This window comes from Bos taurus, chromosome 1 (assembly GCF_002263795.3).
Source record: "Bos taurus isolate L1 Dominette 01449 registration number 42190680 breed Hereford chromosome 1, ARS-UCD2.0, whole genome shotgun sequence".
NCBI lineage: Eukaryota > Metazoa > Chordata > Mammalia > Artiodactyla > Bovidae > Bos > Bos taurus.
The window spans coordinates 35968653-36040741 of NC_037328.1; the positions used below are offsets into that span (position 1 = coordinate 35968653).

The following is a 72089-nucleotide window of genomic DNA, read 5'->3' on the forward strand; positions in this document are numbered from 1 at the left end:
CTCACCCATTCAGATATGACCCAAATCAAATCCCTTACAATTATACAGTGGAAGTGAGAAATAGATTTAAGGGACTAGATCTGATAGACAGAGTGCCTGATGAACTATGGACGGAGGTTCATAACTTTGTACAAGAGACAGGGGTCAAGACCATCCCCAAGAAAAAGAAATGCAAAAAAGCAAAATGGCTGTCTGAGGAGGCTTTACAAATAGCTGTGAAAAGAAAAGAAGTGAAAAGCAAAGGAGAAAAGGAAAGATATACCCATTTGAATGCAGAGCTCCAAAGAATAGTAAGGAGAGGTAAGAAAGGCTTCCTCAGTGATCAAAGAAATAGAGGAAAACAATAGAGTGGGAAAGACAAGAGATTTCTTCAAGAAAATTAGAGATACCAAGGGAACATTTCATGCAAAAATGAGCTCAATAAAGGACTGAAATGGTATGGACCTAACAGAAGCAGAAGATATTAATAAGAGGTGGCAAGAATACACAGAAGCACTGTACAAAAAAGATCTTCACAACCCAGATAATTGTGATGGTGTGATTACTCACCTAGAGCCAGACATCCTGGACTATAAAGTCAAGTGGGCCTTGGTAAGCATCACTACGAACAAAGCTAGTGGAGGTGATGGAATTCCAGTTGAGCTATTTCAAATCCTGAAAGATGATGCTGTGAAAGTGCTTCACTCAATATGCCAGCAATTTTGGAAAACCCAGCAGTGGCCACAGGACTGGAAAATGTCCGTTTTCATTCCAATCCCAAAGAAAGGCAATGCCAAAGAATGCTCAAACTACTGCACAATTGCACTCATCTCACACGCTAGTAAAGTAATGCTCAATATTCTCCAACCAAGGCTTCAGCAATACGTGAACCATGAATTTCCAGATGCTCAAGCTGGTTTTAGAAATGGCAGAAGAACCAGAGATCAAATTGCCAACATCTGCTGGATCATCCAAAAAGCAAGAGAGTTCCAGTAAAACATCTATTTCTGCTTTATTGACTATGCCAAAGCCTTTAACTGTGTGGATATCAATAAACTGTGGAAAATTCTTCAAGAGATGGGAGTACCAGACCATCTGACATAATTCTTGAGAAATCTATATGCAGATCAAGAAGCAACAGTTAGAACTGGACATGGAACAAGAGATCAGTTCCAAATAGGAAAAGGAGTAAGTCAAGGCTGTATATTGTCACCCTGCTTATTTAACTTATATGCAGAGTACATCATGAGAAATGCTGAAGCACAAGCTGCAATCAAGATTGCTGGGAGGAATATCAATATCTCAGATATGCAGATGACACCACCCTTATAGCAGAAAGTGAAGAAGAACTAAAGAGCCTCTCGATGAAAGTGAAAGAGGAGAGGGAAAAAGTTGGCTTAAGGCTCAACATTCAGAAAACTAAGATCATGGCATCCGGTCCCATCAGTTTATGGCAAATAGATAGGGAAACAGTGAAAACAGTGGCTGACTTTATTTTGGGGGGCTCCAAAATCACTGCAGATGGTGATTGCAGCCATGAAATTAAAAGACGCTTAATCATGGGAGGAAAGGTATGACCCACCTAGACAGCATATTAAAAAGCAGAGACATTACTTTGCCAACAACGGTCAGTCTCATCAATGCTATCGTTTTTTCAGTAGTCACGTTTGGACTATACAGTTGGAGTATAAAGAAAGCTGAGTGCTGAATAATTGATGCTTTTGAACTGTGGTGTTGGAGAAGACTCTTGAGAGTCCCTTGGACTGCAAGGAGATCCAACCAGTCCATCCTAAAGGAGATCAGTCCTGAGTGTTCATTGGAAGGACTGATGTTGAAGCTGCAACTCCAATACTTTGGCCACCTGATGGGAAGACGTGACTCAGTTGAAAAGACCTGATCCTGGGAAAGATTGAAGGTGGGAGGAGAAGGTGATAACAGAGGATGAGATGGTTAGATGGCATCAGTGACTCAATGGAGATGAGATTGAGTAGAGGCTGGGAGTTGGTGATGTACTGCGAGGCCTGGCGTGCTGTGGCCCATGGGGTCTCGAAGAGTCGGACACGACTGAGCGAGTAAACTGAACTGAACTTATAGTCCATGGAGTCGCAAAGAGTCAGACACAAATGAGTGACGCTCATTTTCACTTTCAATAGAGGTGGGGATTAGTGGATTTTCAGCAAGGATCTGGTGCCAGTTCTGGCAACTTAGTCACCCAAACACCTTGCTCTGAAATTGATTCAAAGTCCTCAGAATTTATCAATAGGGCAGGGAGATACTGAGTCCATTAACTGCTGGGTGAAGCAGGACTTGTATGAAAAGGTTATCCAGCACTGTAGCCAGGATCTCATGTCGGTTGACATGCAAGCAGAGACAGGAAAGAGCAAAGAAAAATGCCGATGCGACAGACTACTTAAATCTGGAAAAAAAGTAAGAGAATCTCCTTTCCACATTGCTCTCCATTTCCCTGAGTAGCCCTCATGTGGAATAAAGTCACTTGTACTAATGGTCCCCTTTCATTAAGCTGGCTTATTTCAATTTCTTTCTTTCTTTTTTTTTTTTTAGTAAATGGACATGTCCTTCATAAATTAAGAATACTCCAGTTAACATGAATTTGCACGAACTCTTTGAATTAGTGGCATCTGTTTCTATGCAAATAATATGCTACATTATATGATCTTTAAAAAGATGTTCCAAAAGCTGTTTAATAGATATTTCCTATTATTTTTGGAACTATTCACTTATTTGTTCATATATATATATATATATATATATATATATATATATATATATAAATAAAATGAACTTCAGCCCAAAGGAGTAATGTCAAATCATTACATAGGAGAGTGAAAATGCTAAGATTGAACTGGATCATATAAAACCAAAGGAAGACTTAGGAGAGGCTGCCATTTCATTCTGGGCCTTCTGTATAAGATAAAAACACATTTTGATCATGTGCTGCCTTCTTAAAAGTAAAGTCAATAGACATATTCTAAGCATACCAGATAATAATGCTATCTTTAGGAGAATAAGTGGCAACATTCCCTATGAGTAATATAAGAAAAGCAAGCATTTTGAGGATATGACAAGCACAGAATTAACACAAATGTCAAGGACTATACTGACAAAACAGTTATTTTAGATGACTTGTGCAATAGAAAATTAGCCAGGAGAGATCAAAGCAACGAATATCCATGTGTCCATGAGTTGTGAATATCCATGTGTCCATGAGTTGTTATTAAAGTTAGTGCCAAAAGGTTAATGACTTAAGTCTTTCCCTACCCAGGTTAAAGCCCTGTTAGTTCCTCTGCATCTCAGATGACCTTACACCTTCTTTACTAAAATACCTTTTAAGGACTTCATATTATGTCTTTCCCTTTCCTAAACAGAGTAGAACACCAAGAGAGTTATCAGAACTGTTGCATAATTAACTCCTAAATCAATCTTTCTTCCACTTTTGTGAGCTCTTTCCTTCTAAAGGAGAAGATTGATTGCTAAATATGGTGTTTGATTTCTACTGCATGTTAAACTTAAGCTTTGATAGAAAAATAATGGTCTGTCACATGGACATCTTTTGCAATGTAATTTTATCATTGTATTGACAAGTGACATCTGACAAAAAGTGGTAAATGCCTTAATTTTAAGTTGATGACTCAACTGACTCAACCCAAATGGCAAAAAAAACCAATTTCATTAGTTACTAAGAATAAAATAAATAGTTATTGATTAATTAGATTATGTTAGTGCTTTTTAAAACTCATAAAATGATGACTCTGATTTGACAGGGCTTAGAAAACCTTTCAAATACAATAATTCCTATACATTTTATTATTTTGTGATGTTTGCTTTCAGATTATCTACATAATTTATTGATGTTGAAAACTCCTATAAACAGTACAAGTAATGAAGTTTGGGATTGATATATACAAATTACTATATATAAAATAGGTAAACAAGGACCTACTGTATAGCCCATAGAAGCTCTTACACTTTGCTCTTACATAATGCTTATAAATATGAAAATTTGGCTCTTTTTCTTGTTTTTCATACTCTGAAAGTTTCTTAAGGGCAGAGACTAAATTTTTAATTAATATTGTGCTACTGATATACAGCCTGGCACCTGGGAAGCATGCAATAAAATGTCAAAGTATTTATTGAAAACTTACGTATTAGATATTGTTCCTGGTGCTGAAGTTACCACATTGAGTCAAAAAGTCTAAATCCTTACTTTATGAACCTTAAATTCTAGTGGGGGAAACATCACATACAAGCAGGAAATATAAGAATTTCCAGTAGTGATAAATACTATGAAGAAAAATAGTATGATAGAGTCTGAAACTTTAATGAAAACAAGAGCAAGTTCTCTAGGAGAGAATCTTTCAAGCAAAGGGATCAGCCAGTGCAAAGGCCCTAATTTAGAAGGGAGTTTGAAGTTAAGAAGTAGCAAAACTATCTGACTCTTAGCGACCCCATAGACTGCAGCCTACCAGGCTCCTCTGTCCATGGGATTTTCCAGGCAAGAGTGCTGGAGTGGGGTGCCTTTGCCTTCTCCAAAAATTTATTGTAAGTATGATGAAAAGTCATTGAATTCTGAAGAGCAGAATAAAATTATCTAGTCATGCTTTTAAATGCTCACTGTGTCTCAACGTAAAGAACTGTAAAAGCCAAGCAAGAAGACCATGTAACAAAATTAAACATTCTGATTTCTATGACAAATCTAGCCAGTATATTAAAAAGCAGAGACATCACTTTGGCAACAAAGGTCCATGTAGTGAAAGCTATGGTTTTTCCAGTAGTCACGTATGAATGTGAGAATTGGACCATAAGAAGACTGAATGCTGAAGAACTGATGCTTTCAAACTGGTGCTGGAGAAAACTCTTGAGAGTCTCTTGTATAGCAAGAAGATCAAACCAGTCAATCCTAAAGGAAATCAACCCTGAATATTCATTGAAAGGATGCATGCTGCTGAAGTTCAAGCTACAATACTTTGGCCACCTGATGTGAAGAGCTGACTCACTGGAAAAGACCCTGATCCTGGGAAAGCTTGAGGGCAGGAGAAGGGGATGACAGAGGATGAGCTGGTTGGATAGCATCACAAACTCAATGGACTGAGTTTGAGCAAACTCTGGAAGATGATGAAGGACAGGGAAACCTGGTGTGCAGGCTAACAGAGTTTTGCCAATAGAATGCACTGATCATAGCAAACAACCCTCTTCCAGCAACACAAGAGACAACTCTACACATGGACATCACCAGATGGTCAATACTGAAATAAGAGTGATTATATTCTTTGCCGCCAAAGATAGAGAAGCTCTATACAGTCAGCAAAAACAAGACCAGGAGCTGACTGTGGCTCAGATCATGAACTCCTTATTGCAAAATTCAGACTTAAATTGAAGAAAGTAAGGAAAACCACAGGGCATTCAGGTATGACCTAAATCAAATCCTTTAACGATTATACAGTCAAAGTGACAAGCACATTCAAGGGATTAGATCTGACAGACAGAGTGCCTGAAGAACTATGGATGGAGGTTCACGACATTGTGCAGGAGGCAGTGATCAAAGCCATCCCAAGAAAAAGAAATTTAAAAAGCCTAAATGGTTGTCTGAGGGGGCTGTACAATAGCTGAGAAAAGAAGTGAAAGGCAAAGGAGAAAAGGAAAGATACAGCCATCTGAATGCAGAGTTCCAAAGACTAGCAAGGAGAGATAAGAAAGACTTCCTCATTGATCAGTGCAAAGAAATAGAGGAAAACAGCAGAATAGGAAAGACTAGAGATCTCATCAAGAAAATTAGAGATACCAAAGGACCATTTCAGGCAAAGATGGGCTCAGTAAAGGACAAAAATGGTATGGACCTAACAGAAGCAGAAGATATTAAGAAGAGGTGGCAAAAACACACAGAAGACTATACAAAAAAGATCTTCATGACCCAGGTGGCCATGATGGTGTGATCACTCACCGAGAGCCAGACGTCCTGTAATATAAAGTCAAGTGGGCCTTAGTAAGCATCACTACAAACAAAGCTAATGGAGGTGATGGAATTCCAGCTGAGCTGTTTCAAATCCTAAAAGATGATGGTGTGAAAGTGCTGCACTCAATATGCCAGCAAATTTGGAAAACTCAGCAGTGGCCACTGGACTGGAAAAGGTCAGTTTTCATTCCAGTCCCGAAGAAAGACAATACCAAAGAATGTTCAAACTATCGCACAGTTGCACTCATCTCACACGGTAGCAAAGCAGTGCTCAAAATTCTCCAAGCTAGGCTTCAACAGTGCATAAGCCGACAACTTCCAGATGTTCAAGCTGATTTAGAAAAGGCAAGGGAACCAGACATCAAATTGCCAACATCCACTGGAACATAGAAAAAGCAGGAGAATTCCAGAAAATCATCTACTCTTGTTTTATTGACTACGCCAAAGCCTTTGACTGTGTGGATCACAACAAACATTCTTAAAGAGATGGGAATATCAGACCATCTTGCTTGCCTCCTGAGAAACCTGTATGCAGGTCAAGAAGCAACAGTTAGAACCGGACATGGAACAACGGACTGGTTCCAAATTGGGAAAGGAGTACATCAAGGCTGTATATTGTCTCCCTGCTCATTTAACTTATATCCAGACTATATCATGCGAAATGCCAGGATGGATGAAGCACAGGCTGGAATCAAGTTTACTGGGAGAAATATCACTAACCTCAGATATACGGATGACCACCACCCTTATGGTAGAAAGCAAAGAGGAACTAAAGAGCCTCTTGATGTGAAAGAGGAGAGTGAAAAAGTTGGCTTAATACTCAACAATCAGAAAGCTAAGATCATGGCATCTGGTCCCATCACTTCATGACAGATAGATGGGGAAACAGTGGAAACAGTGACAGACTTTATTTTTTTCAGCTCCAAAATCACTGCAGATGGTGACTGCAGCCATGAAATTAAAAGACGCTTGCTCTTTGGAAGAAAAGCTAAGACAAACCTAGACAGTATATTAAAAAGCAGAGATATTAGTTTGTCGATAAAGGTCTGTCTAATCAAAGCTATGGTTTTTCCAGTAGTCATGTATGGAGAGCTGGACCATAAAGAAAGTAGAGTTCCTAAGAATTGATGCTTTTGAACTGTGATGTTGGAGAAGACTCTTGAGCGTCTTTGGACTGCAGGGAGTTCAAATCAGTCCATCCTAAAGGAAATCAGTCCTGAATATTCATTGGAAGGACTGATGCTGAAGCTGAAGCTCCAGTACTTTGGCCACCTGATGCGAAGAACTGACTCATTGGAAAAAGACCCTGATGTTGGGAAAGATTGAACGCAGGAGGAGAAGGGGATGACAGAGGATGAGATGGTTGGATAGCATCATCAACTCGATGGACATGAGTTTGAGCAACCTCTGGGAGTTGGTGATGGACAGGGAAAGGGAAACCTGGCATACTGCAGTCCCTGGGGTTGCAAAGATTAGGACATGCCTGAGCGCCTGAACTAAACTGTACTGTTAGACATCAGGCACTTGTTCTGGGAACTTGGAATATATTAATGGACAAAACAAAGATGCCCACACTCAATTACATCCTTGTGGGTAGAGATAGACAAAAACTTTCATAACAAGTATATAATATTGAAGATTATAATTGGTAAGGAACAAAAGAAAAATTACAGCAGGTTAGGAAGATGAGGAAGTGGCAACCCACTCCAGTGTTCTTGCCTGGAGAATCCCAGGAACGGGGAAGCCTGGTGGGCTGCCGTCTATGGGGTCGCACAGAGTCGGACACGACTGAAGTGACTTAGCAGCAGGAAGATGAGGGGGAGTACCATAAAGAGAAAGAGAGGTAAAGTGGGTTGAAATATTAAGTCGAGTAGTAGGAATTTTGCGCAGACTTTAAGGAAGTGATAGAATTATTATATTTAACCAAGTGCTTGTCTCAGGCTAAAGCAGCTAGGCTTACTTGAACCTGTACCAGAATCCTCCGGAGGTTTGTTAGCACCAGAATTCTCCCCAGGGTTTATTAATGCACTATCCTTGGGCTTCACTCACAAAGTTTCTGATTCAGTATCAGGGAAGGAACAAACATTTGCATTTCAAAAGGTTCCCAGCTGCTGCTGCTGAACTGGGGTGGCACTGGAGAATCTGTGAGCTGGAGGAAAAGCTAGAGATGTGCAGGATGTTTGCAGCTGTTTCCCCTAGTGGGTGAGGGCCCCTCAGAGCTAGCTGGAGCCTTTCTGAAAGAATTTCACTATGCAAGCCTGCCTTCTGGGACTGTGTGCTGAGCAACAGAAGCCATAGGCTATGGGAGAATTGAAGTTCCGTTTTGGTGTCTTCATTTAGCATTTGATTTTAGCTATTTTTCTCCTAAGGGCTTCCCCGGTAGTTCAGCAGTAAAAAACCCACTTGCAATGCAGGAGACCTGGGTTTGATTCCTGGTTTGGGAGCATCCTCTGGGGAAGGAAATGGCAACCACTGTAATGTTCTTTGGAGAAGGCAATGGCACCCCACTCCAGTACTCTTGCCTGGAAAATCCCATGGACGGAGGAGCCTGGTAGGCTGCAGTCCATGGGGTCGCTAAGAGTTGGACATGACTGAGCGGCTTCACTTTCACTTTTCACTTTCATGCATTGAAGAAGGAAATGGCAACCCACTCCAGTGTTCTTGCCTGGAGAATCCCAGGGATGGGGGAGCCTGGTGGGCTGTCGTCTATGGGGTCACACAGAGTCAGACACGACTGAAGCGACTTAGCAGTAATATTCTTGCCTGGGGAATTCCATGGACAGAGAAGCCTGTTGGCTTCAGTCCTTGGAGTCTCCAGGAGTGGGACACAACTGAAGCAACTAAACAAGAACTTTTCTACCTAGTATTCCCAACTCCCTGCTCCCTTGCTACTTTATCATTCTCTCACAACAAGATATATAATCTAAAAATGTTCATTTCGCACTCTTATACCAGAGCCACTGAGCATTTCTGAAGAAAAATAGCACTGCAATAAAGATTGATGCCTATGCAACTTTAAACAATACACAAAATTCTTTTATCTGCCTTTGATCACCTCCGTTCCTATTCTCTATAGCAACTATGCCAAATGTTCATCTTAGTCTTCATGATCCCTGCCTCCTCCCACTCAACAGATGACAGTCTCTTATTCAAAGAAAAAACAGAATCTATAACACATGAAAACCTCCAAGTCTCTGCCATTTCCACCCCCTCCCCCAATACATACAAGCTCACATGTTCACTAGCTACAGACTTTTCCCTTTCGTTTATCTTGTTCCTCCTGGTCTCAAATAACACCACACAGACAAAGTACTTAGGAAAGTATTTGACACAAGCTAATGTGCTCAATAAATTTGTTTTTAGATTGTTTAGTTTTTTATCATATTCTTTTATAAAACAGGTAATAAATATTTAAGAATAAGTAAAAATTTTAGAATCTCTTTCCAAACCCTGTTTCACTAGACATACATTTGTATTCCCTGAAGACAACCACAGTTGTCACCATCGGTTTTTGTATTTCCTTCAAAAATATTGGAGCAAAGACATGTTCAATAGTGTACACATTATGTAAGTATTTGAATAAGAAAGGTAGCACATGGGTTCTGAAGGATGTCTCTACATAGTGCCAATACCTAAGTACTTGATAACAAACAAAGTAACAGACTAAAGGATAGATTCTCTCTGTTGCTTTCTTCTAAGCTGTGGGAGTGTTACCGATCACAAAGAAATTTGTGGATGACCACTGTTTGGGGCTATCAACAATTGTAGTTTCTATTTCAATCTTCAGCAATAGTTAAAGGAGAAAATACTTCTGTTTTCATTACAGCAGTTACCAGTTGCTCGTGTATCCTTCCAGAGTTATTCTATGTACAAATAAGCAAGTGTGTTCATAAATGTTCTTTATGTTACAGAAATAGTAACATACTATCCTTACTTTTCTACACTCTGGTTTGTGACCTTAAAATATGTTTTGGAAACCTTTTCATATCAGAATATAAACAGCTTCTGTGTTCACTTAAAGATGTACATAATTTATCTGTATTGATGCACATATTTACTTCTCACAGATGGAAAATTCTTAGATATTTATTATTTATCTCAGGATAAATTTTTAGAATGATTATATTAAAGATTATTTCCATCTTGCCTACATGGGGTTGGACCAGTTTATATCAGCATTGTGCAAGAGTGCATGCTTTTCCTCACTCTCAATTAACACAGAGTATTTTCCATTCATTCACTCATTTTTCATTCATCAAATATTTTTAGAGCAACTCTATGAGACAAATTTTGTCCCAGGCCCAGGGATTAAAGTCTCTCTCCTCTTATATAGCTTATATTCTAATAAGGAAAGACATAATAAACAAATGCCAGTTAAACTTTTTACTTTGCCTGAGAGCTTTAGCTTCCTTCCTTGCTGCATAAATATATCAAAATATCTTTATGTTAAAAAAATTACATTTCTTAACTTGGAGTGTTCAAATATTTTTTGCCTTTCATAAATTTCTAAATTTTATGTTTTCCTTACTTCACACTAACTTTTTCCCTTTCTTCATCTTCCATTCATTCTTTAATATGTTGTCTTTACCAATCCCTGGTGATTTTATAGACACAAAGGATTTCAACTAATAATGTGTGAATTTTAAATTAAATTTCCAATCCAGGTCTGCCTCTAGACAACTTCATATAGGCTGTCTCATATGTTAGCCTCAGTGTGTTTTAACTGTTACTTTCACCATGATCCTATCCTTTTCTATGTCCCTCAGACCTCCTTTTCTTGTGTTCCTTGTCACATGTATTATAGCATCATCATTCAACTGGTTGCCCATCATAGAACACAGCAGTCACTCTAACATTAACCCTTCTTCTTCTTCAAGCTTCACCTCCTCCCAAACCAAATAAACTGCCACATTTTGTCATACATTAAAAAGGGATTTATCTCTTTCCAGCCTTCTGTTTCATTCCTTGGCTAGAGACTCACTATCTGTCACCTAAAATACCTAGTGATCTCCTGTTGTGGCCTCTATTCTTTGAATGTCCTGCTTCATTTTCTCCAGTGGCTCTCCATGGTCTGCAGGATTGTGGTATATGAAGGTTTAACATCCTGTCTGACTCTTCAGCCTCAACTATAATACCCACGCAAGTTATTTTCCTACCATATTCTTCCTGATATTTCTTCTCCCAAAAACCCTTCTCTGCAGCATACTCCCCAACCATCTGTTGACCCAATGAACTTGATCTTCAAGCTTAGTTTAAATTTAAATTCCAGTGTAAGGGCTTCTCTGTCCCTGAGTCTCAGACAGAACTATGATAAACTTGTATGAATAATCATTGCTTCTTTATTGTACACTTACTAAATGCATGTATCATATAGTACATTTCAGGTTATAAGGACTGGCTTCATTCTCAGGCTTCATGTGGTGGCAAAGGCATTTCAAGAGATCCAAGCTTAAATACATATGTCCAGTGGAAAAATAAAATTAAAAAAAAAAAATCTCCCTGCTGGAAACTTCCTTGTCTGGATTCACTTGTTGGAGACATGCCCACTACTGAACTAATCGTTGTTACTTACCATCATTATCAGGGAGTTATGGCTTTTATTATCAGTCAGGTTCCCAACAGGAAATAGATGGCATTTTCAAATTAGGATAATTCAAAAAGGATTTATTAACAAAGAGACTAAATAAAAAGATGTGGTGTGGGTAGGGGAACCATAATCAACACTCCTAGGCATCCTGCCTGGGCATCATGGTCAGGGATGAACCTAGATGTCAGGTTCCCACGTGACCCGACTCAGAGACTGGTCTCAGTGACAACAGTACCGCCTCGGCATGCTGGACAGGTCTAGAGCAGCAGGGCAGTAACTGCCCCTGCAATCACCTCTGTCTCCTCAGCACCCAAACAAGGAAATCAACTGCCATGCAGAAACCATATCCACGCCTTGTTACCTACCTCAGTGGCACCAATGGGCAACATCTTTGCAGAACTCATAGTCTGGAAAAGATTTCTTAACAGTAGCAATATTGTTCCTCATGCCAAATCCTCCTTCAACCTCTGCTGAACGGATAGCAATTATATTCAAAATTATGCCCAACATTTTTCCAAATTCAACATCTCTAATGTCAATTCTATGTAAAATAAGAAGACAATTTTCAATAGTTTTCTTGATTGACTCGAACCAATGAGATTATTTTAGAATGTATATTAGATTTACTGCTTAGTATAGTTTTAATATTTTATTTACTGACTGGTAGAGAAACATTTCAATATTTTTTATTATATATTAGCCAACAATTATGCTGTTAACAGTCTTACTATTATAGAAAGAAAAGGTTTGGAAATTTTTTTTTAGTGACTACTGTAATGTACTGTCACAGTACACTGATTCATATAACCTAGGAGTGAACTTTTTGAGAAAATGTTTTATGACATACTCATTTTTATATCTATAGAGTGCCAACTATAGTGCTGAAACTAAATAAACATTTGCTGAATAGGTGTCTCTTTTCTCTGGGCAGGCTTGCTAAGTCGCTTCAGTCATGTCCAACTCTTTGTGACTGCATAGACTGTAACCCACCAGGCTCCTGCGTCCATGAGATTCTCAATATACGTCTCAATGGCATGAATTGCATCTTATATGAATATGTATCACCTTTAGAACTTAACACATGCTGTGTTGCTTGATAAATATTTATTGATTCATGCTCAGAACTTAGGAAAAAAATCAGGAAGTTCAACCATTGAGTTCTCTGATATTTTGTTATTCTACTTGGTTGACACTTTAGATTTGTTCTATGCTAACTCACAATGTGGGTACTAGTCCCTTAGTTGTGTTCAGCTCTTTGCAGCCCTATGGACTGTAGCCTGCCAGGCTCCTTTGTCCATGGAATTCTCCAGGCAAGATTACTGGAGAGGGTTGCCATGCCCTTTGCCAGGGGATCTTCCTGATCCAGGGATCAGACCCACAACTCAATGCAGGGTCTCCTGCATTGCAGGCAGATTCTTTACCATCTAAGCTATACAGAAGTCCCAAATCACAATAGGTAACATAAATCATCATCATTTAACCATGTCATTTTTTAAATATCAAAACATTGTTTATAATTTTTTAATAGTTTTCTCTAAAAAACATGACTTTATTAGTGTCAGTCCCAGATATACATATTCAGTTCAGTTCCATGGCTCAGTAGTGTCCAAATCTTTGCGACTCCATAGACTACAGCACGTCAGGCCTCCCTCACCATCACCAATTCCTGGAGTTTACTCAAACTCATGTCCATCACATCAGTGATGCCATCCAACCATCTCATCCTCTATCGCATCCTTTTCCTCCCGCCTTCAATCTTTCCCAGCATCAGGGTGTTTTCAAATGAGTCAGTCCTTCGCATCAGGTGGCCAAAGTACTGGAGTTTCAGCTTTAGCATCAGTCCTTCCAATGAATAGTCAGGACTGATTTCCTTTAGGATGGACTGGTTTAATCTCCTCTTGCAGTCCATGGACTCTCAAGAGTCTTCTTCAACACCACAGTTCAAAAGCATCAATTCTTTGGCTCTCAGCAATTTTTATAGTCCAACTCTCACATCCATACATGACTCCTGGGAAAACCATAGCTTTGACTAGACGGAACTTTGTTGGCAAAGTAACGTCTATGCTTTTTAATATTCTGTCCTGGTTGGCCATAACTTTTCTTCCAAGGAGCAAGCATCTTTTAATTTCATGGCTGCAGTCACCATATGCAGAGATTTTGGAGCCCCCAAAAATAAAGTCTGTCACTGTTTCCACTGTTTCCCCATCTATTTGCCTTGAAGTGATGGGACCGGATGCCATGATCTTCGTTTTCTGAATGTTGAGCTTTAAGCCAACTTTTCCCCTCTCTTCTTTCACTTTCATCAAGAGGCTCTTTAGTTCTTCTTCACTTTCTGCCATAAGGGTGATGTCATCTGCATATCAGAGTTTATTGGTATTTCTCCCAGCAATCTTGATTCCATTTTGTGCTTCATCCAGTCCAGCATTTCTCATGATGTACTCTGCATATAAGTTAAATAAGCAGGGTGACAATATACAGCCTTGATTTACTCCTTTCCTGATTTGGAACCAGTCTAAAAGGACAGAAATGGTATGGACCTAACAGAAGCAGAAGATATTAAGAAGAGATGGCAAGAATACACAGAAGAACTGTACAAAAAAGATCTTCACGACCCAGATAATCACGATGGTGTGATCACTGACCTAGAGCCAGATATCCTGGAATGTGAAGTCAAGTGGGCCTTAGAAAGCATCACTACAAACAAAGCTAGTGGAGGTGATGGAATCCAGTTGAGCTATTTCAAATCCTGAAAGATGATGCTGTGAAAGTGCTGCCCTCAATATGCCAGCAAATTTGGAAAACTCAGCAGTGGCCACAGGACTGGAAACGGTCAGTTTTCATTCCAATCCCAAAGAAACTACTGCACAATTGCACTCATCTCACACGCTAGTAAAGTAATGCTCAAAATTCTCCAAGCCAGGCTTCAGCAATGTGTGAACCGTGAACTTCCTGATGTTCACACTGGTTTTAGAAAAGGCAGAGGAACCAGAGATCAAATTGCCAACATCCACTGGATCATAGAAAAAGCAAGAGAGTTCCAGAAAAACATCTATTTCTGCTTTATTGACTATGCCAAAGCCTTTGACTGTGTGGATCACAATCAACTGTGGAAAATTCTGAAAGAGATGGGAATACCAGAACACCTGATCTGCCTCTTGAGAAATTTGCATGCAGGTCAGGAAGCAACAGTTAGAACTGGACATGGAACAACAGACTGGTTCCAAATAGGAAAAGGAGTTCATCAAAGCTGTATATTGTCACCCTGTTTATTTAACTTATATGCAGATTACATCATGAGAAACGCTGGACTGGAAGAAACACAAGCTGGAATCAAGATTGCCAGGAGAAATATCAATAACCTCAGATATGCAGATGACACCACCCTTATGGCAGAAAGTGAAGAGGAACTCAAAAGCCTCTTGATGTAAGTGAAAGTGGAGAGTCAAAAAGTTGGCTTAAAGCTCAGCATTCAGAAAACGAAGATCATGGCATCCGGTCCCATCACTTCATGGGAAATAGATGGGGAAACAGTGGAAACAGTGTCACACTTTATTTTTCTGGGCTCCAAAATCACTGCACATGGTGACTGCAGCCATGAAATTAAAAGACGCTTACTCCTTGGAAGGAAAGTTATGACCAACCTAGATAGCATATTCAAAAGCAGAGACATTACTTTGCTAACAAAGGTTCGTCTAGTCAAGGCTATGGTTTTTCCTGTGGTCATGTATGGATGTGAGAGTTGGACTGTGAAGAAGTCTGAGCACCGAAGAATTGATGCTTTTGAACTGTGGTGTTGGAGAAGACTCTTGAGAGTCCCTTGGACTGCAAGGAGATCCAAGCAGTCCATTCTGAAGGAGATCAGCCCTGGGATTTCTTTGGAAGGAATGATGCTAAAGCTGAAACTCCAGTACTTTGGCCACCTATGCGAAGAGTTGACTCATGGAAAAGACTCTGACGCTGGGAAGGATTGGGGGCAGGAGGAGAAGGGGATGACAGAGGCTGAGATGGCTGGATGGCATCACTGACTCGATGGACATGAATCTGAGTGAACTCCGGGAGTTGGTGATGGACATGGAGGCCTGGCGTGCTGCGATTCATGGGGTCGAAAAGAGTCGGACACGACTGTGCGCCTGATCTGATCTGATTTGATTGTCCCATATCCAGTTTTAACTGTTGCTTCTTGACTTGCATACAGATTTCTCAGGAGGCAGGTGAGGTCATCTTGTATTCCAAACAGATACATATATTAAAATACTTTTAGTCTAGAGAGTATAATAGCTACTAATATAGTAGTCAGCAAGATTTTAAAAGGGTAGAAGTAATTGAAACTACTGAATGAGAACTTGTTTTTTAAGTTATAAAAATCTAGCTTAAAAATCTTGAAGAGGGATTTCCCTGGCAGTGACTATGTGCTTCCCAGTACAGGGGATGCAGGTTGGATCTCTGATCAGGGGACTGAGATTTCAAATGCCCCAAGGCACAGTCAGAAAAAAAAAAAAACATTTTAAATCTTGAAGAAGAGAAAAGTTATTTGATAGTAGAATTTCAGTATCTCAGAAGGAAAAACATGTTAAGCCAAAGTACATGAGTAGTTCTTTCTTGTCATTCAGATGTAGACAAATTTCCCATAATTATCCTGAAGATGAATTACTGTCTAAACCTTACTGTTCTTCAGTTTGTACCTTGGCAGTCTAAGATGATTTACTGTGCAAAAAAGTGCAAAAAAAGATATTATATCTACAGCATTAAGTAAATCCAACTAAATTTAAAAATATAAAAAGATACCCTTCTTATTTAAAAGTGCAACTACTTTGTCCTTTGTATTTAAATAAAACCAGTGAATATTTAGGTTAAATATGTCTTAATCACCACCCATCTTATCCAAATTTTAAAGTTAAGGTTTTTTTTTTTCATAGTTTAATTGGTATTGATAGCCTTGTTTAACCAGCAGACTGGAAGACCAGATTGCATTTAAGCAGAGCTCCAGATCATGGGTATGTAACATCTGCCTTGTGTTTCAATGCTGAACATTCTATAATATCATTAATTAAATATGACAAATCAACTATCTAATTTCAGCTGACAGCAATTAAGCACTCACACTATGTTACAAGATTTCTGCTTCATGTACCTATCCTACCAAGCCAATGGTGCCCAATAAATGTCAATAATAATTATTTGTTTTATTTATGAGATTCAGTTAATTAGCTGGCACTTATTAAACTTGGCAGATGAAAAGCAGTACGTTATAAAGCTTAAGTGAAGGAGCCCAAAGAGAAAACATGGATTAAAGATTAAAGAAGAAGAAGAGAAATACTTCCAGTTTAACATATTTACAAAAGGCAAATAAAATGGGAAGCTGATACATTGTGATCAAGTGATAAAAAAAATTTTTAGTTCCATTAGTTATATTTGCATAAAGTATAAGTAACAGTCTGATGCTTTTTAAAAGCTGGTTAAGACAACAACAAAAAGTAAAAAAAAGAAAAAAGCATGAGAGAGATTGTTGTGCTTGAAATTGCTTAAATCTTGCCAACTTAGCTTGGTCAACTAGTTATTATTCATCAATAAAAATGGACATTGCTAAATCAAATATCATTACTAAAATTAGATCTCTTTTAACCTTATAATAATAGCTTCCATTGAGTTTTAATACATCCTAAGCATGTGATTTTTTTTCCAAATAATTTATCATTATGTTTTTATTTGTTTAGATACATTTAGATATTTGTCCCAAATTTTGAAATAGAATTTGTCCAATCCAATATTTTATTCTAGACCAAGAATAAAAAATCTAGATTAAAATATTTACCAAGTTGTTAATAATTAACTGGCGGGGGAGTGTGTAATTTCCTTGGTTCTGTCTTGTCACAACAAAAATTTGAAGCAACGGACCGGCATTACAGCCCTCAGACGGGCCAGTGTTACAGCTCTCAGACAGACCATTGTCACAGCTTTCGATTGGACCAGTGTTACAGCTGTGTGTTACAGCTCAGCTTTATTTAGAAAATAAAGGAAAATACATCCTTGACGCGTGAGGGCATGCCGACCCAAAAGACGCGAAGAGGAGAGAGAGAGAGAGAGGGAGAGAGAGAGACCTCTGGCCCTTTTGCTCCTCTTTTTATGTGTTTTTCTCCTCCCCCTGGACCTGCCCTATGTAAACTGGGCTAGCCAGGAGTGCTGTTTGTTCTACCTGAGGTCCTCACTCTGGTCCTTGGACCTTCCTTTGTTCTATCTTCACGGGCTTTTCCCTTGTCTTTTAGCCACCGCCATCCTGGACTCCTTTTTCCTATTGTAACTACCTAACATAACTAAGAGTTGACTCACTGGAAAAGACTCGGACTCTGGGAGGGATTGGGGGCAGGAGGAGAAGGGGACGACAGAGGATGAGATGGCTGGATAGCATCACCGACTTGATGGACGTGAGTTTGAGTGAACTCCAGGAGTTGGTGATGGACAGGGAGGCCTGGTGAGCTGTGATTCATGGGGTCACAAAGTGTTGGACACGACTGAGTGACTGAACTGAACTGGCTGAACATAACTAACTTGAGAAATAATTTTTTTAAAATATTCTTCACATCTACTATATAGCTAAAACTCAATTTTTCAGTAACTATCCAGTAAGGGTACAGAATTTTCATATTCTTTATTTTAGTTCCTGGTGACAACCACTTACATAAGATATTAATATATCCATTGTCACAGCAGAGTGAACTTTTCACCTTATACTGAGTACTCAAGGAGAGGAACTGCTAGGCCAGAGGCGAGAAAGATTGTGAACATGTTCTTTCCAAAACTTCTTCTCCAACCTGCTAACGTATTACTTTTTTTTTTTTTAACTCAAATATTGAGAGAGTACATCATTCCTCATTCCTGGCAATTATACATTGTTTCCTTCCACACCACCTTCCTTTAGTGAAATTAGAAGACTTCATATTAGACACTATAAGATGTAGACTGAGGTAAAAATAAAAAATAATACTTTTTATCCTGTTAGATCATTTCATGATTTCTCTAATCATCCTAAATGTAGAAGTTTCTAGACCCCTACTACAGTTGACAACTATAAATACTGAGTTTATTAGGTGCCAGGCACTTAAAGGATTTCTAATTAATCTTCAAAAACACTTTATAATGTTTCACTTTTATTATCTTCATTTTGCAGGTATTAAAACTGAGTTTCTGAAAGTGGAAACAGTTCTCCTAAGCTCACACTAATAAATTAGTAGGAAAGACAGTCTTTACGTGATATTCTGTTTAACTCTAGAACTTGTGGGCTTTATTCACAATACCAACTTCAGTAAACTGAAGTGTGAGCCTCAGGAATAAACATGAGTTCTTACTGCTTTTGCAAACCGAATCTTCCTGTATGCCCCCACCTCTCCTTCACTCCCACACATACTCAGCTTCCTTCCTCTTTAGGTTTCAGCAACAAAGGAAGCAGTACAGCATACTGAGTTTATGCACATCTTTGTTTCCTCTTCTACAGCAGGTGCCTCTAAGCTAGTTTCAGTGTCCATTGAATATAGTGCAGGATTTTCATTGTTGGAATTTTAACTATTTCCCCAGTTGTAGCAGACTGACAAGCAGGTGTCTATGAAAACAATAGCCTGAATCATTCTAACCATGAAATGTGTAAATATGTAAATTGAATTTAATATTAGAATTCCTCTCTTCTTTCTAAATATTTTTAAGTTTTGGTTAATTTGCTTTCATTAATGTTTTTTTTTAAATTTTATTTTATTTTTAAATATTAAATATTGTATTGGTTTTGCCAAATATCGAAATGAATCCGCCACAGGTATACATGTGTTCCCCATCCTGAACCCTCCTCCCTCCTCCCTCCCCATACCATCCCTCTGGGTCGTCCCAGTGCACCACCCCAAGCATCCAGTATCGTGCATCGAACCTGGACTGGCGACTCATTTCATACATGATAGTATACATGTTTCAATGCCATTCTCCCAAATCTTCCCACCCTCTCCCTCTCCCACAGAGTCCATAAGACTGTTATATAGATCAATGTCTCTTTTGCTGCCTCGTGTACAGGGTTATTGTTACCATCTTTCTAAATTCCATATATATGTGTTAGTATACTATATTGGTGTTTTTCTTTCTGGCTTACTTCACTCTGTATAATAGGCTCCAGTTTCATCCACCTCATTAGAACTGATTCAAATGTATTCTTTTTAATGGCTGAGTAATACTCCATTGTGTATATGTACCACAGCTTTCTTATCCATTCATCTGCTGATGGACATCTAGGTTGCTTCCATGTCCTGGCTATTATAAACAGTGCTGCGATGAACATTGGGGTACACGTGCCTCTTTCCCTTCTGGTTTCCTCAGTGTGTATGCCCAGCAGTGGGATTGCTGGATAATCTTGCCTGGAAAATCCCATGGATGAAGGAGCCTGGTGGGCTGCAGTCCGTGGGGTCGCTAAGAGTTGGACACGACTGAGTGACTTCACTTTCACTTTTCACTTTCATGCATTGGAGAAGGAAATGGCAACCCACTCCAGTATTCTTGCCTGGAGAATCCCAGGGATGGGGGAGCCTGGTGGGCTGCCATCTATGGGGTCCCACAGAGTCAGACACAACTGAAGCAACTTAGCAGCAGCAGCAAGGCAGTTCTATTTCCAGTTTTTTAAGGAACCTCCACACTGTTCTCCATAGTGTCTGTACTAGTTTGCATTCCCACCAACAGTGTAAGAGGGTTCCCTTTTCTCCACATCCTCTCCAGCATTTATTACTTGTAGACTTTTGGATTGCAGCCATTCTGACTGGCGTGAAATGGTACCTCATAGTGGTTTTGATTTGCATTTCTCTGATAATGAGTGATGTTGAGCATCTTTTCATGTGTTTGTTAGGCATCTGTATGTCTTCTTTAGAGAAATGTCTGTTTAGTTCTTTGGCCCATTTTTTGATTGGGTCATTTATTTTTCTGGAATTGAGCTGTAGGAGTTGCTTGTATGTTTTTGAGATTAGTTGTTTGTCAGTTGCTTCATTTGCTGTTATTTTCTCCCATTTCACCTTGCTAATAGTTTCCTTTGTTGTGCAGAAGCTTTTAAGTTTAATGAGGTCCGATTTGTTTATTTTTGCTTTTATTTCCAATATTCTGGGAGGTGGGTCATAGAGGATCCTGCTGTGATGTATGTTGGAGAGTGTTTTGCCTATGTTCTCCTCTAGGAGTTTTATAGTTTCTGGTCTTACATTGAGATCTTTAATCCATTTTGAGTTTATTTTTGTGTATGGTGATAGAAAGTGTTCTAGTTTCATTCTTTTACAAGTGGTTGACCAGTTTTCCCAGCACCACTTGTTAAAGAGATTGTCTTTAATCCATTGTATATTCTTGTCTCCTTTGTCAAAGATAAGGTGTCCATATGTGTGTGGATTAATCTCTGGGCTTTCTGTCTTGTTCCATTGACCTATATTTCTGTCTTTGTGCCAGTACCATACTGTCTTGATGACTGTGGCTTTGTAGTAGAGCCTGAAGTCACATAGGTTGATTCCTCCAGTTCCATTCTTCTTTCTCAAGATAGCTTTGGCTAATCGAGGTTTTTTGTATTTCCATACAAATTGTGAAATTATTTGTTGTAGCTCTGTGAAGAATACCGTTGGTAGCTTGATAGGGATTACATTGAATCTATAAATTGCTTTGGGTAGTATACTCATTTTCACTATATTGATTCTTCCAATCCATGAACATGGTATATTTCTCCATCTATTAGTGTCCTCTTTGAGTTCTTTCACCAGTGTTTTATAGTTTTCTATATATAGGTCTTCAGTTTCTTTAGGTAGATATATTCCTAAGTATTTTATTCTTTCCGTTGCAATGGTGAATGGAATTGTTTCCTTAATTTCTCTTTCTGTTTTCTCATTATTAGTGTATAGGAATGCAAGGGATTTCTGTGTGTTGATTTTATATCCTGCAATGTTACTATAATACTGATTAGTTCTAGTAATTTTCTGGTGGAGTCTTTAGGGTTTTCTATGTAGAGGATCATGTCATCTGCAAATAGTGAGAATTTTACTTCTTCTTTTCCAATTTGGATTCCTTTTATTTCTTTTTCTGCTCCGATTGCTGTGGCCAAAACTTCCAAAACTGTGTTGAATAGTAATGGTGAAAGTGGGCACCCTTGTCTTGTTCCTGACTTTAGAGGAAATGCTTTCAATTTTTCACCATTGAGGATAATGTTTGCTGTGGGTTTGTCATATATAGCTTTTATTATGTTGAGGTATGTTCCTTCTATTCCTGCTTTCTGGAGAGTTTTTATCATAAATGGATGTTGAATTTTGTCAAAGGCTTTCTCTGCATCTATTGAGATAATCATATGGTTTTTATTTTTCAATTTGTTAATGTGGTGTATTACATAGATTGATTTGCGCATATTGAAGAATCCTTGCATCCCTGGGATAAAGCCCACTTGGTCATGGTGTATGATCTTTTTAATGTGTTGTTGGATTCTGATTGCTAGAATTTTGTCAAGGATTTTTGCATCTATGTTCATCAGTGATATTGGCCTGTAGTTTTCTTTTTTTGTGGGATCTTTGTCAGGTTTTGGTATTAGGGTGATGGTGGCCTCATAGAATGAGTTTGGAAGTTTACCTTCCTCTGCAATTTTCTGGAAGAGTTTGAGTAGGATAGGTGTTAGCTCTTCTCTAAATTTTTGGTAGAATTCAGCTGTGAAGCCGTCTGGACCTGGGCTTTTGTTTGCTGGAAGATTTCTGATTACAGTTTCAATTTCCATGCTTGTGATGGGTCTGTTAAGATTTTCTATTTCTTCCTGGTCCAGTTTTGGAAAGTTGTACTTTTCTAAGAATTTGTCCATTTCTTCCAAGTTGTCCATTTTATTGGCATATAATTGTTGATAGTAATCTCTTATGATTCTTTGTATTTCTGTGTTGTCTGTTGTGATCTCTCCATTTTCATTTCTAATTTTATTGATTTGATTTTTCTCCCTTTGTTTCTTGATGAGTCTGGCTAATGGTTTGTCAATTATATTTATCCTTTCAAAGAACCAGCTTTTAGCTTTATTGATTTTTGCTATGGTCTCTTTTGTTTCTTTTGCATTTATTTCTGCCCTAATTTTAAAAATTTCTTTCCTTCTACTAACCCTGAGGTTCTTCATTTCTTCCTTTTCTAGTTGCTTTAGGTTTAGAGTTAGGTTATTTATTTGACTTTTTTCTTGTTTCTTGAGGTATGCTTGTATTGCTATGAACTTTCCCCTTAGGACTGCTTTTACAGTGTCCCACATGTTTTGGATTGTTGGTTTTCATTTTCATTCATTTCTATGCAAATTTTGATTTCTTTTTTGATTTCTTCTATGATTTGTTGGTTATTCAGCAGCGTGTTGTTCAGCCTCCATATGCTGGAATTTTTAATAGTTTTTCTTCAGTAATTGAGATCTAATCTTACTGCATTGTGGTCAGAAAAGATGCTTGGAATGATTTCAATTTTTTTGAATTTACCAAGGCTAGATTTATGGCCCAGGATGTGATCTATCCTGGAGAAGGTTCCATGTGCGCTTGAGAAAAAGGTGAAATTCATTGTTTTGGGATGAAATGTCCTATAGATATCAATTAGGTCTAACTGGTCTATTGTATCATTTAAAGTTTGTGTTTCCTTGTTAATTTTCTGTTTAGTTGATCTATCCCTTGGTGTGAGTTGGGTATTAAAGTCTCCCACTATTATTGTGTTATTGTTAATTTCTCCTTTCATACTTGTTAGCATTTGTCTTACATATTGCAGTGCTCCCATGTTGGGTGCATATATATTTATAATTGTTATATCTTCTTCTTGGATTGATCCTTTGATCATTATGTAGTGACTTTCTTTGCCTCTTTTCACAGCCTTTGTTTTAAAGTCTATTTTATCTGATATGAGTATTGCTACTCCTGCTTTCTTTTGGTCCCTATTTGCATGGAAAATCTTTTTCCAGCCCTTCACTTTCAGTCTGTATGTGTCCCCTGTTTGGAGGTGGGTCTCTTGTAGACAACATATGTAGGGGTCTTGTTTTTGTATCCATTCAGCCAGTCTTTGTCTTTTGGTTGGGGCATTCAACCCATTTACGTTTAAGGTAATTATTGATAAGTATGATCCCGTTGCCATTTACTTTATTGTTTTGGGTTCAAATTTATACACCGTTTTTGTGTTTCCTGTCTAGAGAATATCCTTTAGTATTTGTTGGAGGGCTAGTTTGGTGGTGCTGAATTCTCTCAGCTTTTGCTTGTCTGTAAAGTTTTTGATTTCTCCTTCATAGTTGAATGAGATCCTTGCTGGGTACAATAATCTGGGCTGTCGGTTATTTTCTTTCATCACTTTAAGTATGTCTTGCCATTCCCTCCTGGCTTGAAGAGTTTCTATTGAAAGATCAGCTGTTATCCTTATGGGAATTCCCTTGTGTGTTATTTGTTGTTTTTCCCTTGCTGATTTTAATATTTTTTCTTTGTGTTTGATCTTTGTTAATTTGATTAATATGTGTCTTGGGGTGTTTCGCCTTGGGTTTATCCTGTTTGGGACTCTCTGGGTTTCTTGGACTTGAGTGATTATTTCCTTCCCCATTTTAGGGAAGTTTTTTTTTATTATCTCCTCAAGTATTTTCTCATGGTCTTTCTTTTTGTGTTCTTCTTCTGGGACCCCTATGATTCGAATGTTGTAGCATTTAATATTGTCCTGGAGGTCTTTGAGATTGTCCTCATGTCTTTTAATTAGTTTTTTCTTTTCCCCTCTGATTCATTTATTTCTACCATTCTATCTTCTAATTCACTAATCCTATCTTCTGCCTCTGTTATTCTACTATTTGTTGCCTCGAGAGTGTTTTTAATTTCAATTATTGCATTATTCATTATATATTGACTCTTTTTTATTTCTTCTAGGTCCTTGTTAAACCTTTCTTGCATCTTCTTAGTCCTTGTCTCCAGGCTATTTATCTGTGATTCCATTTTGATTTCAAGATTTTGGATCAATTTCACTATCATTATTCGGAATTCTTTATCAGGTAGATTCCCTATCTCTTCTTCTTTTGTTTGGTTTGGTGGGCATTTATCCTGTTCCTTTATCTGCTGGGTATTCCTCTGTCTCTTCATCTTGTTTAAATTGTTGAGTTTGGGGTGTCCTTTCTGTATTCTGACAGTTTCTGGAGTTCTCTTTATTGTGGCGTTTCCTCGCTGTGTGTGGGTTTGTACAGGTGGCTTGTCAAGGTTTCTTGGTTAGGGAAGCTTGTGTCGGTGTTCTGGTGGGTGGAGCTGTATTTCTTCTCTCTGGAGTGCAATGAAGTGTCCAGTAATGAGTTATGAGATGTCTATGGTTTTGGGGTGACTTTGGGCAGCCTGTATCTTGGAGCTCAGGGCTGTGTTCCTTTGTTGCTGGAGAATTTGCTTGGTATGTCTTGCCCTGGAACTTGTTGAGCCTTGTGTGGTGCTTGGTTTCAGTGTAGGTATGGAGGCGTTTGATGAGCTCCTGTCAATTACTGTTCCCTGGAGTCAGGAGTTCCCTGGAGTCAGGGTTTGGACTTAAGCCTCCTGCTTCCCGTTATCGGTCTTATTTTTACAGTAGTTTCAAAACTTCTCCTTCTATACAGCACCATTGATAAAACATCTACGTTAAAGATGGAAAGTTTCTCCGCCATGAGGGTCACCCAGAGAGGTTCACAGCGTTACATGGAGAAGAGAAGAGGGAGGAGGGAGTTAGAGCTGACCCAGATGAGATGAGGTGGAATCAATAGAGGAGAGAGTGGGCTAGCCAGTAATCACTTCCTTATGTGCACTCCACAACTGGACCGCTCAGAGATGTTCACGGAGTTATACAGAGAAGAGAAGAAGGAGGAAGGAGGCAGAGGTGGCCAGGAGGATAAAAGGGGGGAATGAAAAGGAGGGAGACAGATCCAGCCAGTAATCAGTTCCCTCAGTGTTCTCCACCGTCTGGAACACACAGAAATTCACAGAGTTGGGTAGAGTAGAGAGGGGTTAGGGAGGAGACACAGGCGACCTGGTGGAGAAAAAGGAGAGTCCAAAGGGAGAGAGAGCAGTCAAGCCAGTAATCTCGCTCCCTAGTGAAAAATGGGTACTGAAGATTGGGTTCTTACAGGTACAAAATTGGTAACAAATACATAAAAGCTAAAATTAAAAATCTAGCGTAGAGTTTGGAATTTCAAAAATACAATGTTAAAGAAAAGAAGAAGGAAAAGAGAGAGAGGAAAATAAAACAAACAAAAACAGAGTCACAAAAATTATAAAGAAAATATAGGTACAAAATTGATAACAAATACCAAAAAGCATAAATTAAAAATCTAGAGTTGAGTTTGGAATTTCAGGTATACAATGTTAAATGAAAGAAGAAGAGAAAGAGAGAAAAAAAAGTCACAAAAATTAAAAAAAAAAAATATATAGGTACAAAATTGATAACAAATACCAAAGAGCATAAATTACAAATCTAGAGTAGAGTTTGAAATTTCAAAAATACAATGTTAAAGAAAAGAAGAAGAAGAAAAAAAAAACAACGTCAAAAAAATTATAAAATATATATATGAAGTTTGGTTTAAAAAAAAAATAGGGTCTTTTTTTTTTTGCCAAGTAATAGTAGGTTATAAAAGTGAAAATTAAATGAATAATAGAGGACTTAAAATTTTTTTTTAAATTTAAAAAAGAAAGAAAGAAAGATCGTAAAAATAGTAAAAATATATCCAGGACTTTCTCTGGTTTTGTTGTCGGTATTGTGGGTTCAGTTCATTTTCGGCTAGTTCCTTGGTCTGACTTATATTTCTCAAGATCTGTAGGCCCCTTCCTATGTAGACGGTACTAACCACAGGGTTTTAATCTATTGCCTGTAGCTTCCAAGGCGGTTTCCTCTGTTATAGCTGCTTCTGTTTGCTGGTCTCTTCAGTGTCTGGTTTCCACCCTACACAAAGGGGACGGTGGAGAACACTTTTTTTTTTTTTTTAGGCTCACTTCAGTTCAGTCACACTGTGGGGAGGGAGGGACGCTGCAAACAAATAACACTGGCGTGTGCTCACAGTGCCTCAGCCACACTGTGTCTGCCCCCACTCACGGAGTGTGTAGCCTCCCTGCCCACACTACTCAGGCTCTAGGTTGCTCCGCTGGGAACCATCCGTGGCCGGCCCTGGGCTGCTTGCACCTCCCAGGTCCAAGCCCCTCAGGTTCAGGCACTCGGGTAGTCCTCAGAGGTGCAGACTTGGTTGGGCCTGCGTTTTGTGTCCTTCCCAGGTCCAAGCAGCTCAGGTGATGAGGTGTTTGGCGAGCGCGGTTGCTACGACTTAATGCCTCCCTGCCGCTCGGTTATCTAGGTGTACAACTGGCGCACCTTCTCAGGCGGATGTTGACCATCCAGACCCCCAAGAAGTCTTAGTCAGCAAAGAAGCCTGCTTATAGTTCTATAGATAATGTCTCTCTGGGGCTGCGATTGCCCCCTTCTGGCTCTGGTTGCCTGTCACCGGAGGGGGACGGTCTGCAGCCGGCTATCTCTGTTCAGTCCTTTGTTCCGTGCGTGGGCCTGGCGGTGTCTTAGGTTAGGGCTGGCTTTTTGCGTGGTAGATATCCCACAGTCTGGTTTGCTAGCCCAAATTATTTCGCTCAGATAGCGCTCGGAGTATTCAGGCCAGATTCTTACTCTAAGTGATGCAGCCTGCACTGCGCCTCCCTGCCCAGCCCCCGCTTGCTAATGGCATGTGCAGGCGTCTGTGCTGCCTCTCCGCTGGGGGAGTTACCGTAGGGCTCGTAATCTGCGGGTTTTAATTGTTTATTTATTTTTCCTCCCTGTTATGTTGCCCTCTGTGCTTCCAAGGCTCCACACAGATTCGGCAGTGAGAAGGTTTCCTGGTGTTTGGAAACTTCGCTCTTTTTAAAACTCCCTTCCCCAGACGGAACTCCATCCCTCCCTCTTTTGTCTCTTTTTTTGTCTTTTATGTTTTTTTCCTACCTCCTTTCGAAGACTTGGGTTGCTTTTCTGGGTGCTTGATGTCCTCTGCCAGCATTCAGAAGTTGTTTTGTGGAATTTACTCGGCATTTAAATGTTCTTTTGATGAATTTGTGGGGGAGAAAGTGTTCTCCCCGTCCTACTCCTCTGCCATCTTAGCTCCTCCCCTCATTAATGGTTTTAATGAAAATATTCTTATTATTTTTAAAGATTTTGTTAAACCTGCTTTAGTTATTAGTTTTCAATAACCACTTAGCAAAATAAGTGGTTGCATCAGTCTAGAACTGATCAGGGAAATAGAGTCACTCAAAATATTCCTGGAACAAAGGAATTTAATGAAAATATTGGGACTTACATTAATGTTGGGAAAGGTAAGGGGAAAAGGTCAGGGAAGTCAAATCTTAATTTAATACAATTAAAGAAGCAGACAATGAAGCACCTTAGCCTAAAGCTGCAAAGTAGGTAGTTCTCAAAGAGTTCATTGGAAACTTGTTAGATCTCAAAAATATCAGAAAACTCCCAATGACTATTTCCAAGAGCACACAGAAGCTTCTGTCAGTGTCTGCACATTCATCTGGCTGCAGCCACCTTCAGAGAATCATGAACTCCCCTCTTCTTCTGCCTCCCAAACCTTGCGGGAATTCCTTTTGTTACCAACTCTAAAATCAGACTCCTTAGAGAAGGGGATTCTGGGAAATGTTGTTCCCTATTTCTTTACATTTCAGGGATTGGGAGCTCATAGCGATACAAGATTGACAACAATCCAGGGCATTTCATTCTTGTGAACTCTGCATTGATACACATGACATTGGCTTTGGGATCAGCTGACAGGCAGAGACTAAAAAAAGAGTGAGGAGACTGTTGGCAAACAAACTTTTAGTGGAGGCTAGAAAGGAGGTGAGGAAACTGTTTTAGAGACTAGAAAGAGGGCAACAAGCAAAAAAAAAAATTGTAGATGTGTAGTCTCCAGGAAAGATAAAATGTGATTCATGAACTTGTCCATCTGCCCAAGAGGATTTCCAGGCAGAATGTTTAAAGTGGCAATTGACAGTTTCTTATCTGTGTATAATATAGTGTATAAATGAAGAGAGAAATTAAAGTTTGCAAGCAAAATTTAGAAGAAATATGTAAGAGCCAGGGCTTGCAGATAAGAAAACAAAGCTATTTCCTACCACTGATGTCTCTGGGTAGCAAATGATTCTTAAAGTAAAAATGGCCTAAGGGTAAAGCAGAGTAAGGATCTGACTATAAAGTCCTTTAATAAGGCTCTGAAAGATTTAAGAGAGATTTCCATAGTAGCACTAGACAGAAAGACCTTAAGAATCTTAAGTGTCATCCCACAGCCCTCACACTCTGTGCAAGGTACAGAGAAGAATGTCTTGAAAAATTATTTATGTGGCATGTTGGGGCTTGTAGTGATTTCCAGGCAGAATCATAGGGAAACATGAAGTTTAATAGTAACTTGGATCAAAGGAAAAAGAGATAGAAATGAAAAGATTTTCTACAGGCAGAAAGCAAGCCAAGAAATCTATTTAACTGTAAATCCAGACTGTTTCTCATAGAAAACAAAGGACTTTTCCAAGAATAGAGTTAAGGGCTCAGAGAGGAGATTTAAAATACACAGAGTACAGTGGATTAGGGAATAGAATTAGACAGCCCAAGTGGGCCTAATGAAGGTGCATTTCTAACCCTCAGTGTAGAGTACTCTGACTTCTCCGGGTGAATTTCAGATCAGTGGCCACTGTGAGCCACCAGTTTCCTCGTCTTTTTGAAAAGGAATGTCTATTGCCGTCATCCTGTCCCTAACTTACCATTATATTGGGGATTGAGAAACAGATAACTTTGTCTTTTTAGTTCACAGGTCTCTGAATCAAGAGGCACTGTGGCTTCAAGGAGCCTCATCTGCTTCTTGACCTCATGCAAAACATGAGACTGGGCCATGATTGTGAGTTTTGGGAGACCAGGAAAGAAGGTGAATGTATTCTGAATATGAGAGAAACAGGAGTGATTGGATCCAGCAGACAAACAAAGAAAAGGTAATGTACTGACTAAGAGTCAGACTAGGCCAGACATCTGGAAATTTGCAGGTACATCACCCAAGTTGAATATGGGCAGATTTGAGTTGAAGCAAGATGTGGTGGGGAAGGAGTGAGTATTCATGCCAAGAAGGAAGATGAGCTGACAGATCTGAGCAGAGTATATCAGAAGCCAAAATTCAAGAGACTTAGAGATCAAATCCAGCAGGCAGTGATAAAGAAATATAGAAGAGAAAATTTATACACATAAATGTGAGTAATGTTTCACTGACTTTAGAAGTGCTATAAAGCTTTTGTGAAAATCAGATCCACAGGGCTCTCTGTAAGCAAGTCTTTACTGGTCTGAAGGAGTTAGAGCAGTTCTTACTATTTCCATATCCTAGCCTTGGAATCACTTCTTACATTTGAAACTGTGCAGTCTCAGGCTTTGAAAGTATCTGCAATCTCTCCTTTTCTTTCATCCTTGCACATTACCTGAGCCTGAATTAAACCTACTCTTTAAATTAGTTAAGACCCTGATCTGTTTCTGTGCAGAACTGCCCTCTGTGGTCTTGTCTTTTCTGAAACTAGCTTGATCTAGCGTTGTCACTAACATCATCCCTTGGCCTTTGACCAGAGTTTGCATCCCAATTCCTGGTCCAAATCCTAAGTCAATTTATTTTTTCTCTGAGATATATAATCCATCATTGTGGAGCACTGTTGAAGGATAACCAAAACCTAGGACAATTTTATGCCAATGACCTTATGAAGGTCCTAATTTCACCTACCATACATTCTTAAGAGTGTTCTATAATCTTTTCTTTACACTCTCAACTCTTTTTTTTTAATTTTTTGCCTTTAAAAATTTTTTTTAATTTTGAAAATATGATGACACATTTACAGGAGACTTGGGAGATTATAGAACAAAGTTACATATAGTACATTTCACTGTACATTATTTTTTAAGTAGATAAATTAAGATTTTTACTTGGAGTTTCAATATCAAACTCTCACAAATTAATAGAAGAAATATACAGAGAAGTAGAAGGATATAGTAGATCTGAAAAGCACTATGAACCAATTAGACTATAAACTAGGAAACAATGGAACATATCCAGGTACATAAGACCAGGTGTAAAAATGTGATGGTCTAAAGTTATTGAAATTATACAGAGTCTGTGTTCTTACAACTGTGGATTTATGTTAGAAATCAATATCAAAAGATATTTGAAGATAACCCACATATTTTCAAGTCAAATGTGACATTTACTGAGAGATCTTTGACTTAGAAATTGAAAGCCTCAAGAAAGTTAGACGAGTGCTCTGTAATCTTGATTATGCCTCCTCCCTAGAGCAGGTGCTCCACTCTCATCAAGCCCTATCACCCTACCTGTGCACCTCACTCTGCCAAAGCAGATCTTCTCCTGTCACTTAGCTTCTTAAACATTTTGAAATATTCTGATTGCATATAAAATAAAATCCAGTGTCCTTATCATATCTTCCCAGCCCTTTTATTGTCTTCCTCAGTTAACTATCATCTCTAACGTCCAGCCTTGGTTCTAACATACCCTTGCAGTATCCACATTCAACTAATTGACATGTCTGAATACATCCTGGATTTATTTTGCTCATACTTTTCCCGCAGCCTGGGGAGATTTCCACTGTTTCACCATGGTATGACTAGTTCCTCCTCACCAGTATTTTTAGGACACTTTATACATACCTCTATAATGCTCTCATCACAGTAATCCAAGTCTATGCCCCAACCACTAATGCATAAGAAGCTGAAGTTGAAGAGTTCTATGAAGACCTAAAAGACCTTCTAGAACTAACACCAAAAAAAAAAAAAAAAAGATGTCCTTTTCATTATAGGGGATTGGAATGCAAAAGTCAGAAGTCAGGAGATACCTGGAGTAACAGGCAAGTTTGGCCTTGGAGTACAAAATGATGCAAGGTAAAGGCTAGCAGAGTTTTGCCAAGAGAACACACTGGTCATAGAAAGCACCCTCTTCCAACAACACAAGAGATGGCTCTACACATGGACATCACCAGATGGTCAGTACTGAAATCAGATTGATTATATTGTTTGCAGCCAAAGATGGAGAAGCTCTATACAGTCAGCAAAAACAAGACTGGGAGCTGACTGTGGCTCAGATCATGAACTGCTCATTAAAAAATTCAGACTGAAATTGAGGAAAGTAGGGAAAACCACTAGACCATTCAGGTATGACCTAAATCAAATCCCTTATGATTATACAGTGGAAGTGACAAGTAGATTCAAGGGATTAGATCTAATAGACAAAGGGCCTGAAGAACTATGGGCAAAGGTTTGTTTGTATAGGAGGCATTGACCAAAACCATCCCCAAGAAAAGAAATTCAAAGAGGCCAAATGGTTGTCCGAGGAGGCCTTGCAGATAGCTGAGAAAAGAAGAGAAGTACGTGAAAGGCAAGGAAGAAAAGGAAACATATACCCATCTAAATGCAGAGTTCCAGATAATAACAAGGAGAGATAAGAAAGCCTTCCTCAGTGGTCAGTGCAAAGAAATAGAGGAAAGCAATAGAATGGGAAAAACTGGAGACCTCTTCAAGAAAAGTAGAGATACCAAGGGAGCATTTCATGCAAAGATGGGAACAATAAAGGACAGAAACGGTATGGACTTAACAGAAGCAGAAGATATTAGGAAGAGGTGGCAAGAATACACAGAGGAACTATACAAAAAAGATCTTCATGACCCAGATAACCCCGATGGTGTGATCCCTCACCTAGAGCCAGACATCCTGGAATGCAGAGTTAAGTACGCCTTAGTGTTTGTGCATCACTACAAACAAAGTTAGTGGAGGTGATGGAATTCCAGCTGATCTATTTCAAATCCTAAAAGATGATGCTATGAAAGTGCTGTACTCAATATGCCAGAAAAATTGGAAAATTCAGCAGTGGCCACAGGACTGGGAGCCACTTAGCATAGTCTCTACAGAAGTAAATACTCAGAAAAGATAAATATTACTGTTATTATTATTCTAATTGGAGCAGCTAAGTTGTAGGTTCTTTTGAGGTTTTGATAGAATTAAATTTTGCTTTCTTGCCTCTCTACAATCTTATTATTAAAATTATTTGTGTATAGTCCCACCATTTGTTTACAATATAAATTAAGCAATGCCGTAATGAGCTTATAGTTTAACCTGAATGAGAACAGTACAGTTGGACATCAGGATCAAGCAGACACCTGAATATAAATCAACATTAGATTTAAAAAACTATGTGTAAGCAGAGAAGCAGCCATGAAATTAAAAGATGCTTGCTTCTTGGAAGGAAAGTTATGACCAACCTAGACAGCATATTAAAAGGCAGAGATATTACTTTGCCAGCAAAAGTCCATCTAGTCAAGGCTATGGTTTTTCAAGTAGTCATGTATGGATGTAAGCGTTGGATTGTAATGAAAGCTGAGCACAGAAGAATTGATGCTTTTGAACTGTGGTGTTGGAGAAGACTCTTGAGATTCCCTTGGACTGCAAGGAAATCCAACCAGTCCATCCTAAAGGAGATCATTCCTGGGTGTTCATTGGAAGGACTGATGTTGAAGCTGAAACTCCAATACTTTGGCCACCTGATGTGAAGAGCTGACTCATTTGAAAAGACCCTGATGCTGGGAAGGATTGGGGGCAGGAGGGAAAGGGGATGACAGAGGATGAGATGGCTGGATGACATCACCGACTCGATGGATATGGGTTTGGGTGGACTCCGGGAGTTGGTGATGTACAGGGAAGCCTGGCATGCTGCGGTTCATGGGGTCGCAAAGAGTTGGACACGACTGAGCGACTGAACTGAACTGAACTGGAAAAGAAAAGTGAAATATATCATATGGCTGAATCAATACATCAGCAGATATTCATTCAGAGTAAAGCCTGGGGAAGGTTTTCTTGGTTATTATGAAAAAGGCTACACATAAATGGTGAGACTACAGGCTCTACTTATAATCCTATTTCCCAATGAACACATTCAAAATACAGAATATACTTTGAGAATAAATGTATGATATAGTCTCTGTGCAGTAACCCAGAGGTGGTCCCTAGTACCACAACGATTCACAGCGGGAACTTAAAATGTTAAGGGAGGAATAAGAAATAATCTGATCAGATGTTGTATCTTAATTAATGAAGGTAGATGGTTTGCTGAAATTCTAATTGTAAGTGGCAAAGAAAATAAGACAAAAAGAAACCCAATTGTGATTGGCTGCATTTGTTTCCCTCTTTTCTTTATTTTCTACAAAAACAATTATCATAAGATTAATTAACTTTCTAAATTTAATGAAAAAATGCTTATATAATCAGTAAAATTTATATGACATATTTTAGTTTTTTCCTTAGCATTAAGTACCATTTTATTGAGCCTATTTAAATACTACTGTGTGATGCTTAGAGAAATCAGGTGAATTATCAAATAATTCACCTTTAATTTTAAGCTGGTCCATTTTCTTACAGAATTAAGTTTTATTATGGAAACACACGTAACTATTTCCAAACAGTTTTTCTTGTTTAATACTCTATTCAAAATGTAATTTCAGGATTATCTCTTGAAGAGGCTCTTTTGCCAGAACTGTTTATCAGGAGAATTAAAGTGGAAAGTTATTTTTACCTATAATATGGAAAAATGTCAGCACTTTTAAATCAATTCTCATTACACTAAATAACACTTTTGCAAAAGAATTAACCAATTAAGAAAAAATTTAGGTTTTTACTGACTATATAGTGCAGATTTTATGATGAAAGAATGGGGAGATTGGAAAGTGTAGAAATTAATTAACCTACCATGTTTTTTTTTTTAAATTTTAAAATTATTATTAGTTTTGGCTGCACCACACAGCATGTGAGACTTTAGTTCCCTGACCAAGGATGAAACTGGCACCTCTTGCATTAAAAACACAGTTTTAATAACGGGACCGCCAGGGGAGTCCCCTAATCTACCATGTTTTTAATGTCTAGTTGGCTTTGGAGTAAGCAATTCACTTGTGACCACTGACCCCTTAAAGATGTTTCCAGGGAAAAAACTAAAGACTGTGAGGTCCACTGATAATTGAAAGCACACATCGAGGATTTTCTTGGACATCCTGATGGTATAGATTAGCACATCATTACTTACCAGGTCCTGTAGTGCAAAACTGATCTAGGACATATGATTATATGGTGTAACTCTCATAAGAGGGTGAAAAGAGTAGGAATGATGTCGGAGAAGGGGAGTTAACAGTTCTAGGGCGGAGGGTCCAAGAGCTGCAGGAAGTCAGGATTCAAAATAGTCAAAAGAAAAGCTAGAGAAAGATCATTTATTTGAGAAACTCTAAGAAATAAATTAAGAATGTAAGAAAGAGAGATGCTAAGAAAGTTATACAGCAGAAATGCCAGAGCTGCTCTCAACAGAAAGGAACTCATAGAGGTGAAAGGATCAAAGCACTGAGGAACAACCGTATGAATTATCCCCCAGAACCCTGATTCCTTGGACCAATAGCATCAGGATCTTGTGAGATCTTGTTAAGGCAGATTTCAGGGGCCTGTCCCAGCCTTCAGTTCAGTTCAGTCGTGTCCAACTTTTGCAACCCCATGGACTGCAGCACACCAGGCTTCCTTGTCCATCACCAGCTCCTGGAGTTTGCTCAAACTTATATCCATTGAGTCGGTGATGCCATCAAACAATCTCATTCTCTGTCGTCCCTTTCTCCTCCTCCCTTCAATCTTTCCCAGCATCAGGGTTTTTTCCAATTAGTCCGTTCTTCGCATCAGGTGGCCAAAGTATTGGAGTTTCAGCTTTAGCATCCGTCCTTCCAGTGCATATTCAGGACTGATTTCCTTTAGGATGGACTGATTGGATCTCCTTGCAGTCCAAAGGCTCTCAAGAGCCTTCTCCAACACCACAGTTCAAAACCATCAATTCTTCAGCTCTCAGCTTTCTTTATTGTCCAACTCTCACATCCATACATGACTACTGGAAAAACCATAGCTTTGACTAGATGGAACTTGTTGGCAAAGTAATGTCTCTGCTTTTTAATATGCTGTCTAGGTTGGTCATAGCTTTTCTTCCAACGAGAGGCATCTTTTAATTTCATGTCTGCAGTCACCAGACTTACTGAGTCTCAAACTCAGAGGGAGGGACCCAATAACTCCTGTTTGAAAAGCCCTCAGGGTGACTCTGGGGCAAACTAAATTCCAGAACCACTGGTTTAGCATTTCTAAGGAGGTAGTAGCCTCCATTCTTTATCTGGAGTTATCTCAGTTGCCCTTTACAAATGGTTAAGTGTTGATATAAGTAATTTAGATATACATACAACTCTTTTTCAGTTACATACTGACAACTATTAATATTTATTTTATGAGTAGTAGGTATTCAGATTTCTTCTGCCATTCACTTTGCTTAGGAGCAAGCCATCAGCACCTACATTCAATGAATATGAGAAAAGAGAAATTAAATTTAGTACTGGTAACTCAAACACAAGTAGGAAATTAAAATATGATGCACTCCAAGTTTTTATAGTATGTATATATACATACACACACTCCATAAGAAGCATTTGATGTAAAAATAGCAAGTATTTTGAATTATTGTTCTATCAGTTCCAATAAGTGAAACATAACCATTTTAAAGTAAAAAGAAGGAATATAGAGGTACAATAATAGTTATAACTACAAAAAGTTTGAGGTTTCCATCTTTTCTCTGTTTTTTCCAAAGATGTGGTTTGTTACCAAAGAATTGTTAAAGAAAGAGAGAAGGGCTGATGCAAAAAAAAAGATTAATCTCATTTCATTACACTCTAATTGCTCTTATTTGACTTGCAATTAAATAGCATGAACTGAAGTAAAAATTATAAGCTGAGTTTGGAGGGTTCCCTTTCAAAAATAAGGTTATAAGTAAGGTCTTGTAAAGAATAATTTCCATTTCAGAGTGCATGCCATTATGAGTTTTTCTTATTGGCAAGTTCACCTTGTTCAGTGTTTTCTTTAGGTCATATATGTCCTTGTAATAATGGGCAGTATTGTATGGTTATTTGGTTCCAATCAGTTTTATTTTGTCCCTTTAAATCAAATTAACTTCTTATATCCACAAAGGCTACTAAACACTGTGAAATTTTCCTAATTTCATAAAATGATCATGGAATGCCAGAGATACACTAAAAATATTTTATTCTTGCTTATTTTACTTTTTTATAACCTTTATATCCTGACATAAAATACACTGAAACTTCCTTTAGTCTCCACAAGCCCAATGACAATGTTTTCAACATAACTTTGAGCTAAGTACAAAATTGCTTATGATTTTGAATACTGCTTTTAAAATTATATTTTCTTATATTACATTATATAGTACACAAATATATACTAATGAAATGTGCTTTTAAAGTTTTTCTGTAGACAAAGAGAAAAACATAGCTAAGATTAACAAAGATTATACTGGATGCTTGGGGCTAGTGCACTGGGACAACCCAGAGGGATGGTATGGGGAGGGAGGAGGGAGGAGGGTTCAGGATGGGGAACACATGTATACCTGTGGCAGATTCATTTTGATATTTGGCAAAACTAATACAATTATGTAAAGTTTAAAAATAAAATAAAATTTTAAAAATAAATAAATAAATAAAATAAATTTTTTTTATTGAAGGATAATTGCTTTACAGAATTTTGTTGTTTTCTGTCAAACCTCAACATGAATCAGCCATAAGTATACACATATCCCCTCCCTTTTGAACCTCCCTCCCATCTCCCTCCCTGTCTCACCCACCTAGGTTGACATAGAGCCCCTGCTTGAGTTTCCTGAGCCATACAACAAATTCTCATTGGCTATCTATTTTACATATGGTAATGTAAGTTTCCATGTTACTCTTTCCATACATCTCACCCTCTCCTCCCCTAAGATTAATAAAGATTTTAAACACAATTTTATAATAGAGATTTTACTGATAGGTTAATTGACTCATGAAAATTGTTTTATTTGAGCCCTATTTTAAGAAACGTTTTTAAAGTTATTGTTTGTTACTGTTGCCTTTGGATTTCCTAAATTAATTGAAAAAGAAAATTGCAAGCTCAACTCCATTTTTTAAATCCATAGAGTATTCTGAGAAAGAGTACATGTATACTTAAAAACGAACAAACAGTATTCAGCAAGGAAGAGAAAAATCTTTGAAACCTTCTCTGAACTGTTTTCCCCCTCTTCTGTTACAGATATCAACAGCTCTATTAATCTTCTAAAACAACAAAAAAATGGATTTCTTGAATTCATCTGATCAAAACTTGACCTCAGAAGAACTGTTAAACAGAATGCCATCCAAAATTCTGGTGTCCTTCATTCTCTCCGGGCTTGCACTGATGACAACCACCATTAACTCACTTGTAATTGCTGCAATTATTGTTACCCGAAAGCTGCATCACCCAGCCAACTACTTAATTTGCTCCCTTGCGGTCACAGATTTCCTTGTAGCCGTTCTGGTGATGCCTTTCAGCATTGTGTATATTGTGAGAGAGAGTTGGATTATGGGTCAAGTGGTCTGTGACATCTGGCTGAGCGTTGACATTACATGCTGTACATGTTCCATCTTGCATCTGTCTGCTATAGCTTTGGATCGGTACAGGGCAATCACTGATGCTGTTGAGTATGCCAGGAAAAGGACTCCCAAGCATGCTGGCATTATGATTACCATAGTTTGGATTATATCTATTTTTATCTCTATGCCTCCTCTATTCTGGAGGCACCAAGGAACTAGTCAAGAGGATGAGTGCATCATCAAACACGACCACATCATTTCCACTATTTACTCAACATTTGGAGCTTTCTATATCCCATTAACATTGATTTTGATCCTCTATTACAAAATATATAAGGCAGCAAAGATGTTATACCACAAGAGACAAGCAAGTAGGATTGCCAAGGAGGAAATGAATGGCCAAGTCCTTTTGGAGAGTGGTGAGAAAAGCACTAGACTGGTCTCCACACCGTACATGCTAGAAAAGTCTTTATCTGATCCATCAACGGACTTTGATAAAATTCATAGCACAGTGAAAAGTCCCAGGTCTGAATTCAAGCATGAGAGATCTTGGAGAAGGCAAAAGATCTCAGGCACAAGAGAACGCAAAGCAGCCACTACCCTTGGATTAATCTTGGGTGCATTTGTAATCTGTTGGCTTCCTTTCTTTGTAAAAGAATTGGTTGTTAATGTCTGTGAAAAGTGTAAGATTTCTGAAGAAATGTCAAATTTTTTGACATGGCTTGGATATCTCAATTCCCTTATAAACCCACTGATTTATACAATCTTTAATGAAGACTTCAAGAAAGCATTCCAAAAACTTGTGCGATGTCGATGTTAGTTCAAAGAAGTTTATTATGAAAAGGTTGGGATTCTATTGAGGAGAAGTAACTAAATGAAGGTTAAATAAAGCATTTAAATTTTTAGAAGGAATTAAAGCTTCTAAGATGATATTAATATGTATTTTAATAGCAACATGCATATAAAATGTACTGATTTAAAGACATTTTTGACCATTGTTCTAGAATATGTGAAATTAGAATATAATTTATTGTTTGTAAACAATATTTTGCCTATGCAAAGTCCCTAAGAAGCTAACTGGAAAAATATATATTATTAATAACTGATTTTTCAGGTTTATGTCTTATAACAATTATAGAAGAATTTTCTATTAACAACATACCTCCATCCATAATTTCTATATAATCCTATTGCTTTATTATATGATCCTATTATTTTATAGAAAAGATTAAATTCACCACAAAGCACACATTTCTCCTACCTAACCCTTGTCCCCTCTCCATCTTACCCTGGGCAAAAGAGGTAAGGGAGAGCTAAAAAAGACTTAGTGTGACAGGAGGAGATGTGAAAGTCAGAGGTTGATACTGTTTGTATTTAGATAGTAAAGAGTAATCATAAAATGAGTTAGGTACTGCAGAATAATTCTGGATATTGAACTCTGAATATTTAACATATTCTTTTTGTTTAATATGAACACCTAGAAGAATATTTCCTTAATCATACATTATCAACATTTGAAATCAAAGCCTTAACTTTAGTAGAAATAACTCAGCGAGGGTCAAGGGGGAGATGTTCTAAGTTTGTCATGTTTAGGAATCAGATTGAAGGCACTTAGTACCCTACATTACTTGCCATAGATATTATATGCCTGTCTTTTTTAAAATATGACCTATTTCATTTCTGTCAATGTTAATAAGCTCAGCTGCCAACTAAAATGTCTATGGAACTTTGCACTTTAGCAGATATTTCCTTTTTGTTAGAGAGAATGTGATAGAAATTCTTAGAACTTTGCACTGACTTCAAAAAATTCTCTATAGTTTTCCAGTTGATAGAAATGAACAAGCAAAGATTCACATTATACTAATTAAATACTAAATGTATACATCTCCTAATTAGTCCACTTCACAAGTTCAGTGAGCCAAAGCAATTTCATAAGTTTATCTACCATATTTATACAGGGATTTGAAAACAAAAGAACCATGCTTCTGAGAAGATTTCATTTCATTTGAACCATCATGGTTATATGCTACCTTTTAATCTACCATCAAGCAAAATAATTTGAAAACAATAATACATTCCCTTTTGTTCTAAGGTGCACCTTTAGGTAAATTGTAAATATTCTTTCCCAGTCATGTGATTCAGAGTACACAGTTTTTTTTATGTATCAATGACACATTACTCTCAATCTAATAAGTATTTACAGAATTTTAATTTTGTATAAGGCATTGAGATGTACTATATAGAACATACAGGAAATAATACACTATTTCTTGCTTTAAAATGTTTACAATCTAAAAAGTGAAACTAAAAAATGACACTATAATAGAAAAGAAAAAGATTGGCATGGAAGTTGTTTATATTTTTATGATAACTCAAAGGAAAAACTGCATCTGGTTGAGAAAAATCAGGAAAGTTTTATAAAGAATTTATCCAAAACGAATATCAAAGAAACAACATTTGAGCACAAGATATGGAAGAGCATACTTCAAGTGGTGGCAAGATCAAGATTTCAGACTGCATCCTGGAAGTATTTAGTGGGACATGCTCATAAAATAACAATGAGTTTGGCAGCTACTTAGAATGCAGAAGAGATTAAAAGAGAAATTGGTCATTACTGTGACTGATTTTGAATGTTAGAAAAAGTCTACAGTCAGTTTGGTTGCTCTCTGTTAGTGAGTGGTCACTCATGCTCTTTAGCAGAAATATTACAAGTTTAAAGCAATTCTAAAAAAAAAATCTGAATGATTAAAGCAGAGAGAGTACATAATAACTTTGTTAGAAAGCAATCATTCTTGTGGACAAGAGGTGATAACGTCCTGACCTTGATTCTGACATTGGGGAACATAAAGGAAGAAACAGAAGAGAGATATTATGGAGGCAGAATCTACAGCAAACATGTTAATAAGCAGATGGACAGACAGACAGACATGAGTCACTGAGATAACTTGTTCTCAACAGAAATGAGGAACTCACGAGAAGGGCCTATTAGTGCAGTGACGACTTCTCTTTTGGGTACAACCAGGCACACACAGACATGTGAAAGCCCACAGGTGCCTTCTGAGCAGTCTGGCCCAGCCCAAACTAACAAGCAGATGAGATTTATCTAAAGCTCTTGACGCCTCTTTTATCCTTTTCTCTTTATTTCCCAGTGTGTTGTGTTGACAGTCAAAGCCTGATTGAGATCCTGTCATTCTCTGCCTATTTCTTTTTCTCCTTCTCACCAAAATTTGATTCTGTTATTTATTTATCCAAAGACCTTGCTAAAGCTAAAATAATCTGTTAATTTATTTACACCCACCTCAAAAATTTGTATATTAGTATTAGAGAATTCTAAGAGATATAGCCCATCAACCCAAAGGTTGAATTTTCAAGCAGGGTGAGGCTCACCTATATGCATGTACTACCTTCTCTGAGTTGAACTAAAGCTCAAATCTAGGAAAATAGTATTCTAAGTAACAGGGAGTTAGAAGTTTATTTCTATGTGTTTGAAGCATTTTTTTATTCCAAGGGGATCACAACACGTTACAGTAATTATTCCATCTACATGTTTCCCCCACATGAAGATGTACATCATGCCATTCCTCATAAACTAATATGAGTGATTTCTCTTTAGTGTCTTTAAACGGTAGGTATGTAGGGGCTAATAACCTATAATTTGCACTTTAAAAAATTGTATGAAGAACAGATTGCATATAACATAATATGCTTCTCTGAATACCTAGGATTTATTCTCTCAATGAAAATTTTCCAAGATACTAAAAGCTGATGATTTCTCCTGAAGAAAATTAATTTTCACACCCACAACAAATGTAATGATATAATAATGCATACACTTAACTATAAGGTAGAGGAAAATAATATTGACCCAGGGATTGAACCCCTATCTCTTATGTTTCCTGCCTTGGCGGGTGGGTTCTTTACCACTAGTGCTCCTGGGAAGCCCAATAAATATCACGGAAAATGGTTAAATATGAGCTAATGAAGGTTAAGTTCCTGCTACAATTTTAAATATATCAGTACCAGAAAAGTAAGTGGAGGATTTGTTTTCGTTCTAATTATTTAATATTTCCAAATATCTAATATCTTCTAAATATTTGCAAATGAAGGATGTGTAAATGGCAAGGTCAAAACACCAAAGAAACATAGGAAGCCAAGCTACAGAGTACTAAATTCAGCCCAACCATTTGGCATAGCCGTGTACAAATCATGTTTGAAAGTTCACTTCCGTTTATGAAATATGGTCTGTTTTAGAGGGTTGGTATGAGAATTTGTGTCCCTCCTCCTTAATTGTTTGTTTTGTTTCACAGTAGATGCCTCCACCCCCACCGCTACTCAGAGTCAAATCCATAGCGTAAACAGTTTATCCAGGTACTAGTAGTTGATGGGTCAGCTCCTGTATAGGATGCATTTCCATTTTGAATCTCTAAAAACAATCTTCTTTTCCTTTTCCTGGTGAACTCGATTCACCTCCACTCCTACCTCAAACCCCTCCCTGTGCTCTAGGTTATGCTAGTTTCCTGTTTCCCAGTGAAGAAAAGCTGCTTTTGGACTCACTTCCAAATTTTTCTAGCCTTTCCAAATTTTAAAGTTCCTTTGTAAAGCATAATCCCCATATTCACAGGCTCAATCTTAAGAGTTCAACTCTTAAACTCTGTATCAAGAGTTTCATGTCAAAAAGAAATAGAGAAAAACTGGAAACCAGTTACTAGGACATTTGCTCCAGCAAATATCATGAAAGTGGGAGTGGTTATTTGCTTCGGGAAATAGATGGGGAAGCAGTGCAAACAGTGTCAGACTTTATTTTTCTGGGCTCCAAAATCACTACAGATGGTGACTGCAGCCATGAAATTAAAAGACGCTTACTCCTTGGAAGGAAAGTTATGACCAACCTAGATAGCATGTTGAAAAGCAGAGACATTACTTTGCCAACAAAGGTCCGTCTAGTCAAGGCTATGGTTTTTCCTGTGGTCATGTATGGATGTGAGAGTTGGACTGTGAAGAAGGCTGAGCGCCGAAGAATTGATGCTTTTGAACTGTGGTGTTGGAGAAGACTCTTGAGAGTCCCTTGGACTGCAAGGAGATCCAAGCAGTCCATTCTGAAGGAGATCAGCCCTAGGATTTCTTTGGAAGGAATGATGCTAAAGCTGAAACTCCAGTACTTTGGCCACCTCATGCGAAGAGTTGATTCATTGGAAAAGACCCTGATGCTGGGAGGGATTGGGGGCAGGAGGAGAAGGGGACGACAGAGGATGAGATGGCTGGATGGCATCACTGACTCGATGGATGTGAGTCTGAGTGAACTCCGGGAGTTGGTGATAGACAGGGAGGCCTGGAGTGCTGCGATTCATGGGATCAAAAGAGTCGGACACGACTGAGCGACTGATCTGATCTGATCTGACATGCTTTCCTCTACCTCACGGAGTGAACAGCTTCTTCATGAATTTACACAAGACCTTTTTTGACTTGTGGTCAGAAAATCAAGTTTACTGTATTGCAGTAGAAAGGAAACTTGAAGGATTTTTCCTTAATATATTTTAAAGTCCTTCAAAAATAATCCTGCTCAATTAAAAACGTGTCCACATGAAACTGTTTTAGAAAATGTGTTTCTAATACCCTCCTAATAACTAAAGTGATTATATTTAGACCTTTATTTTGCCAGACAGTAGTTCCAAAGGCAAGTTAATATTTCTATCTTGAATAAAGTAATATTTTCTTACAGCACTGTGATAATTTCATGGTATTGTGAATCAATATGCTTTCCTCTATCATTTAAATGAGAAACTTGTTGAGAGAAATATTTTCCAACATCATAATAAATCTTCATAAAACATGATAGTACTTGAAATCTGCCTGAGAAAGATAAAATTTTTTCAAAGAATTTGCACTCCCTGATTAGTCCAGAAATGATAAATTCTGAGGAAAAAATGTATCATATTATTTTGATTAAAAATAAATTTTGTCAAACTAGCCTTTCAGTAAAGTTCAAGTTTAGTCATAGTTCCGATTTCTATCATGGAGTGTTTCTAGGTCTGCAAGGACAGTAAAATGATCTTACTGGTTTATGAAGATACAGCAAAACTTGTTATGTCTTTTTTCTTATGCCCTCCAATAAACTTTTCATTATATCCTGTTAATAATCCTAAATCATATGTAATTAACATTCATTCCTAACATTATAATTTACTATATCATATTTCATATGTTGCACCATTAATTGTTATATAATTGCATTATATTGCTAGGTCTTGCTGCCTTTGAGTTTTCCCTGTCCCAACTCTTATTAATAAAATTTTACTCATCCACATCCCCCCATACACACACACATTGAAAATTTCTTCTTTGTGTTAGTTGGCCTGGCTAGGATTTGAGTGGATCTGGGACCCTAGTAGTGAGTGTGTGTGATTTTGCAGATGTTAAGAAGGACTGAGGGCTTCCCCTGTGGCTCTGTTGGTAAAGAATCTACCCGCAATGCAGAAGACCTGGGTTCGATCCCTGGGTTGGGAAGATCACCTGGAGAAGGGAAAGGCTCCCCACTCCAGGATTCTGGCCTGGAGAATTCCATGGATTGTATAGTCCATGGGGTCAGAAAGAGTCAGACACGACTGAGTGACTTTCACTTCAGTTCACTTGTTCAAGAAGGACTGAACCGGAAAAAAATAATAATTTTCTTAGCACAGCACACTACTGAACTTGAAAGAGAAAGGAGGGTTGAGTTTTAGCCGAAAGAGGAGTCCTTTAGATTTGAGATTTTAAAAACCAGTATGCAGAAGAATCACCTGAGATGCTGGCTACAAAAGCAGATTCCAAAGATTCTCAGTTGGTGAGTTCTGAATGGAGACCCAGAATCTGAGTTTTAGCAGGGTTTTCCAGCTATTCTAATGAAGATGGAGCTAGGAGCTTTTTCAGAGACCATTGCTTGAAAGCTCCCAGCTATCTAGCTAAGTATTTTATAGGGTATAGTTGGTGGCACTAGTGGGAAAGAACCCACCTGTCAATACAGAAGACATAAGAGATGTGGGTTCAATCCCTGGGTAAGGAAGATCCCCTGGAGGAGGGCATGGTAACCCACTACAGTATTCTTGCCTGAAGAATCCCATGGACAGAGGAGCCTGGCAGGCTCCAGTCCATAGGGTCGCAAAGAGTTGGAAATGACTGAGCACACACATACATACACAGTTACAGTGACTGGGGGCTTCCCAGGTGGCACAGTGGTAAAGAACCCATCTGTCAGTGCAGGAGACAAGAGAGGCAGGCTTGATCCCTGGGTCAGGAAGATTCCCCTGGAGGAGGAAATGGCATCCCACTCTAGTATTCTTTCCTAGAAAATTCCACGGACAGAGGAGTCTGGCAGGCTGCAGTCCATGGGGTCATGAAGAGTCAAGCATGACTAAGCGCACACACGCACACGTGCATGCATGCACACACACACACACATTTAGAATTGAAAATGAAATTTTGCCACCATTTTGTTAGGTCCAGTCAGAATTGCTACTATATGAAAAGTGCCTAATGCAAAACTGAACAGAATTGAAAACCAGCATTGCTAAGTGGATTCTAAAGCACTCAATTAAACAAATTATTTATCAGTATATTATTTAAATTATCTATGACAAAGAATGGAAGCTTTTCATCACATAGGAAATAACAATTTAAAGGAGTCAAATAGTCTCTAAATTTCCCAGCAAGAATACTGGAGTGGATAGCCATTTCCTCCTCCAGGGTATCTTCCTGACCCAGAGATCGAACCTGTGTCTCTCCTGGGTCTCCTGCATTGCAAGTGGATTCTTTACCGCTGAATCCACCCAGATTTGAAATCAGAAAAGTCTAAAAGGGAGTCCTGATTCTGCTAATCATTGACTTGATGTCGAGCAAGTTTTATCTATACTGCTTGCCTCAAATTTGAGTTGAAAGACTAAGGAAGTAGAGCTAAAGCAAACACCCTTGAAAAACACTAATGGGCCACAAAACGTAAATTAGAATTATCATTATTCTCTATGGTAGGTCTGGAATGAGTCAGAGCACACCACAGGGAACCTGGTGTTCTGGATTATGCACTGCTTCGTCTGTATCTGGAGAGAAGTGAGTAACTGATGGGTTTCCTGCTTCTGGCTCTCCCTGGGCACTCTGTCCTTAGTAGAGCAATAACTCTCAACAACCCCATCTGCAGCTACAGGAAAGTCGCCCTGCTGGGCAGTGAGCAGTCTCTTCCTTGCTGTACCCTGCCATCCCTATTACTAAAGCCTGGCACTATGGAAACCTGGTTAGCTTTCTTGAAGGATACAATACAATCCTATGCTATTGAAATCAGAACTGCAATTATTCCAGCATGGATTTCTTCTATTGATATATTCAAGGTGATTTCCCATATGTTTCAGGATTAGGGGTTTAGTTTAATCCTTTAACTACTAAAGGGTTTGCTTATTTGAAGACAGCATTTGACATGAGAACTAGTCTTCTGAAATGAGAGCTTTTAAGTTGATGAAAATAAGACTGGAGGCTTAAATTTTTTTGACTGTAAGAAAAAACACTACTAATTTATATAAAAATATTAAATTTAAGGCAACTATTCAGTAATGTCTCCCTATTGCTTATTACATTGCATTAGACTCTGTGGCTTGGTCCTAGTACTAGGGCCTTAATATTACTAACAAAAGATAACCACTCTCTAGAGGACCTTATTCCCTATTATCTTCTCTCACCCCAACATGTGCTGTCTTCTCCACCCGGTCCTTCTCTTCACTGTGTTCTCAGTGTGTCTTGCTCATTCTCCTCTCAATTGCTCTCAGTATTTTTTCCTTCCCAAATGAAGTGCCCTCCATCTCCCCCACTGATGCAATTTATATTTCAGAGCACAGATTAAATTCCACTTCCTCTGTGAAACTAAATTTGTACTCCTTTTCAATACTGTAAGGACACAATATGGTCTTCAATAATTCCTTATTTGTTTTTCATATTGTTAATTTCTTCATTAGTGTTTGGTATTTATACCAACTAAAAAGAGTAATGCAAGTTACTTAAGGGACATATGTTTATTTCTTTATATTCCTTCCATACTTAATGACAAATATTTTCGAATACTGATCTCCTTCTCTAAGTGGGCCGGGTACATTCCACTGTGTCCTAGTAACTAGAAGTTTTCACAGTTGATTTATCTTTATTCCTAAATTTAATAAAAAGGATTACCAGTCACTTATTATCAAAAAAGAAACTGAGAAGTAATGTGTGTTTTGCTAGAAATAGAAAGCTAGTTCTTATTTTTCAATGATTAGAGAGTATCTTACTGATCATGAAAGACATGAAATTCATAGAACATTAAATTTTGGCAATATCTATGCATTATGAAAAATTTGCTGTTTGGTAATTATACATTGTAAACCATATATGCACTATATAAAAATGCTTAAACTTTTTAAACTAAAATTCTAAAGACAGTATTTTAACTGCTATTCTAAAACATATATAAATAAATACACTTAGTCATATTAAAACTCAGCTATTGGTTTCCTGCCCACCTGATGTGAATATGTCCTCTTCCTACTCCTTGCCCAGCCTCAGGCCCCTTCTGCTCCAAAATGTGTATGTGAATGAAAAGAGGATGGCATTTTAGAGTAGGAAATATCTCTGCAGTGAAGTAGAAGATGCAATATGTTCTTCAGTTCAAAAGGAATAGTTCTTCCTGGGAATTCTGGAAATGACACTGTATATTTTTAAAAGCCAGAGAAACATTTCTTAACAGTTTCACTTATCCCAGGCATCTTAAAAGAGATAATAAGTAATTGGGGCCTGTATGCACCTCACTATCCCATATTATTATGGTACAGGCACTTTTAGGCTGACTAGACACAGAAATGTCAACTCTTTAAAACTGCCCAGCTCTACAGCAAGTCCCTGAGAATCAACTCCAATGGAGGGGAACACAGTGTATTAACTCTGGATGCCCGACTGAACTTCCCTTGTTCTCCAAGGGTCCATCTTCATCTACAAACTCAGGTTCTAGTTACATACTCCAAAAAAGGGAATAAAAGGTGAATTGTGAGTTCATATTTTTGTCTATTTTCATTTATGCTGACTTTTCAAAGTATAGAACTCCAACCCAGCAATAACTTTAAGCTTGATTTTCTTTTCTGTTGTATCTTCCTATTAATCTTAAAGTTTAAATACTATCTATTCTACTTGCCATACTTACACAAAAATAACTCCAATTATAAATGCATGTATGCTTTAGGAATCTTCTGTCCTTTTCCCTGTTCTTATAGTATGTCATAAGCAAAACATCTAGTGGCTCAAGTTGGATAATTGGCTTATGTTTGTATTTTCCACTGAGTAATCAATGAACTAGAATTGTATATGTATACTGTTAAATCTGAGCCAAAACTTTAAATGTGTTTTTCTCAAATCTTCCCATGATGAAAAATAATATATAATGGTTATTATCTTTAGTAAAAAAAAAAAAAAATCATGAAAACCACTTACATTTAACAGTTTTAATAGCAATTGCCCAAACTATAGAAAATGTTCAAACATGAATTCTGAAGTCTATGAAATATGAAAGTCTGCTCAGTTTGTTGCTATTAAAGGGTAATAAAAAGAAATATATTCTGGAATTTGATGTTGCTTAGCCCCAAAACATAGTAAAATGTGAAATAAACCATATCCTTCAAATAATGTGTTGGCTTTCACTTTATCATTTCAGAACATCCTATAGTATTCTATTTAAAAACTACAAAGGAAGAGTAAAAATATGAAGCAGAGGTAGATTTTAAGTGTTCAAATGTTTTTATGTTTATGGAAGTAAACATAAAACATAATCAGTGTTTATGGAAGACTGAGCTATAAAACGAGTCTCCTTTATTTGACAATATAACCTACAATAAGTTCACTTCTGGTCCTTTGGTTAGCTCAAAGAATTCACATTATCATTTGTAAAGTTCTGTTTAGCGTGAAGACAATTCCTTTTATTTTCTTGAATTAAAAAAAAAATCAGTAAAAAGTAGTTACTGGTGTGTTGTTACTAAATAACATTCAAGAGCAAATGAAAAAGGACAGGAATTTTCTTCATTACTGCAATGAGTTCTAATTTTTGAGTTCCTAAGAAGAGTTGTGACTGTAATCACATTGTATGTATGTGTTAGATTTTTGAGATACAGCTTGTTTCACCTTTTCCCTCTCAAAATAAATCGTAATAGAGACGAAGTGAAAAAAACGTTGGCACTTAGGACGGAAAGAAAAGGTTACAGTGCTGATTAAAGAAAACCTGTTTGCCCATATTCCATAGAGAAAGGTATATATTCACTAGTTATTAAAACTATATTAGAAGGAAATAATAAGGAAAAAAACCAAACATCTGCACCTATTCTCAAATATTTGTAAATAGGTATTGTACTTCCTGGAGAGATGTGAGTTGTTTGATTTTACTTGGTTCTTCGTTCCTCCCTCTCTTCCGTATTCTCCATCCTTCTCCTTCTTTAGATTACACGATCAATTTAGTCTACTCAGCTGCGATTTATACCATGGAACTTTCGAGAGTCTCGGAGGCTTGCTTGCTGCAGTGTTAATCGAAACCTGCAGCCACCACTGGAGACAGGCCCACAGCCACATCTGCCCCCTTGTGTTCGCCTGAGGTCTCGTCCTCATTCCGGAAGTTTGAGGGCTCGGAGTTTGGAGCATGCGCAGTCACAGGAGCCCGCGAGTTCGTGAGTAACGAGACGTCTGCGCTCCGCGTCAGCTACTGGGTTCGTGCAGAACTAACTTGAGTGTAAAAGATTGGCGAGTTTACTTCAGACTACTCAGCTTGCTGGTAATGATTTTTTGCCACAGCAGTGGATCTCTTTGATGAGTCTTTAGAGTAAACTTTGTCTTGTACTTTGTCAGCCTAAATCAGCTGAATTTAACTTTGTGGTGACAGCGCAGTCGGAATACCACGTTTGCCTGTTTAAAGATACAGATGCTCATATCACCTCTTGACACTGGTCTTAAAACATCTTGCGGGTGTCAACTGAAATAAAATCGAACCGTTCAAATAAAGTAGAACCGTTCCAATTGACAAACAAAAAGCCTGGATTTCTCTATATACTTTTCCAAGTATTTATGGAAAGAATAAGACAAAGTATTTCTTAGAGATAAGGTAGAGAATGAGATTTGGATAAATTTCCTCCTCTGAAAAAAACTGCCATATAACTTAAAAGATGTTTTTCCATCATCTTTTCCTTTCTTTTTTTCTTTAAACGTGGAAGTCGCTCAGTCGTGTCCGACTCTTTGCCACCCCATGGACTGTAGCCAGCCAGGCTCCTTTGTCCATGGGATTCCCCAGGCAAGAGTGCTGGAGTGGGTAGCCATTCCCTTCGCCAGGGCATCTTTCCAACCCAGGGATCGAACCCAGGTCTTCCGCATTGCAGGTGGATTCTTTACCATCTGAGCTACCAGGGAAGCCCTTTTTTCTTTAAGGAACCTACAATTTAACTGTAGTGGATCTTAAATTCGGATTTAAGTTGTCCTCTTTGCGGTTCATTGGAGTTCCTGCTTCTAATACTTGTTTTCTTTCACCAATTGTGAAAAGTTCTCAGTCAGTGTCTTGAAATATAGTCCCTACCTCATGCTCACTCCTCCCCGCCTCCTCGTCATTCTCCTTGTGGAATTCCAGTTAGATATCCGTTAGGCCATCTTATTCTGTCCTTCGTGTCTCTTTCATATTTTTCTACTTCTTTGTATCTCTGGACTTCAGTTACAGACAATTTGGTGTAAACCATCCATGGAATTTTAAATTTCTATTAATTTTTCATTTCTAGAAGTCTTGTCTTTTTAAATATGTATTCTTTATGCATGACTTTCATGCCTTTTATATTTTGGACATTTTAAACTGATTTTTATTTTTTCTATCTGACAATCCTATATCTGAAGACTCTTGAGCCTTAATATTTATGGTGCCTTGTTTCCATATGTGTTCATTGACATTTTTTCTTTTTACCTCAGGCTCTCGTTTTTATTTGAACTTGATCTGTGAAAATTCTTTGAGGCTTGGGACGCAGGTGGATTCTTCCATGGGAGGATTAGCATTTGTTTCCATGAGACATCTGTGGGCATTACAGTGCTGTATCAGTTTAAACTAAACTACCTGTTGACTGGAGGAGTTTTGTGTGTGTGTGTGTGTGTGTGTGTGTGTGTATTTCATAATACCATGTGATCTGTGTTCAAAATACAATATTAAATAGAAGTCAGATTGTGGTTACGAATTTTCAGAAGTCCTTTTTTCACCTCCAGTTAGAATTAAGATGTTCATGTTTCAAGATGGGCAATTTTCTTTTTCTTTTTTTTCCAAGTTCCAGATTGGTGTCAGTGTGTAGTTCTAGTTCATTTTTAAACTGAGAGTATAACATTTCAGGGGTCTAGTGTCATTTAAAAGGGAGACTCCTAATATAATCCCTAATTTGAATGGAGTGTGAGCTTTGTCTCTTATCCCTGAAACCTTAAAAATTAATACCTCAGATCATCTGAGCTCAGCAATGCCATTAAGGCAAAAAGCAACCTCAGTGCTTTACTTACCTTTTGGAGTTCCTGCCTTTAACTCATTTTTAGCCTAAGTAGTGTTAACTTTCTTGGTTAATATTTGCATACATTTAAGATTTTTAAAGATACTTTTGCTCAGCAGTTAGAGCCAGTCTGATACTTAGTACATTGTGTTTCTGGTATTATGGTTTATTGGTAACATCTACAATTATACATCAGTGTTCAGGTTGTTTTATCTCTGAATCTCTTTTTAACCTTTTAATTTCATCTTGATTTTGGCTGTTCTTTTATTGGATTATTTACTGATACTATGTTATTGCATAGCATAAAGCATTGGGCACTCTGTAGTTTTCGATATGCTTACTTCCAGACTTTTGCTTTTTATGACCTGTGTCTCTCTTCTTTTTTTCCTCCCTTTCTTCTCTTTTCCCCTCCAGCCCTCTGTTCCATTTTTTCCCTTCTTTTTTGCTCTATCATAGTTCTGTAATTAGCATGTAATTTATCTTGGTTACATTTATCATCAGATACTGCTACCGAACTGAACATAGTGTAGATTTTCCTTGAATCACTTCCTGTCTTTCCTGTACCCAGTTGGTCTTTCTTTCAAGCTTATAGGCATGCAGAGATGGCAGAGGTGCAGGCTGCGTGTGTGGGGACAGAAGGGGTGAAGCCCTGCTGTGGATGAGTGTTACCCTTGCTGTAGACCTGGCATCTGAGTTCTTTTCAGAGATTCTGTTATGAGAGAATTCTTGGGTTGGCTGTCATTCCAACATCGTACAGTTCCGTTCAAGATATTCAGCTTATCAACCTTTCTTATCACTAATGAATTTTCAACTTAGGTTTTATTTTTATGCATCTCTCCTTCATTTTCCTCAGGGATGCCTACTTAACTCCTCTGTGCATGTATTTCTAAATTAAATGACTTTAATGAGAACTTGCGAAATACTCTAAACTCATTTTTCATGGTAATTCTTCTGGGGGATGAGGGGAAGGTTAAGAGGTGTAATACAACATGACAGCATTTTCTTTGTCTTTCTTTGACCCCATTTGTTTATGGCATTAGATTGTGATCCTTTGTCTTGTTGTTGCTGTTAAGTTTTATCCTCCCCTCTTTTGTAGGTTTTTGTTGTGGTTGTTGTTATTTATTTGATTATTGATTTAGATATTGGGGAATCTTGCTTCATTCCGCTGTCCTTAGCCAAGTAAACCTTACTTTAAAAATTGTTGTTGTTGTTCAGTCGCTAAGTTTGTGTCCAACTCTTTGCAACCTCCTGGACAGTAGCATGCCAGGCTCCCCTGTCCCTCACCATCTCCCTCTCTCACAGAGTTTTCTCAGATTCCTGTCCATTGAGTCAGTGATGCTGTCTAGCCATCTCATCCTCTGCCACCCGCTTCTCCCTTTGCCTTCTACCTCTCTCAGCATCAAGGTCTTTTCCAGTGAGTTGGGTCTTCACATCAGGTGGCCAAAGCATTGGAGCTTCAGCTTCAGCCTCAGTCCTTCCAGTGCATATTCAGTGTTGATTTCTTTTAGGGCTGACTGATTTGATCTTGCTGTTCAAGGGACTGTCAATAGTCTTCTCCAGCACCACAGTTCAAAAGCATCAGTTATTTGGTGCTCAGACTTCTTTATGGTCCAACTCTCACATCTATGCATGACTACTGAAAAAAACCATAGCTTTGACTATACAGATCTTTGTCAGCAATGTGATATCTCTGCTTTTTAATATACTGTCTAGGTTTGTTGTAGCTTTCCTTCCAAGGAGCAAACATCTTTTAATTTTATGGCTGCAGTCACTGTCTGCAGTGATTTTGGAGCCCTGCAATACAAATTATTCTTTTTATTAATGGCTTTATTTTAAAGACTTAGGTTTTAATAATGTATGTTTGTTAAAGATATTGTGCATTCTATATAAATTATCACTACCCGTAGAAGAAGACACAAGCAGAGATACAAGAAAATTATTTTTGTTGGAGCGGGTATAATTCTGGGTGCCTGGCATATGTGATATCATACTGGGAGAGCCAAGGTAGAGTAAGTCCTGGTTGTCTGCAAGAAAGATCTAGAAGTACCAGAGGAATAAGTGCTAAACATAGATTTGACTGCTTCCTTTTTACTAACAAGCAACCAAGCACTTATTTTTACTTAAACAAAAAAGCCACATTGTGAACTAGCCCTCAAGCTTTGTTGCTAATCAACTCCTCCTGCAAGCGTATTTGCTGCCCTCTGCAGGCTGACGTAAAACTTACAGGTAACATTGAAATTGTGGAAAAAGCCAAACCCCCCTATATTCCAGTACAGATGTATATTCCTGAACTTGAACCAAGAATGCTCATGAAATCTTACAAAGTATTTCTATTTCTGCTGCCTAGATGCCATGTGACTTGGAACTATTACTTGTTAGATGACTGAGAAATGGAGACCTCTTTTGAGTTTAGTATTAAAAAAAAAAGAAATATGCTTAAGGTAGAAATTAAATGTTGATTTGGGTTTGATTCTTAAATCACAGTGTAGTTCAATCTAGAGGTCCATATATGAAATATTTCTTGATGTTAGTTTTTCCCCTGCATTTTCTTTTGCTAGTTGACCCTCCCTCATTCAAGGAAATTTCTCTGGAATAAATGTTAAATATTGCCCTTCAGATTCAGAAACTGTGATGCAAATATAACATATAGCATTAGAAGAGAATATTTGCCTCATTTAGTCCCCAGTGATTAGACTGCAAATTATGGGGTAGAAAATCCAAAATGTATTGAGGGGACTGAGAGTGAAAGGCTTTTGCACCTACTTTCCACTACGACCCTGAGCAGCTGAGTTCCTACAGTATTAGCTACTCTATAAAAGTACAGTAGCAATCTCTTAAATATAGGTGCATAGGGTATGGGGGCAGAAATGGGACTGACGCAGGCCCAGGGAGCATCCTAGAGCCACTGGTGGCATGAGAGTTCTTTCGAAAGACCATAGATGTAGAAGTGAGAGAGAGAAGCATCTGCCCTGCAGGGGCCCTAGGGGTACAGGAAGACACTACAGAAGATCAGATCTTGGCTGCAATCACATCTTAATATTGATGCCATGATGGAGAAAAGGTGTCAGAGTACCTTATAACATGAGTTACATTTCAAAGATTACGACGTGGCATTGACACAGACCAAGCAAGAGAAGTAGATGTACTTTCCCAAACAGAGGAAGAAAGAGGGGTGTGGAGGGTAGATTCTGGATTTGAGTAAAGCACAAAATACTCAGAAATCCCTGGAGCAGTAGAGTTTACTGGAAATTAAGCTTTATTCTTCAGAAGAATGGGTTCTTAAGAGAGTGCTCATCGAGATACAAGAAAAATAAAGTTAGCATTGGTTTTCACACCAGCATTTGTGATTAGAAAGATTTAAGTGAAGGTTCTGAGAGAGGGTGAAAGACTCCATGACCTATGTGGGGAAAGAATCTAAAAAAGAGTGGATATATGTACGTGTGTAACTGCTTCTCTTCGCTATACACCTGAAACCAACATTGACACAACATTGTAAATCAACTATACTCCAATAAAAATAAAAAAAAGAAAGTGAAAGATTCACTGAAAGAGAGTGAAAGATTCAAACGAAGGTTCTGAATAAATCTCTCCAGCTGTGGGACTTGGCATTTGTCCATCTTTCACTAGCATCTTAGTCTTTGTTCACACTTGGTGTCCAGAGTTTCTCTTTATGTTGTCTACCTTTAGCCCCTTAGTTTGGATAACTTTACCCAACTCAAAAAAACAGCAGCAGGAAGACAGGTATTATATCAGTTTTGCTTATCATTTGTCTCCACTGCCTAGAATGGTTCCTAGCTTATGGTACATGCTTAATCAGTTTAGTTCAGTCACTCAGTCATATCTGACTCTTTGTGACTCCATTGGCCACAGCACACCAGGCTTCCCTGTGCATTACCAACTCCTGGAGTTGACTCAAACTCATGTCCATCAAGTTGGTAATGCCATCCAACCATCTCATACTCTGTCGTCCCCTTCTCCTCCCGCCTTCAATCTTTCCCAGCATCAGGGTCTTTTCCAATGAGTCAATTCTTCTCATCTGGTGACCAAAGTAATAAATAATCATTAAAATGAAATAATTTTTAAATTAGATGACTAAAGCTCGGATGAGAAACAGTATTTTGTGAGACAAAATTAAGGCAAAATACTACTTTCACCTTTTCCGTCTCATTAATAGACTATGAGTAAGTTTTATGGATACTTGGTGTGTGGCAGTTCCTAGGACGTAATTTGGAAATTATAAGAGATTTCACCATGTGTCAACACAAAGGGCTGGCAGATTTTATCTTTTCTTAGAATTATATTTTAGATGTTACAGTTTACTATTTTCTGGGTGACCTTTTAGTCATCCATCTCTGCAGCTTCACATTACTAGAAAGAGTGGGAAAGGGTTCAGAGATGTCTTCATAAAGCAAAAAATAAGAGGACAAGTTCTAAATTAGCTTAGTATTTCAAACAAACATTGTTGTTTGCTGCCCCTTACTGGTAAGATAATAAAATTGCTAAATCACATTTTAAAAGTATAGTTGTTGGCATTGAAATCAGATTTTATAGGAAAAAGCTCCTTTATCTCACACACACACACACACACACCACACAAAATTACACAAGTGAATTGTCTCAAATACTGAGTAGCATATGGGATGAGTCACTTAATTGAAAGCAGTTTTCTGGCCTTCAGTTTGGATAATTATGGAGAAAAGTTAAGTAGGGAACGTACTAAAACAAGCCTCATGTGTGAGGTGCTCTCCCTTGCTTGAAAACTTGGAAGTTATCATTGGCAACAAATACAGTCAGTTAATTTCCTTGAAGGGATAGTTTTATTTTTGAGAAAATATGTTTCAGGTTTCTACATTTGGATAACCAGGGGTTGTCTACCAGTCACTCTTGCAGGTAAAAATGGCATTCCTTGAAGAGCAGCAGCTAATTCAGATTGCAGTGGAAACCAGAGCCCAAGCTCTTTCGTCACAATAACCATCATAATACATCATTATTCAGCAAAAGTTTTTTGTGCACACTTTCCATGTTATCACACAGAAGTTAGAGAGCAGCAGGACCGAACTTCCAGGAGAACACAGCACAGAGCCCAGAGGGCTCTCAGAGTGAAGGGGGTTGGGCTTCTGAACGCAGAGCCAGCAGTTCTGCCCTCCTCCCTGTTAATGGTTAATGAGCCCAGGGATTCTGAGTAATGTTCTACCTTTAGTGCCAGGTTGGCTCTCCATGGAGAACTTTAATTTGGGCATGAAATGGCCATGGAGGTGATCCAGAACTGTAGATTAACAACTGAATCTGTGGTTTCCTCTGCTATATCATCAGGAAACCCCATATCTCCAGGGGCTGGGTGGAGATAGGCAGCCCCAAACAGTGTACAGAAAGGACCTAATTCTTAGTAAACAGGTAAAAAGATTATAGGTAAGAAGACAATGCTAAAAATCTAGTCTAAAAGACAAGACAAGGTTGAAAATAGAAAGTGATTAATGAAGGCAGAAGTCAGGATAGGAGAGAGCAGACAAAAGGAGGAAGCAATTGAAAAAACACTTTGTGCAAAAGCTGAAGAAATAAAAGCCTCCATCAGCACAAGAGTTCCAACAATCGCCCCATTATGGCACCTGGTATGTGATATGGGGCTTAAAGGCAGCTCCATAGAGGAATTATGCAGGGCTGCAACTGACAGCTAGGTGGGAGAAAAGTACCTGAAGCTGAAAGAAAACAGGATCAGAAAAAGTGGCTCCAGGAAGGGATCTAAGAGTCAGAAGGTAATTCCAGGCAGAGATGCATCCTCCCCTGTCTCTATCCGTCCTCTGACCTTCTCAGTGAGCTACTGGAAAGAATAATGCTGTCTCCTCTTGCTCATTTTCAACTCTTTGCACTCAAACTTCATCCCCTACACTTCACCCATCATAAATGTCATCAGTGGCTTTCTAACGGAAAAATCCTATAACCTTACTTTCATTCTCCTTTTGCAACTTTATTTCCATCAAGCCTCTTCTCAAAAGTCTCCTGATCAAAAGCTTTCTCTTAGAAGAGAAACCTTTCTTAATTCCCCCAAATAAAACAGTGCTCATTGTCGTGCAGTCAGTATTCCTTATGTTATCCTCTTTTTATGTTTATTTTTTAAAAATCCCAGACATAGGAAAGTAAACTGAACTGCTTCAAAAGTTACCTAATTCATGGGCAAGCTTATTTTATCTTGTTCCTCACTAACTTTCCCCTCCTATATTATTTTGAAGTAGTTTCCAGACATATCTTTTCATCCATGAATATTTTATATGGAGTTTTTTTTGTTAAGCAACCATAATACCATTATCATAACTGGAAAAAGGATAATAGGTCTTGATATGTATATATATATATATACACATACACACACACACACACATGCACAATGGAATATTTATTCAGTCGTAAAAAAGAGGAAATCAGAGCTTTTACAACAACATGGATGGAATGTGAAGTCATTATGCTAAATGAAATAAGCCATATAGAGAAAGACAAATACTGTGTGATCTCAAGTACTTATGTGTGGAATCCAAAAAGAGAAAGAGAGAGAGAAAACCACTCATAGAAAAAGAGATCTGATTTGTGGTCACTAAAGGCAGAGTGTGCTGCTGCTGCTGCTGCTACTTAGTCGCTTCAGTTGTGTCCGATTCTGTGCGACCCCATAGACGGCAGCCCACCAGGCTTCCCCGTCCCCGGGATTCTCCAGGCAAGAACACTGGAGTGGGTTGCCATTTCTTTTTCTAATGCATGAAAGTGAAAAGTGAAAGTGAAGTTGCTCAGTCGTGTCCGACTCTAGCGACCTCATGGACTGCAGCCTACCAGGCTCCTCCATCCATGGGATTTTCTAGGCAAAAGTACTGGAGTGGGGTGCCATTGCCTTCTCCGAAGGCAGAGTGTGGGGGAGGGTAAATTGGAAGAAGGTGGTCAAAAGTTCAAACTTCCAGTTATAAATACTAGCAATGTAATGAACAATGTGATGGCCATATTTAATACTGTTGAATGATATATAAAAAGTCATTGTAAGCATAAATTCTTAGAGTTCCATAAGGAGAATTTTTTTTTCTTTTCTTCTGTCTTTTCCTTTTTTTGCATCTGTATGTGTAGATGGTTGTTAGCTGAACCTATTGTGGTCATCATTTACGATATATATAAATCAAACTATCATGTTGTATGCTTTAAACTGATACACTGATGTATGTCAATCATTTATCAATAGAACTGGGAAAATATAATAATGATCTAATGTAGCAAATATTCAGTCAGTGCTTAAAGGATCAAGTTACTCATTAATATCAGGTTTTCTTTGTTTGAATCAGTGTTTAAATAAGCTATATAACTGATCTGTTGATAAGTTCCTTTTCTCTCTCCCCACCTTTTCCCTCGGTAGTCTATTTACTGAAAAACAAACTTGATCATTTGTCCTGTATCATTTCCCATTCTGGATTTTGCTAATGAGTTTCATTACTAGTTTCCTCTTTTGTATTTCCTGTGAAGTGATGGTTGGATCATATGTGGTTTTCTTGGTAAAACTGCTTCATAGGGGTTGTGGTGTTCTTCCAACAGAAATTATATTATCTACTTTAGTGACACAGGCAGAAATTGATTGGTCTTGATTTGATCCATTAATGCACTAGAAGTTTTAAAATGATAAACTTCAATTCTGTTGTTCTATCTTATTAACTAGAGTACTGTTATAAAGAAAAACTTCACCAGATCATTTTTTTTGGTTACCCAGCAGTAGAGTTCATACAGGAAAGGTGGGATAAATGCTTGATTGGTTCTCTTTAAAAAAAAAAAAAAGAAGTTTCATAATAATGAGTTTCTCAGCATCTTGTAGCAGTTACCAGTTGTGAAAGTTGCTCAGTCGTGTCTGACTGTTTGCAACCAGATGGACTGTAATTCACTAGGCTCCTCTGTGGGATTTATATCAGTTTGTTGAAAAAACTCTCCCATTCCCCACCCCTACAAACTCAATAGCTTAAAACAATAAAGCACTTATGAATCTTGCCAAGATGGAGAAACAAGGTCCAGATTATCATCCTGCCTAAAATAATTTTTAAAACTATAAAATATATGAGACAACAATTTGTAAGACATTGGACATTAGACAACAAAGGACAGTTATCTCTGAGAGACACGAAACAAACAAGGTAAGCTCAGTGGATGTCCCACTGTACTAACGCGGGGGAATTTAGAGGCCACAGCAGAGGAAGGGAAAGCTGAGGCAGATCCCAGCATACTCCCTGAATCGAGGAGATGCAGGCAAGATTTTAGTGAGTCCAGAGAAACTAGAGTTCAGAGGAGATAGTACCAGAGAAGAGAGAACTGTTCATTGATAGAACTGTGGGAATAAGTAGAGGTATATCCTTAAGTATCAGCTGAGTACTGATCAGTATATGCATGTGAGGAAATTACCTGAGGTTGGAGGAGAATCAACAGAAAAGATTAGAGGCAGCAGTGCCTAGCACTCAGACAGGGCCACAAATAGTGCTTGTTCCCATTAACAGACTAGAAAGCCCATAATTTATAAAGTGTTAGGAACAGTGCATGGAAGGGTCTTGTCTCAAATTAGAGATTACATGGCAGTGGACTAAGCACTGAACTGATCTCACTTAAGAATCTTAAATTCAACAGTTTGAAAGGTCACACTATTTTCAGGTCACAAAACTGTAACCCAGAACAAAGTTCAAGAATTCTTTTGGAATGCAGAAAATACCCAATACCCAACAAGATAAAGTTTAGATTTTCTGGTAGCCAATAAAGTATTACTAAGTATGGAAAGAAGCGAGAGAGTAAGACTTACTATTATGAGGCTATAAGCTACTTAATCAAAACCCATCCAGAATAGACATACCTGTTAGTAAACAAAACCATTAAAACATTTATTTTAACTTTATTTCATATATAAGCAAATTAAGAAGATATATGAAACATTAAAAAGATCCAAACCAAATTTGTAAAGTTGCAGTGTGTGAAATGAAAATGTTGAATGTAGTTAATGGTAGGTTGCTGCTGCTGCTGCTGCTAAGGCACTTCAGTCGTGTCCAACTCTGTGCGACCCCATGGACGGCAGCCCACCAGGCTCCTCCGTCCATGGGATTTTCCAGGCAAGAGTACTGGAGTTAGAGACTCTAAAAGAAAAGTTTAGGGATTAATAAACCTGAAGATACCACAAAAGAACTATTCAAAATAAAGCACACAAAAAAGAGGGATTTTTTTTTTTTTTTTAATGAACAGAGCTGTGAGCTGCAGCACAATTGAAGCAGACTAATCTACACATGTTTGTAGTCCCTGAAAGAGAGGACAGAAAGGAAGAGATAGAAAAATTATTTGAAGAAAACCTAAACTAAACTTTCCAGCTTAATGAAAAACCCAGCTAAAACTTTCCAGATTAAATGAAAACTATAAAGCTACATCTCCAAATATTAAGCACAAGAATCATGAGTAAAAATATACCAAGGTACATCATAATCAAATTGCTCAAAACCAAGGGAATCTTAAAAACAACTACATGAAAAAATGCAAAATACACAGTATATACATGTGACAGCAGATTTCTAGTCAGAAACAGTGCAAGTAAGAAGACAGTGAAGCAAGAACATTAAAGTGCTGAAAAGAAAAAAGTGTCCTTTCTATACACAGTGAAAAATATTTGAAAGATGAAGGTAAAATAAAGACATACAAAAGCTGAAAGATCTCCAGTATACCCACACTGTAAGAGATATTCAGGGAAATCCTTCAGTTAGAGGGAAAATGATGTAAATATGACCAACACTATGGAATGAATAATTCCAGAAATGGTAAATTCATGGGTAAATAAGTATTTCTTTATTATCTAAACCTTTTAGAAGATAATTGATTATTTAAACAAAAATCGTAACAGTACAGTGTTGAGTTTATAACAGACAAGCTATATAACAAAAAATATGATGACCACAATAATGCAAAGGTCAGGAGAGAAGAAGGAGGTATGTCCTATTGTAAAGTTCTCTTGATATACTTGAAGATGCATATGATAAAGCAATGGAGTAGGAAATGGAAATCCACTCTAGTATTGCCTGGAAAATTCCATGGACAGGGGAGTCTGGAAGACTACAGTCCATGGGGTTACAGAGATTTGGACACGACTGAGCTTGCATGCAAGGCAAGGATGATAAAGGTATATACAATAAAACTTAAAGCAACCACAAAAATGACAAAGCAGTAAGTTAAAGCTAATAAGAAAATAATGGAAATAAAATTTTATAAAATATTTAATTAAATGAAGGAAGGAAAAGGGAGAAAAAACAGATGAATAAAGTAGAAAAAATATTTAAATCTACCCATACTATCCACATTAAATGCAAATTGTCTAAATACCCCAATTAAAAGCATAAAATTGTCAAATTGGGTTAAAAAATCAAGACCCAACTCTATGCTACCTACAAAAATACACACTTCAAACATAAAGATAGAAATAGCTAAAAGTATAAGAATGGAAAGATATACCATGCTATTAATAATCAAAGAAAGAATTAATAATCAAAGAAAGCCAAACTTGGCTTCCCAGGTGGCACTAATGGTAAAGGACCCACCTGCCAATGAAGGAGACATAAGAGACCCTGGTTCAATCCTTGGGTCAGGAGGCTCCCCTGGAGGATGAAATGGCAAACCATTCCCGTATTCTTGCCTGGAGAATCCCATGGACAGAGAAGTCTAGCGCATGTATTCTATGGGGTTGCAAAGAGTCGGATCCAACTGAAGCAACTTAGCATGCATGCATTAATATCATACAAAATAAATTTCAGCGCATAGCATTTTACCAGGGTAGAAAATGTCATTTCACAATGGTAAAGTTGGCAATTTATCAAAAGGACAAAACATTCCTAAATGTTTATTCACCAAATAAGAAAGTTTTAAAATACATGAAACAAAATTTATAACTATAAGGAGAACTCGGCAAGTCTACAAGTATATATAGAGAGTTTAATACCATTGTCTTAATAATTAATGTAATGTGTAGATGTAAAATCAGTAATTGTCCTTAGAGTTCAGTAATCTATGGCCTGAGAGTGAAATCCACCCTCTGTCTGTCCCACCTGATTTTGTAAATAATATTTTATTATGTTAACATTCTTTCACTTGTATGTATTGTGGGCTTCTTTTGCATCACAACAGAAGGTGGCTATGGCTGTTTACACACTGTACCAAAATAGTAGTATTTAGGGGAAAAGTATATAGTACTCAGTGCCTATATTTTGTATAGAACAAAAATAAAAACCAACACATCAAACTCTGTGAAACACCCCTAAAGCATTACTTAGAGGGAAATTTATAGCACTAAGAGCCAAAAAAAGAAAAAAATAAAGATCTCAGATAAATTAATTTCCACCTTAAGAGTTGCATAATTGTGCCAAAGACTCTATGGCCTGCAAATCCTAATATTTTTACCATCTTTTTCTTTATTGAAGAGTCTATTAATGCATGACAGAGAAGACTAGGAGAGTATCACTACTTTGACCTAATGGATGTTTATAGACTACTCCATTCAACAGTAACAGAAGACATTCATTGCAGATGCACACGGTACATCTACCAAGAAAGACCATATTTTGAGCCATAAAACAAGTTTCAGTTCAAAAAGATTAAAGTCATACAATGTATATTCTCTGATCATAAATAGAATTAAATGAGGATGATGGATGTATCTGTCAAATCGTTCACAGTGGTGGTTTTATGTGTGTACACATATGTCACAATTTACCAAGTTGTACAGGTTAAATATGTGCAGTTTATTGTATATCTGTTACATTTCAATAAAACTGTTTAAAACATAGGCTTGAAAAGTAATCTGGGCAGTTCAACTTCTCCAGGCTGAACTTTGTTGGTCAGCAGGCAGCTGGCTGGCATGGAATGACCTCAGTCAGCTGAGATGACTTAATTCTTTTACCTGTACTCTCTCATCGACCAGCATGCTAGCCTGGGCCTTTTCATAATATGGTAGGAGGGTGGCACAAAGGAGAAGGCACAGCTGTGTAAGAGAGCAGACAGAAGCATGCTTACTTCTTGAGGCCTAAGACCTGGCACACTGTCCTTTCTGTTGCATTCTGTTGGTCAAAGAGAGTTGGAGGGCCAGTCCAGATTCAAGGGATGGAGGAAAATACTCTCCCTTCTGAGTAGGAGAACTGCAGTCATGTCATAAGGAAAGGAAATAATTGAGGCTGTTTTTTTGCAATCAATCTTAGGATCATTATCAACTCATGGGTTTAATCCTATTTGATGTATTTTAGCAGTCGTAGTTATACTGCATTCAAATTGTCTGTATTAGGGCAGTGGAAGCCACCATTTGCTTGAAGCCCTGCCACATTCTCTAAGTCTGGAAACCACATTTTCCAGATTCCCCTTTCTTGTGTGGTTTTAGGTCAGAGTGTGACAGGAATGCATGCAAAATGTGAAAGTTGAAAGTGGAGGCAGAAGCCATTATTTGCAGGAGTTTGCTGTGGCCAGATTCATTGGCTTCACAGATCTGTCCATGAGCTCACACTTCAGAGTCACTGTAGGTGGAATGACAGCTTCTCAAACTCTTCTACAATTCTTTCTTTTCAAACTGATTTCAGTTTCATGCTGAAGAATTAGAGATGTGATCCTCCAGCTGCTTTCTCAGCTTTTCCACACTCATGTAAATTCAGATTCTTATATTTATATTTGCATAATAATTGTGTGGCTCTTCTCTTAGTTGAATCTAGACTGATAAAGAGGTTCTTCAAGTTGGCCTCTGAGGCCTTTTGATATAATATTGTGTAATCTTTAATAATTCTCTTACTTTCTGGTGTAAGAAGATACTCTAAGTTTACCTTTTATTATTATTGCCCAAGATCTGAAATCAGCCATTTCTTCAAGGACCAGCTATTTTTTTTTAAAGTTATTTAGAATAGTTGCTCTCTGAGTACATGGTTTATTAATAGCTCCTTTCACTATCTGACATTAAGTCATAACATATTTGCTTATTGTCTGTCTCCTCCTCTAGAATATGTCTAATGGAAACAAGGACTAATGGGATACCAGTGTATCTCTAGTATATTTTCAGCTACTAAAATGCTTTATTTTCTTAGTCTTATCAAGTGATTTCTTACATTTTCTATTTTACTACTAAATAGCTTGAGCCCCTTTAATGTAGAATTAACTCCTGTACCAGAAATTTATTTATATTCTTACTTTGTCTATAAAATATATCCCAAAGATTTCTGACATCTGTTTTTTTAAGGCTATGTGCAATGAAGAAAATGTTGGCAAGATAAGTTTAATTAAAAAATACTATGCAAGGTAACAAGTCAGTTGCTATTTTTTGTATTTATTACACTGAAATTAATTTGAACATTTACAATTTCAGAAAAAAAATCTCAGGAAAGTGCCTGTGATATGCAGCCAGGCATTTTTCTTCCAAGGACAAGCCTTGGATTATATACAATAAGAATCTACTAAACTGGGGCAAAAGTAAGTGTGGCTTTGAGCAAAAATTTGTTGCAATGCAGCTGTCATGTGACACCTAGTAGCTCTGTGGGTTTTGTGGACACAGAAAATAAACAGTGAACTCAGAAATGTATCACCACAGTAGTGTATTTTATATAAATATGCCAGTGCCAAACATTTGATGCTAACCACAGAGCAAAAAAGTCAGTATGCAGATTAATACACGGTAAAAATTGAAATGTAAATAATCAGAGTCACACCAGTACAAACCACATGTTTTTCATAAAATGTCTTCAATTTGAATACTTAACTGTCAGGCTGCTGCTGCTGCTGCTAAGTCGCTTCAGTCGTGTCTGACGATGTGCGACCCCATAGACGGCAGCCCACCAGCCTCCCCCATCCCTGGGATTCTCCAGGCAAGAACACTGGAGTGGGTTGCCATTTCCTTCTCCAATGCATAAAAGTGAAAAGTGAAAGTGAAGTCACTCAGTCGTGTCCGACTCCTCGCGACCCCATGGACTGCAGCCTACCAGGCTCCTCTGTCCGTGGGATTTTCCAGGCAAGAGTACTGGAGTGGGGTGCCATCACCTTCTCCAACTGTCAGGCTAAGTATCTGTAATTGGAGATTACAGTCTAAAGAAATACAAACTCTCTACTATAAACTCCAGTGATTTGATTGAGATAAAGGAGTACCTATAAATCTCTTGATGTTTTAACAAATTTGATGTTTAACAAAAATTTTTGGTGTTTTAACAGCTAAATTAAGTGTAATTAGAGAGGTCCTTTATGTTTTACCAAGTCAATATGCCTTAATATAAAAATTAAAATGTTGAAATTATATTTGCATTTCCAAAATTCATCAGGTTTTTAAAAACAATTCTTTTCTTTATATTTTTGTATTCTTTTATAATTTGCTTATACAGTCTTCAGAGATCCTGTGAATTATTCCTATCTGAATTGTTCAGTTTCAGTGTTTTGTAAAGTAGCAACAGACTGAAGATGGAAAATGTTAACTCTAAATAAATCAGAAACCACTCACAGATTTCTTAAAGCCAAAAAAGTAAACAAGAATAATCTAATTGGTGCTGCCAAGCCAATATCTTAAGTTGTGATCTACAAAATGAGACTATTTGGTTAACTACAAGTAAGTTAAAGAGCTAATAGTATTTTTATTCTTTTTATGCTATTAATATACTTTATGTCAAACCAGGGAAGGCTATAATAAAAATAATCTATTGATGTATAATAAAAATATATCTATTTTTGATAGCTCAAAATTCATTTCACTGCAAGCCTTGCTGGGACAAGGAATAAGGAAAGCAGAGCATGGTGGGTAACAGTAGTCTATTTCCTGTAGCAGCATATGGGAAGAATCAGATTGTAAGTCTTCTGGGCTGGGCTTTCTTCTTAAATAAATACCGTGCTGTGCTATGCTATGCTAAGTACACACACACTAATTTTCTTCTATCTGTGTTGTCCTGGAAACAAACACCAACATGGAGTTAGAAATGCAAGAGCTATAGTGGAGACCACACATGTGTAAGAGGGAAAGCAGAGGGACCAAAAGTGGCCAAAGAAAGGCTACAACCTACAGTGCAAGTCTGACACATGTGAAAGTGAAAGGGGAAGCAAGATCGGGGAGGAAGAGCCTCAGACCACGCTGCAGAGAAAGTCTCTATCAGCCCAGTGGGGAACGCTGGTGCAAAATTGTCCATAGTTTTGAATTGGGAAGAAATTGCATGCTCTGCTAACCTGCTGTGTTTAGTCTCTCCAGGGAGCTGCTTGAAGACAGCTTGGCCTTAATTTGAACCCTGGAGTATAACCTGAAGGCACTGCTGTTGGAGGCTGTCAGCTCACTGTACTTGTGGCAGCTTCTTTCTCTTTTGTAAAAATATGTCTTAATTGAAATATAGTTGATTTACAATACTGTGCCAATCTCTGCTGTACAGCAAAGTGACTCAGTTATATACATGCATAAATTGTATTTTTTTTTAATATTCTTTTCCATTATGGTTTGTCACCAGGCTTCCCTGGTAGCTCAGCTGGTGAAGAATCCGCCTGCAATTTAGGAGACACCAGTTCGATTCCTGGGTTGGGAAGATCCTCTGGAGAAGGAATAGGCTTCCCATTCCAGTATCCTTGGGGTTCCCTTGTGGCTCAGCTGGTAAAGAATCTGCCTGCAATGTGTGAGACCTTGATTGGGAAGATCCCTTGGAGAAGGGAAAGGCTACCCACTCCAGTATTCTGGCCTAGATAATTCCATAGACTGTATAGTCTATGGGGTCACAAAAAGTCAGACATGACTGAGTGACTTTATCTTTTATGGTTTATCACATAATTTTGAATATAGTTCCCTGTTCTATACGGTAGGACCTTGTTTATCCATTCTAAATGTTATAGTTTGCATTTACCAACCCCAAACTCCCAGTCCATGCCTCTTCCTCCCCTCTTCCCCTTGGAAACCAAATTCTGTTCTCTGTGTCTATGAGTCAGTTTCTGTTTTGCAGACAGGTTCATTTGTGCTGTATTTTAAGATTCCACATGTAAGTGATATCATATGGTGTTTGTCTTTTTCTGAGTAACTTCACTTAGTATGATAATCTTTAGTTGCATCCATGTTGCTGCAAATGGCATTGCTTCATTCTTTTTTCTGGCTGAGTAGTATTCCATTTATATATATGTACCACATCTTCTTTATCATTTCATCTGTTGACTGGTATTTAGGTTGTTTCCATGTTCTGGCTATTGTGAACAGTGGTGCTATGAACATATGAACAAAGGAGTTCCAGAAAAACATCTGCTTCATTGACTATGCTAAAGCCTTTGACTGTGTGGATCACAATAAATTGTGGAAAATTCTTAAAGAGATGGGAGTTCCAGATCATCTTACCTGTCTCCAGGGAAAAGTGTATGTGAGTCAAGAAGCAACAGTTAAAACTGGACTTGGAACAACTGACTGGTTCAAAATTGGGAAAGGAGTACAAGGCTATATATTGTCACCCTGCTTATTTAACTTATAGGCCAAGTACATCATGCAGAATGCTAGGTTGGATGAACCACAAGCTGGAATCAAGATTTCCAGGAGAAATATCTATAACCTCGGATATGAAGATGATACCATTCTAATGGCAGAAATTAAAGAGGAACTAAAGAGCCTCTTAATAAATGTGAAAGGAGAGTAAAACTCAACATTCAGAAAACTAAGATCATGGCATCCAGTCCCATAACTTTATAGCAAATGGAAGGGGAGAAAGTGTAAATAGTGGCAGATTATATTTTCTTGGGCTCCAAAAATCACTGTGGACAGTGACTGCAGCTGTGAAATTAAAATACCCTTGCTCCTTGGGAGAAAAGCTATGACAAACCTAGACAGAATATTAAAAAGCAGAGACATCAGTTTGCCCATAAAGGTTCATATCGTCAAAGCTATTGTTTTTCCAGTAGTCATGTACAGATGTGAGAGTTGGACCATAAAGAAGGCTGAGCCCTGAAGAATTGATGATTTCAAATTGTGGTGCTAGAGGACTTGTGAGTCCGTTGACTATAAGGAGATCAAACCAGTTTCACTCCTAAAGGAAATCAACCCTGATTATTCATTGGAAAGATTGTTGTTGATGCTGACACTCTAATTCTTTGACCATCTGATGTGAAGATCTGACTCATTGGAAAAGACCCTGATTCTGGGAAAGATTGAGGTCAAAAGGAGAAGTGGGTGGCAGAAGATGAAATGGTTGGATGGCATCACCTACTCAATGGACTTGAATTTGAGCAAGCTCCAGGAGATAATGGAAGACAAAGGAGCTTGGTCCGTGGGATTGCAAAGAGCTGTATACGAGTTAGTGACTGAATGACAGCAACAACAACAACAGGTGCCGTGCCATTACAGACCATCAAGGTCAAAAAGTGGGCCATGACCCAATTCCTGGAACTCCCCACCCCTTCCCCCAAATATCTAGAATACTCCTCCCACGCATTAGCCTATAAAATTACCTGCCTGTTTAAAAACTGACAACCGCATACCCTGGTGCTGCTCTCGATGGCCTACACTCTGTCTATGGAGTGTGATTCTAGGTAATTCCATGTCTTACCTATTACTTTGTCTCTCACTGAATTCTTTCTGCAGTGAGACATCAAGAACCCAGGCTTCATTAAGTCTTGAGACCAGGTATGACCTCAGTTACAAGACTATAGGGTCAAGTCCCAATCTGAGTATCACAGTTTTAGGAGAATGTCAAAGAATTAGGAGTCATTTTTAATCTACCAAAGAGCCCAATTACCATTCAGTAATTCTTGCATATAAATGATTTTCTTAAATATATTTTTTCAGTACCCAAAAGAAAGAAACTTTTTGTTCCTGTCTATTCTCAGATTAATACTGCTATAGCTATATTACACTGTACCTTATATTATGCTACTGTCTATATTTTAATATATTTAAATATTAAATATAGTTTAATTACCACTTCTAAAGTCTATACTAAGATATTTTATATTTATGCCCAAGTTGTTTATATACCAATATGAATGAAAAGTGAAGGCAGAAATTTCATAAAGCTCATTTTACTCCTCACTCTTTGCTTCTTTGCCTCCCACTGTTTAAATACTTCCAGTCTCTTTGCTCTTTTAAAACAGATAGAGTGTGCAATTATAAGCATCTCAGCATGCACAGACTTTTTCTCATTATCATTAAATGATAGAATGTAAACCCCAAAGTATTTTGGGAACCACATAGACCAAATTTGGCATTTCACAGGAGTGAAATCTAAGGCTCACAGAAGTTTACACAAGCTTGTTCAAATCATGCAAATAATTTATGGATGAACCTAAAGTAACATTGAGGGTTCATTGATCCTCCTTAGTTGTACAAATAGCATATGTGTTTTTTGTTGGTATATTTTTCAAATGGAATTTTATTAGAAAACTAAAAAAGTTTAAAAATTTTTTTATTGGAATATAGTTGATTTATAATGTTGTGTTAGTTCCAGAGGTACACAAAATAAATCAGTTATACATATACCTATATCAACTTTAAGATTCTTTTCCATATAGGTCATTACAGAATATTGAGTTGAGTTCCCTGTGCTATGTAGGGAAACCTATTTTTAAATGCCAAATTAACCATATTCAGAACACCAAGCCATAGAAATGATTGAATTTCCTCTGATTTCCTAGTTACATCCTTCTTATCTCTTAACACAATTCTGGTGACTTTCAGTTCATTTCAGTTCAGTCGCTCAGTCGTGTCCGTCTCTTTGTGACCCCATGAATTGCAGCACGCCAGGCCTCCCTGTCCATCACCAACTCCCAGAGTTCACTCAGACTCACGTCCATCGAGTCAGTGATGCCATCCAGCCATCTCATCCTCTGTCGTCCCCTTCTCCTCCTGCCCCCAATCCCTCCCAGCATCAGAGTCTTTTCCAATGAGTCAACTCTTCACATGAGATGGCCAAAGTACTGGAGTTTCAGCTTTAGCATCATTCCTTCCAAAGAAATCCCAGGGCTGATCTCCTTCAGAATGGACTGGTTGGATCTCCCTGCAGTCCAAGGGACTCTCAAGAATCTTTTCCAACACCACAGTTCAAAAGCATCAATTCTTTGGCGCTCAGCCTTCTTCACAGTCCAACTCTCACATCCATACATGACCACTGGAAAAACCATAGCCTTGACTAGACGAACCTTTGTTGGCAAAGTAATGTCTGTGCTTCTGAATATGCTATTTAGGTTGGTCATAACTTTCCTTCCAAGGAATAAGTGTATTTTAATTTCATGGCTGCAGTCACCATCTGCAGTGATTTTGGAGCCCCAAAAATAAAGTCTGACACTGTTTCCACTGTTTCCCCATCTATTTCCCATGAAGTGATGGGACCAGATGCCATGATCTTCGTTTTCTGAATGTTGAGCTTTAAGCCAACTTTTTCACTCTCCACTTTCACTTTCATCAAGAGGCTTTTGAGTTCTTTTTCACTTTCTGCCATAAGGGTGGTGTCATCTGCATATCTGAGGTTATTGATATTTCTCCCGGCAGTCTTGATTCCAGCTTATGCTTCTTCCAGTCCAGCGTTTCTCATGATGTACTCTGCATGTAAGTTAAATAAGCAGGGTGACAATATACAGCCTTGACGTACTCCTTTTCCTATTTGGAACCAGTCTGTTGTTCCATGTCCAGTTCTAACTGTTGCCTCCTGAACCACATACAAATTTCTCAAGAGGCAGATCAGGTGGTCTGATATTCCCATCTCCTTCAGAATTTTCCACAGTTGATTGTGATCCACACAGTCAAAGGCTTTGGCATAGTTAATAAAGCAGAAATAGATGTTTTTCTGGAACTCTCTTGCTTTTTCCATGATCCAGTGGATGTTGACAATTGGATCTCTGGTTCCTCTGCCTTTTCTAAAACCAGCTTGAACATCAGAAAGTTCACGGTTCACATATTGCTTAAGCCTCGCTCGGGTCACTTTAGCTTTATGCAACCACTGACTCTTGACTGTTTACAAGATAATTTCTTGTGGAAGATATTGGGTTGGCCAACAATTCATTTGGGTTTTTCCATAACATCTTTGGGAAAAATCTGAATAAATTTTTGGCCAGCTCAATAGAATGCATTTTCCTTCCATAGGAACCTACTGGATGGTTAGTCACTACCTCGGATATCTAGTGGAAAACTAACCCGTCTTAAAGAACCTATAAGAGGCAAATCAACTGTAGATTTCATCTTAACTTATTGGCAAATTTAGTTTTCCTCAGGCTGCTTGCCTGGTAATGAGGACACAGGTGATAAATAGCACTTGAGTAGATAAAATTAAAACACCAAGGTTTATAATTAATGCATTTATTCATTATTGATTTTATAAATAACTAAGAAGCTGAAGTTGAACGGTTCTATGAAGACCTAAAAGACCTTTTAGAACTAACACCCAAAAAAGTTGTCCTTTTCATTATAGGGGACTGGAATGCAAAAGTAGGAAGTCAAGAAACATCTGGAGTAACAGGCAAATTTGGCCTTGGAATACGGAATGAAGCAGGACAAAGACTAATAGATTTTTGCCAAAAAAAATGCACTGGTCATAGCAAACACCCTCTTCCAACAACACAAGAGAATACTCTGCACA

At 38.0% G+C, this 72089-nt stretch overlaps 1 protein-coding gene across 2 annotated transcripts; it reads left to right on the forward strand.

The window, feature by feature from the left end:
- Window positions 1-29332: 29332 nt before the first annotated feature.
- Window positions 29333-44210, forward strand: HTR1F (5-hydroxytryptamine receptor 1F). Of its 2 annotated transcripts, XM_015469006.3 has the most exons (2): window positions 29333-29506; window positions 37689-44210. In XM_015469006.3, the coding sequence occupies exon 2, from the start codon at window positions 37728-37730 to the stop codon at window positions 38826-38828; it is 1101 nt and encodes a 366-aa protein (XP_015324492.1). In that variant the 5' UTR covers window positions 29333-29506; window positions 37689-37727; the 3' UTR covers window positions 38829-44210. The 2 variants fall into 2 exon arrangements, with proteins under 2 accessions (XP_015324492.1, NP_001193534.1); NM_001206605.1 differs by lacking the exon at window positions 29333-29506 and having other exon boundaries at window positions 37728-38920.
- The last annotated feature ends 27879 nt before the right edge of the window (window positions 44211-72089 follow it).

What these genes read in the sequence shown, in the direction of transcription:
- HTR1F (XM_015469006.3), top strand. Translation starts at nt 37,728, where the DNA reads ATGGATTTCTTGAATTCATCTGATCAAAACTTGACCTCAGAAGAACTG.